Here is a 72,089-nt window from a genome sequence, read left to right on the forward strand (position 1 = left end):
TCTGGCTGAGCAGGGATCCCAACACAGGACTTGATCCCAGGACCCTCAGATCATGATCTGAGCCGAAGGCAGATATTTAACAGACTGAGCCACCTCGGCACCCCAAATGTTAATTCTTAATCCATACCTCTTACATTTTAAGGTATTTCTCAATCTTAGTCAAAATACTATTTCAAAGCAATGTGCTTTTATTTCTGAATTCTTACATAGATTTTTATTGGATGCTATAGGTTTTTGAGAGTCAAATACCTTACTTGCTTGACCACATGTCTTTCCCAAATCCACAGTTCTTCTGCTCTTAGAAGTTATAAGTAGCTGCCCTTAACCTCTTTAGTAAATGCAAAAGGAAAATATTAATTGCTGAAAGGCTACTCCCAACTCAAGTATAAATATTGTAAATTTGTGTGATTACTTTCTTTTTTTTTTTTGGAGGGGGGAGGGTCAGAAGGAGTGGGAGAAAGAGAATCTTAAACAGGCTCCATGCCCAGCCTGAAGCCCACACAGGGGTCGATCTCATGACCCTGATCATGACCTGAGACAAAATTAGGAGTAAGATACTTAACAGATTGAGCCACCCAGGCATCCCTATGATTACTTTTTAAAATAATATACCTTCTCTATGTCTTATATTAATGTCAATCATTTTATCTATTTTATGAAAATTATCATACCTTCCAATGTTTATTCAATAACAAGGATTGTGTTTCCACCTATGTATGATAAGTTGAAATTTTATGTATGATTATTTTTTTCTCCTATAATTACCTTCATTTGGATTCAAGGTAGTTTATGAATTGATTTGAGATACATTATGTAAAAATCTCAAACATTTCTTTGCTTCCATGAATATTAGGGTTAGTATAATAATCATCTTGATCATAAGAAAAACTAAATATGGCCTTTCTACCTACATTTTTAAAAAATTTCTATAAATGCTCTGTATGATATAGGTATAATTTTCAACTAAAAATTAAAGCTAATAATATAAAAATTTGCTTTATAATCATGCAGATGGTAAGGGATTCAAATCTAAGTCTGATTTACATTTTTGGTTAATAAACTAAAGGAAGCAACTGATGGTTACACTTTTCTTCATTGTTGCCAATCTAATCAAAATGGTTGGCTTTTTATACATAAATAACAAATACAAAAATGCAATTCGCACAAATAATATTGAACAATTATTTAGAATACACTTTACTGTGCCCCCGTATTCTCTTAATATTTCTTTTTTTAAGATTTTATTTTTACTTATTCATGAGAGACAAGAGAGAGAGGAAGAGACACAGGCAGAGGGAGAAGCAGGCTCTATGCAGGGAGCCTGTCATAGGACTCAATCCCAGGTCTCCAGGATCAGGACCTGGGCTGAAGGCAGTGCTAAACTGCTGAGCCACCCAAGCTGCCTTCTTAATATTCCTCAAGATAAATCCTCTATATTGTGTGCATTGCTTTTAAGTCAGAGCAATTGCCTCAATGTGAGCCCTGGATAGAGCACAAAAAAATGAATATTGTTTACTCATGTAAACGTCTCTGAGATGTTGCTCCACATATTTTATTTAGAAAAAATATATAAAAGAGACATTATTATTTTTTTTAAGATTGTTACTGAATATACTCTAATATTGTGGTTGTGGCTCAGAATAGCTACAGCCATTTTGTTAAGTCCAATATACTTCTCTTTATAATCTGACTGGAAAGAGTAACAGTCCACAGGATTACTAGTTGACTCTAAGGGTTAATGGAAAACAAAACTATTACATTAAAATATGGTATGGTTTTCTATTATGGATGCCTAAAAAGAGCCAATGATAAATTACTGAAAATAAATAAATAAATTAATTAATTAACAAGCAAACAAATAAATAAAATCATGGTAAAAAATAAGTTTAGGGAAAGTCATTTTAATTATTATAACAAATCTATATAAGAATTGAATTTAAAAGGAATGAATAAAATATATTGGAAGAAACTTGTAATATTAGAAAAGTTGAGACAAAACTTTAAAGTGGAAAATGAACTGTACATTTGGAGTGATAATTTGTTATTGCAAAGATCTCAATTACACCTTGACATTAATTCCAACCAAAATTGTAATATATTTTGGAGCATATCAATGTAATGGCTAATTAATTATAAAAGAATATATGGGAAATAAAGGCCAATAGGATACACAGTTAGTTTTTAATTATATAAGTAATTGAAAACATACATTTCACAAATAAATCCTAATAACTCTTGATAATCACCACTCCAATTTCATCCTCTTCCCAGGGATAAGTAAAACTAAGAGTTTTTGGTCATTTAGAGTGAGAAGATATACATCAACATATATAATATTGTTTTGTATTCCTTGTTTGTTTTCAAAATACCCTTTAGCTATTTCATGTAACCTGTTTTTGACTCCAGTATTTTTTTGAATTGTTTGTATGAGAACATACTAATCTTTTTTGTTTTAACTACTGGATATTTCTTAGTATGCATAATATTTATCTTTCACAAACTGATAAGTGGTTACATTGAATCCAATTTTACACTCTAATATAAAATTTTTCAATGAACACTCAATGCATGTCTTCTGTACAATAGTTCAAATGTTCCATGTATATGTTTAATTTTTTAATACATAAATTTTAAATTGTAGTGGATATTGTTTAAATCATCATTCCAGGAGAGATAAAAATTCACCTTTTTCTCTCTCAACAAAAATAAGTTTATCTTCATTTTACATTTGAATAAAAATAAGAATTATTGAGTGACTTTTAGAGGTCACATTCAAGTCACTGCAAGCAGCAGAACTGATAACAAACCATCTAACTCTGACTACATATGCATGGGGAATACTTTATCTCCTTTTTCTCTCCCTCGTAAGACTTTATTTTTTTAGAGCAGTTTTAAATTTACAGAAAAATTGAAAAAATAATATAGAGCTCATATTCTCATTTGATTTCTTTTATTGTAAACACCTTTTATTAGTAGGGTACATTGGTCATGATTCATGAATCAAAATTGATAACTAAAGTTCATATTTTATTCAAATTTCCACAGTTTTTTACGTCCTTTTATGTCTCAGGATTCCACCTAGAACACCTCATTACATTTAGTTATTATGCCTCCTTAGGATCTTCTTGGTCTTGACAGTTTCTTAGATTTTAATTATTATTATCTTTTGATATCTTTGAGAGTTTTGAGAAGTACTGGTTATGTCCTTTAAATAGGATTAGTGTGATGTTTTTTCTCATAAATGGACTAAGGCTATGCATTATTGAGAGGAAGACCACAGATATAAAGTGTGATTTTCATCACATCCTACCAGGGGTACATACTGTTTACATGATTTATGTCAACCTTGGTCACCTGCCTGAGTTAGTGTTTGTTAGGTTTCTCCACTTTAAAGTTATTCTTTGCCACTTTTCCAATCTGTATAATTTGTAAAGAAGTAAATAAAGAGTACAGTATAGTGATTTATCATTCCATATATCACCCGGCTCTCATCACAAGTGTAATCCTTAAACCCCATTACCTATTTATTCATCCCCTATCCCACCCCTTTGGTAACCATCAGTTTGTTCTCTATAATTAGGAGTCTGTTTCTTAATTTGTCTCTCTCTCTCTCTTTTTCCCCTTTGCTGATTGTTTTATTTCTTAAATTCCATATGAGTAAATCATATGGTATTTGCATTTCTCTGACTTATTTTGCTTAGCATAATATACTCTAGCTCCATTCATGTCATTATAAATGGCAAGACTTCATTCTGTTTTATGGCTGAACAATATTCATTTCTCTGTGTATACAAATTATATATATATATGTGATATATATGATATATATACAACAAATATATAACCATATGATATATACAACAAATATAAATATATAAATATATAAACATATATATAAATGTATATACACACAACTACTGTGTATGTTGTATATCTTATACTTAAATAAGACATATTTGATTTTTGTTTCCTTACCCAGGAGACATATCTAGAAAAATGTTGCTACAGTTGATGTGAAACAGGTTATTGCCTATGTTCTCTGCTAGGATTTTTTTTTTAAGATTTTATTTATTTATTCATGAGAGGCAAAGACACAGGCAGAGGAAGAAGCAGGCTCCATTCAGGGAGCCCGACGTGGTACTCAATCCCGGGTCGCCAGATCACACCCGGGCTGCAGGCGATCGCTGCACCACCAGGGCTGCTCTAGGATTTTTATGGTTTCAGATTTCACATTGAGGTCTTTAAGCCATTTTTAAAAATCCACTTTGAATTCGTCTATGGTGCATGAAGGTGGCCCAATTTCTTTCTTTTGCATGTTGCTGCCCAGTTTTCCTAACACCATGTGTTGAAGAGACTGTCCTTTTCCCATTGGATATTCTTTATTAATGGACCATATACTTGTGGGCTTATTTTTGGATTTTCTATTCTGTTCCATTGATCTATGTATCTCTTTTTGTGCCACTATCAAACAATTTTGATTATTATAGCTTTGTAATATAACTTGAAGTCTGGAATTGTGATGCCTCCAGCTTTGTTCTTTCTCAAGATTGCTTTGGCTATTCAGTGTTTTTTGATTCCATACAGGTTGTAGAATTGTTTATTCTCGCTCTATGAAGAAAATGCTATTGGTATTTTGATAGGGATTGCATTAAGTGTATAGATTTCTTTGAGTAGTATAGATATTTTAAGATTATATTTTCTTCCTATCTATGAGCATGGGATGTCTTTCCATTACTTGGCATCATCTTCAACTTATTTCATCAATATTTTATAGTTTTCAGAGTCCTGGTGTCAGTTCTTTCGTTAGGTTTATCCCCAGGTGTCATTATTTTTAGTGCTATTATAAAGGGATTGTTTTCTTAGTTTCTCTTTCTGCTGCTTCATTATTGGTACATAGAAATTCAACAGATTCTTGCAAATTGATTTCGTATCCTGCAACTTTATTGAATTTATCAGTTCTAGCAGCTTTTTCGTGGAGTCTCATGTTTTCTCTATAGCATCTTGTCATCTACAAATAATGAAAGTTTTGCTTCTTCCTTACTGAATTTGGATGCCTTTTACTTCTTTCTGTTGTCTGACTGCTGTGACTAGGACCTCCACTACTTTGTTGAATAAAAGTGGTGACAGTTGATATTCTTGTCTTGTTCCCGACCTTAGGGGAAAGCTAAGTGAGGATTATGTTAGTTTTGGACTTTTCATATATGACTTTTATTATGTTAAGGTATGTTCCCTTTAAACTTACTTTGCTGAGGGTTTTTATCATGAATGTTGCTTTTTCAAATGCTTTTCTGCACTATTGAAATGATTATATGATTCTTACCCTTTTTCTTATTGATATGATGTATTGCAGATTGATTTGTGAATAATGAATCACTCTTGCAACCCAGAAATAATTCTCACTTGATTGTGGTGAATGACTTTTTAATGGATTGTTGAATTTGGTTTGCTAGTATTTTATTAATGATTTTTACATATATGTTCCTTTGGCCTGTAGTTTTCCTTTTTAGTGGTGTCATTATCTGGTTTGGAGATCAGGATCATACTGGCCCCATAGAAGAAATTTTGATGTCTTCCTTCCTTTTCTGTTTTTTGGAATAGTTTAAGAAGCATAGGTATTAACTCTTCTTTAAATATTTGGTATAATTTACCTGTGAAACCATCTTTTGTTTCTTGGGAGTTTTTTTATTACTGATTCAATTTTTTTGCTAGTTGTTTGATGTTCAAGTTTTCTATTTCTTCCTGTTTCAGTATTGGTAGTTTATATGTTTCTAGGAATTTATCAATATCTTCTAGGTTGTCCAATTTTTTGGGCATATTCTTTTTCATAATATTCTCTTATAATTGTTTGTGTTTCTGTGGTGTTAGTTTCCCCTCTCTCATTTATGATTTTATTTATTTGAGTCCTTCCTATTTCTTTTTTTCTTAATAAATTTGGCCAGCTCCTGGTTTCATTCATCTATTCCATTGTTTTCTGTAGCTCCTATATCATTTATTTCTGCTCTAATCTTTATTATTTTCTTCCTTCTGCTGGTGTTAAGGGTTTTTTGTTTGTTTGTTTGTTTTGTTTTGTTTTCCTAGATCCTATACGTGTAAGTTTAGGTTGTTTATTTGAGATTTTTCTTTCTTCTTGATGTAGGCCTGTATTGTTTTAAACTTCCCTCTGGGAACCACTTTTGTAGCATCACAAAGATTTTGGATCATTCTGTTTTCATTTTCATTTGTTTCCATTTACTTTTTTATTTCTTTGTTTCCTGGTGACTTATTCATTGTTTAGTGGCATGTTATTTAACCTCCATGTATTGTGGTCTTTCCAGATTTTTTTTGTGGTTAACTTCAAGTTTGATACTTTTGTGGTCAGAAATGATGCATGCTATGACTTTAATCTTCTTGAATTTGTTGTTTTGTATGCTAATATGTGATCTATTTTGAAGAATGTTCCATGTGCACTTGAAAAGAATGTTCATTATCCTGTTTAGGATAGAATGTTGTGAATATAGCTGTTACATTTTTCTCTTCCAGTGTGCCATTCAAAGCTATTGTTTTCTTGTTGATTTTACATTTAGATGTTATGTCCATTAATGTATGTGGGGTGCTAAAGTCCTCTATGGTTATTGTATTATTATCATTATCGATTAGTTCCCTTATGCTTGGGTTTAACTGTTTTATGTATTTGGGTGACCCTACGACGAGTGCATGAATACTTACAATTGTGATATTTTTGTTGTTGTTGGATTGTCCCCTTTGTTATATAGAATCCTTTATCTCTTGCTGCAGTCTTTGTTTTAAATACTATTATTCTCCATATAATTATTGCTACTCCAGCTTTTTTTTGACAACCATTTGCATGATAGATGTTTCTCTGTCCCCTCACTTTCAATCTGCAGATACCTTTAGGTCTACAATGCATCCCTTGTAGGTAGCATAGAGATACATTTTGTTTTTATGCATTCTATTAGCCTATGTCTTTTGATTGGAGTATTTATTCCATTTAATTTAAAGTAATTATTGATAGATATGTATTTATTCTCATTTTATTATTTGTTTTGTGGCTGTTTCTGAAGATTTTCTCTAATCCTTTATTGTCTTTTATGTTTTGCTGACTTTCTTTAGTGATATATATGAATTTCTTTCTCTTTATTCTTTGCAGATTGATATGTAGTTATCATTTGGTCTGTATATAATGTCTTTTGCATATATTGTTTACATTAGGTTGATGGTGGTTTAAGCTTGAATTCATCTTGAATTCATTCTTTATTCCCCTCATCTCCATAATTTAGGTATATGCTGTTATATTTCTTTCTTTTTTTAAAATTTTATGTATTATTTATTTGAAAAAGAGCATGAGAGAAAGAGAGAACACAAGTAGGGAGAGGGGCAAAGGGAGAGAGAGAAGCAGACTCTTCACTGACCAGGGATCCCAATGTAGTATTCGATCGCAGGACCCTTAATCATAACCTGGGCTGAAGGCAGACACTTACTCCACTGAGCCACCCAGGTACCCCCATGCTGTTATATTTCATGTCCTTTTATTTTGTAATTTCCTTGACTCATTTTTACAGAAATACTTGTTTTCACTGCTTTTGTGTTTCTTTCTTCTATGTTGTCACTTTTTCTTTTTCTTTTCCACTCAAGAGTCCCCTTTTGATATTTCGTGAAAGGCTAGTTTAGTGGTCATAAAGTCCTTTAGTTTTTGTCTGGAAAACTGTATATCTCTCCTTCTATTCGGAATGATAGCCCTGCTGGATGGGTTATTTTTGGCTGCAGATTTTTCTCATTCAGCACTTTGAATACATCATTCTACTTTTTTATAGCTTGCAAAGTTTCTATTGAAAAAAAAATCACTTGCTAACCTGATGAGTTTTCCCTTGAAGGTTACTGTCTTCTTTTGTCTTTCTGCTATTTTTTTTCTTTACCACTACATTTTGCCAATTTAATTATAATATCTCTTGATATGAGTCTGCTTTTGTTGATTTTATAGGAGTTTTTTGGCCCTCTGGATCTGGATATATAGATATAGATAGTATAGATAGATAAAATCTTTCCCCAGATTAGTGAAGTTTTCAGTTATTATTTTTCCAAATAAATTTTCTCCCTCTTTTCTATCTCCTCTTTTTCTGGGACTCCTATAATATGAATGTTATTACATTTGATCTCCACAACCTTCTTAAGTTTTTTCCACAGACTTGTAATACAGTTAGATTTTCATTTTGTCATAATCTGCATTCCATCTTCGCATCCCCTTAACTCTTAAGTAACTTTGTGTTAATTTTCAAATACTAAGGTTCATCCTTTGTATCATAAATTCTATGGTTTTTGACAAATGCATAATGCCATGTATACACCATTACTGTACCATATGGAATTATTATATAGCACTAAAAAATATACCCTGTTATTACCTATTCAACATTCTATGTTGTATCATAAATTCTATGGTTTTTGACAAATGCATAATGCCATGTATACACCATTACTGTACCATATGGAATTATTATATAGCACTAAAAAATATACCCTGTTATTACCTATTCAACATTCTCCTTATTCCTCTTAGCAAGAATTATTGATTTTTTTATTATATTTACAGTTTGCTTTCTCCATAGTGTCATATAACTGGAAACATAATTTGGAGCCCTTTCACTATATTCTATCACTTAACAACATGCATTTAAAGTTCATCCATGTATTTTGTGTTTTGATTACTCATTTTTTAAATCATTGAATAAAATTCCTTTCATGGATTTACCCTAATTTACCTGTTGAAAGACACTGTGTTTACTTCAGCTTTTTGTAATTATGAGTAAGTCTACTATAAATATTCATGTGCAGGTTTTTTGTGGACATACTTTTCTAATCAATGGAGTAAATATTTAGGAGTGTGATTAGTGAATCATATGATAAAGCTACATCTAATATAGCAAGAATGCAAATTTGTCTTCCAAAAAGCTCCGCCATTTTTAATTCCCATCAGATATGAATGACATTCTCTATTTTTCTATACCTTTGCCAACATTTGATGTCATCATTTTGTGGATTTTAGCCATTTTAATAAGACTGTAACTGTACTTCATTACTGTTTTAATTTGCAATTCCCTAATTACAAATGATGTCGAGTATTTTTCCTTATGCTAATTTGTCATTCTTTTTTTTTTAAGATTTTATTCATTCATGAGAGACACAGAGAGAGAGAGAATGGCAGAGACACAGGCAGAGGGAGAAGCAGGCTCCATGCAGGGAGCCCCATGTAGGATTCAATCCTGGGTCTCCAGGCTCACGCCCTGGGCTGAAGGCAGGTGCTAAACCACTGAGCCACCCGGGGATCCCCTAATTTGTCATTCTTCTATATTATTTTGTCAGTTGTCATTTGCTATTTTTTCCATTGGCTTGTTTGTTTTCATATTGTTGAATTTTAAGAATAGTTTATACATTTTGACCAGATGTGAGTTTTGTATTTCATGTTTCCAAGTTCTGGCTTATCTTTTTATTATGTTAAATGTCTTTTATAAGCAGAGTTTTTAATTTTTAATAAATGCTAATTTATCTTTTTTTTTTTTCTTTCATGGATTAGAGTTCTAAGTTTGTATCTAAGATCTCATTGCCTGGGCAGCCCCGGTGGTGCAGCGGTTTAGCACTGACTGCGGCCCCGGGTGTGATCCTGGAGACACGGATTGAGTCCCCTGTCGGGCTCCCTAAGTGGAGCCTGCTTCTCCCTCTGCTTGTGTCTCTGCATCTCTCTCTCTGTGTGTCTCTCAGGAATAAATAAATGAACAAACTTTTTAAAAAATAAAAATAAAATAAATAAAATCTCATTGCCAAAGGCAAGGTCACCAGACTTGACTTCCTCTTCTGTTTTCTTCTAGAAATTATATCATTTTGTATTTTACCTTGGGTCTGTGTTCCATTTTGAGTTAATTTTAGCAAAAGATATATGAAGATCATGTTTAGATTCATCTTTTGCACATAGACATCCAGTTGGTCCACAATCATTTGCTGAAAGCATTATCCTTTCTCTATTGAACTGGTTCTACTCCATTTAAAGATCGGTTAACTGTATCTGTGGGTCAGCTCTTCAGCTCTCTGTTCTGTTCAATTGATCAATGTAGCCATTCTTTCACCACAACCAAGCAGCCTTGATTTCTGTAGCTTTAAAATAATCTTGAAATTAGACAATGTGAGTCCTCTAAACTTGTTCTTCTTCAGTATTGTTTTGGCAATATCTGGTCTCTTGCCTTTCCATCTAAGCTTTAGAATCAACTTGTAAATATCTACAAAATAACTTAATGAGATTTAGGTTGTGTTTTCCTATCCATAAACAAATAATATGTCTCCATTTTTTATATCTTCTTTGATTTTTTTCATTAAAGTTTTACAGCTTTGCTCATACATCTCTTGTGTTTTTTGTTTTTTGTGTTTTTTTTTTTTTTAAGATTTACACCTAAGTGTTTCTCCTTTTTTCATGTTAATGTAAATTGCAGGTTTTTTTTTTAATTTCCAATCCCAAATGTTCATTTCTTGTATCTAGATAAGCAATTGATTTTGCATATTAAACTTCTATCCTGTGACCCTATAATAATGCTTTTTAATTCCAGGAGATTATTTATTTGTCAAAATTTTGGATTTTTCTACATGGACAATGCCATCTGTGAAGAATAGTTTTAATTTTTATTATTTAGTCCATATAATTTTATCTCCTTAATGTACAAGGTAGGTTGTCCAGTAAATGTTGAATAATAATAAGAAGGAACATCCTTACTTTTTTCCCAGCCTTAGGGGAAAACACACACACACACACACACACACACACACACACACAGTTTGCCATCATTAAGTATGATGTTAGCCGTAGGATTTTTGTGGATATTCTCTATCAGGTTGAAGAAATTCCCTTCTATCATTTTCCAGCTGTCAGATTTTGTAAAATTTTTTTATAACATTTGATAGGAGCATAGAAATTTCCTAGTCTGTTGATATGATGGATTACTACTGATTCATTTCATTGTTGAAGTTGCCTTGCATACCTGAGTAAATTATCTGTAAAGTTATTTTTATACATATTGGACTTGATCTGCTAATATTTTGCTAAGGAGACTATATGTTTTCCAAAAGAGAATTTAAAGGTATGGTATCATTTCTTCCTTAAATGTTTTGCAAAATTTATGAATAAAACCATCAGTGATAGATTATTTCCTTTTTTTGGAAGGGTATTGATTATTGATTCAATGTTTTAGTGCACATAGCTTATTTACACTACTTTTCATTGTATTAGTTGTGATAGTTTGTGTATTTCATGAAATTGGTCCATTTCATCTCAGTTACCAAGTTTTGTAACATAGAGTTGTTTATAGTTTTTCTTTATTATCCTTTCAATTTTTGTTGGATCAGAGTGATGATCTTCCATTTCTTTTTTAATTTATTTTTTATTTTTAATTTTTTTATAAATTTATTTTTTATTAGCGTTCAATTTGCCAACATCTAGAATAACACCCAGTGCTCATCCCATCAAGTGCCCCCCTCAGTACCGGTTACCAAGTCACTCCCACCCCCCACCCACCTCCCTTTCCACCACCTCTTATTCATTTCCCAGAGTTAGGAGTCTTTCATGTTCTGTCTCCCTTTCTGATATTTCTCATTCATTTTTTCTCCTTTCCCCTTTATTTCCTTTCACTATTTTTTATATTCCCCAAATGAATGAGACCATATAATGTTTGTCCTTCTCTGATTGACTTATTTCACTCAGCATAATACCCTTCAGGTCCATCCACATTGAAGCAAATGGTGGGTATTTGTCGCTTCTAATGGCTGAGTATGTATTCTATTGTATACATATACCACATCTTCTTTATCCATTCATCTTTCGATGGACACCAAGGCTTCTTCCACAGTTTGGCTACTGTGGACATTGCCGCTATAAATATTGGGGTGCAGATGTCCCAGCATTTCACTGCATCTGTATCTTTGGGGTAAATACCCAGTAGTGCAGTTGCTGGGTCATAGGGTAGCTCTATTTTTAACTCTTTGAGGACCCTCCACACAGTTTTCCAGAGTGGCTGCACCAGTTCACATCCCCACCAACAGTGCAAGAGGGTTCCCCTTTCTCCACATCCTCTCCAACATTTGTTGTTTCCTGCCTTGTTAATTTTCCCCATTCTCACTGGTGTGAGGTGGTATCTCATTGTGGTTTTGATTTGTATTTCCCTGATGGCAAGTGATGCAGAGCATTTTCTCATGTGCTTGTTGGCCATGTCTATGTCTTCCTCTGTGAGATTTCTCTTCATGTTTTTTGCCTATTTCATGATTGGATTGTTTGTTTCTTCACTGTTGAGTTTAATAAGTTCTTTATAGATCTTTGATACTAGCCCTTTATCTGATATATCATTTGCAAATATCTTCTTCCATTGTGTAGGTTGTCTTTTAGTTTTGTTGACTGTTTCTTTTGCTGTGCAAAAGCTTCTTATCTTGATGAAGTCCTAATAGTTCATTTTTGCTTTTGTTTCTCTTGCCTTCGTGTATGTATCTTGCAAGAAGTTACTGTGGCCAAGTTCAAAAAGGGTGTTGCCTGTGGTCTTCTCTAGGAATTTGAAGGAATCTTGTCTCACTTTTAGATCTTTCATCCATTTTGATCTTCCATTTCTAAAGTTGGATTTGTGACTTCCCCCTTTTTTCTTGGTTAACTAGATAGAATTTTACTTTTTTTTGATGGGGGCGGGGGGAATCTGTTCAAAGGAACCAGCTATGGGTTGCTTTTCTCTATGGATTTTATTTTATTTTATTTTATTATTTTATATTTTACTATTGAATGCTTCTGCTTGCTTCAGGCTTTACTTGTTTTTCCTTCCTAGATCCTGACATAAAATCATAGATTATTAACTTTAGAATTTTTTCTAATATTATGTCTTTAATAAGTATGCATTTCCATCTAAGCATTGCTTTCTTTGCATCTTACTAATATCTAAATTCACACTATCCTTTGAGTTTGTTTATCTTTCTGGTAGTTAGTACTCCCACTCAAATCATCATCCATCACAGGATATTTGAAAATCTTATTTTACCTTTATATCATCATCTGTCCTATTTAAACTATTATGTAGGTAGCATGAAAGGCATTATTATTCAAATTACTTTACTCACCTGCTTAAAGATTAGTTACTTAATGACTTCTGATTTTTTCTGGAGACAAAACCAAATTTCCTTAAGAGAGGTTTTGGGATCACTACTGAGCAGATTTCTATAAATCTGTAACAACTCATCTTTAAGAATCTTGAACTCTTTTTATTTTCTCTAATTTGTTATGATCGTATTTGGTTGGGAGTTTTGTTACATGATATACTCTCTACTTGGGATACTTCTATAGAAGATTTTTCTTATACAAATATTAAAACTCTTCTATCTCACAACTTAGACATTTAGTTGAGGTAATTTTCTCATGTAACCTGAAAGCACTGTGTGCTTTCCTTATGTTATACAGAATTAATGCAAAGACATAACTAGCTACTTCTTGAGAATGTTGAGTTTCGTGAAAGTGGAGTTAAGGTTTCAGTTCACCAATATTGTAGAACTAACATCTACAGCAGTGCCAGGCACACAGAAGGGATTCAAAAGAAGAAAATTTAACCATTATTTAATATTTTTACAGACAGCCCATTCTCACTATACTCCAGGAGACAATATAGAGTAAATTCACAATCATAATTTGAAGAAGTCATCTAAGTCAGCTTTATAACTTGCCAGCTCATTTACCTAGACAATTATTTTGTTTGTTTGTTTACTAATGAAATTTAAACTTCAATACTATTAAAATAAAAATTTATATGGAAACATAAAAGATTCCAAATAGCAAAAGCATCCTGAAAAAGAAAATAAAAGCCAGAGATATCATTCCAGTCTTCAAATTATATTACAAGCTATAGTAATCATTGCTGTATGGTACTGACACAAAGACACATAGATCAATGGAACAGAATAGAAAGCCCTGAAGTGGACCCACAGCTACATAGTCAATTAATCTTTGACTAAGCAGGAAAGAATATCCAATGGAAAAAAAGACAGTCTTTTCAACACATGATTGGTAAAACTAGACAGCAACATGAAAAAGAATGAAACTAGACCAATTTCTTACACCACACACAAAAATAAATTCAAAATGCATGAAAGATCTAAATGTGAGACAGTAAACCATTAAATCCTAGAAGAGGACACCAGCAGCAACCTCTCTGACCTTAACTTTAGCAACTTCTTACTAGACACATCCCTGGAAGAAGGAAAACAAAAGCAAAAATGAACTATTGGGACTTCATCAAGATAAAAAGCTTCTGCACAGCAACAGAAATAATCAACAGAACCAAAAGGCAACCAACAGTTTGGGAGAAGATACTTGCAAATGACATATCTGGCAAAGGGTTAGTATCCAAAATGTATAAAGAACTTATCAAACTCAACACCCCAAAAGACAAATAATCCAATTAAAAAATAGACAAAAGACATGAACAGATATTTCTCCAGAGAAGACATCTAGATGGCCAACAGACACATTGAAAGATGTTCAAACCACTCATCATCAGGGAAATACAAATCAAAATCATGATGGGGTATCACCTCACATATATCTGACTGACCAAAATTAACAACATAGGAAACAACAGATGTTGGCCAGGATGTGAAGATAGGGGAACCCTCTTAACACTGTTGGTGGGAATGCAAAGTCTGGAAAACAGTATGGAGTTTCCTGAAAGGTTAAAAATAAACACCCTTGATCCAGCAGTTGTACTACTAGGTATTTACTCAAATGATACAAAAATGCAATTTTGAAGGGACACAGGTACCCTGTGATAATGCTGTTTATAGCAGCATTATCAAAAACAGCCAAACTATAGAAAGAAACCCAAGTGTCCATTGGTTGATAAATGGATAACAAAGACGTAGTATATATATAATGGAATACTACTTAGCCATTAAAAAGAATGAAATCTTGTTTTTTGCAACTATATGGATGAAATTATGGTATATTATATTAAGCAAGTCTGTCAACGAAAGACAAACATGTAATTTCACTCATGTGGAATTTAAGAAACAAAACAGATGAACATATGAGAAGGGGGAAAATAGAGAGTGAGGGAAGCAAACCATAAGAGACTCTTAACTCTAGAGAACAAACTGGATTGATGGAAGGAGGTGGGCAAGGGGATGGGCTAAATGGGTAATAAGTGTTAAAGAGGGCACTTACTGAGAGAAGCACTAGGTGTTATATGTAAGTAATGAATCACTAAATTTTACTCTTGAAATCAATATTACACTATATGTTAACTAGAATTTAAATAAAAATTTGGAAAAAGTAAAAAAACCCAAACTTCTAAGAAGTAGTACATTTGATTCTCCTTTAGGCTTTCCACGTTTGAAGGAACACCCAAGACACAAATTTAGCCATCTTAGCTGGGTCTCCATTTGAAATGAGTTAGAACTGAACTATGCTAGAACTCCCGGTGTTATTAATTAATACTTATACTACTAATTTGCATCTCCAAATAACATAATTTTCTATAGAATTCGTTCTGGAGATGACAAGATGTTTTCTTTGTTTTTCTGTCCTTTATTTAGTAATGTCTTTAATTGGATCTTTGTGTAACTTAGAAAAAAGTTCAGACACTAAGTAACTAAACTGAAAAGTGTCTTTCTTCATTAACCTAAGAGTACTAAGTCACAAACTTCTTGACATCTTTCTTAATAATGGATTTTGACTTTCAATACTGATTTTATTTTTTTTGAGTTTACTTAGCTCTCAAATATTTTAAGTTTCAGTGACCTTAACTTAAAGTTAAAATAGTAATTTTGTGATTACTGATATGTGCTGAATATTTTTCTTGTTTATATCTCCTCCTATATCTTTGGTACAATTATCCTTGGCAACTTTTTTAAGAGAATCTTCAATTATATTTACATGATATTATTTGTCACTTTGTTTTTTCTTCTCTATTTAACAAACCTTTTTTTTTTTTTTCAGATACTGTTCTAGGAAGTAGGAAAATAATAGTGAATTAAGGAGATAATGACTTTTCCCCAAATTGATTTTATATTCTAGAATAACAGTACCAAGTAAGTGTTTAAAGTAAAATATTTAAATTTAATTAAACATATTTTAACTTCTCCACTTATGAAAGAATAAAAGACAGATATTTAAAAAGAGAAAGAAAACAGAAAGAAAGTAAGGCAAGTTTTATGAAAATTTTGGTCTTCCTTTCTTGAGTTCAATGATGACTATAAATGTAGTGAACCTGCCACAATTAGACTTAAACATTTCTGAAAGCTTGACTTGTCATTAATATATAATTTTAATTTCCCGATTTTAAATAAATTATATGGCTAATAGAACATTATTCTATCTCTTAAAATCTGATATAATTGAAAATATTATATTAAGATAGCTCTATTTTTGATTGCCAAATAATAGTAGGTTAAGGAATAACAGCTTTTTCATCATCTAGCTAAATCATTTTACACCAAACCCCATTGATCATCCAAAACAGCAATAGAAGAAAATTAGTTTAGATCTCTACTCGTAACTCTAAGGACTAATATATAACTGTATTACTAAAATTCTCTGCTGAGGAGACTTTACATTTGTGTAATCCATTTGATTTAAACTTCAGTTGCCAAGTGCCTAATTCCAAACTACATAACTCTAAATCCTTTTACTCATATTACACATGCTTTTAAATCTCTTTACTTATTTCTGATAGGCCTTTGAATTGGTTTTGAGAAGGATTACATTTGTTATAATGTTAATGTTATTCTTGAATACCACAATTATGTTAAGTGCTTCATAAAATATTTGATTGTCATTAATTAGAAATAGAAAAAATATGAGCCCTTTGTTGCAAAGAATGGCAAAGTTACAGTCAGGCAGTGTGGAAGAGAATACTGAAAATTTTTATTATTGTTGTAGCTATGTTTTTAAATAAAATAGGTGTCACTGAAAGTGATTTATTTTGTTCTGTATAAAATTAACTTCTTACTAAAAAGGTTTGTGGAATTACTTCTCATAGTTTTTGTAGGAATAGATAAGTGTGCACTGAGGCAAATGGAAAAAATTTGTTGAAGATAATCCACATTTTAAAAACACTGAGATTGCTTCAAGCCTGGGGAACTTCCACAACTTTGAGACCATTTCTTCATAAAAAAAAAAAAAGAAAAAAAAAAGAAGAGAAAAAAAGAAAGAAAGAAAAAAGAAAAGATGTGCTGAATTCCTTCAGGAGTCTGGAGAGTAGACACTGTACTCCAAAGCCTACTAATATTGATTTATACACATATCAAGTTTAACTTTTGACCCTCCTGCTTCTACAAGGCAGGGAATTAAAGCAGGAAACTAATATTTCCAATCTTTTTTATATAATTCATAAATAGCTTTATTATAGAACAATCTATTGTATTCTCTTCAAAAAGGAGTGTTTTTTAAAAAGATTTATTTATTCATTTTAGAAAGAGAGACTGGAGGGACAGAAGCAGAGGAAGAGATAATCTCATATAGACTTCTCGTTGAGCAGAGAGTGCAATGTGGGGTTCAATCTCATGACCCTGAGATCATGACCTGAGCTGAAATCAAGAGTCAAAGACTCAGTCAACTGAGCCACCCAGACAGCCCTCTAAAAAGCAGTTTTAATTTTTTAAAAATATTTTATTTCTTTGAGAGAGAATGAGTGAATGAAAGAGCACACACAGGGTGACTAGTAAAGAGAGAGAAGCAGGCTCCCCACTGAGCAGGGAGCCCAGTGTGAAGCTCATTCCCAGGACCCTGGGATCATGACCTGAGCCAAGCTGAAGGCAGATGCTTAACTGACTGAGCCAACCAGGTGCTCAAAAGCAGGTTTTAGTTGTTGAATCACCGTATTGTTCATTATTGAAAAATCAGGGGTGGGGATACCTGGGTGGCTTGGCAGTTTGACACCTGCCTTTGGCCCTGGCCATAATTCTAGAGTCCCGGGATCGAGTCCCACATTGGGCTCCCTGCGTGGAGCTTGCTTCTCCCTCTATATCTCTGCTTCTCTCTCTCTCTCTCTCTCTCTCTCTCTCTCTCTCTGTCTCTCATGCATAAATAAATAGAATCTTAAAAAAAAAAAAGAAAAATCAGGGTTAATTATTTTTTATTGGGTGACTGGCTGATCAACATTTATTTCCTATATAAACTGCCAGAAAGAATCTGTGGGATAAAAACATTTACAGAAGAATTCTCATAGTTTAATTTGAGAATTTGAAAATACAACTCCTCCACTTACACAGGAGATTAAAATAGACATTTGTTTTCTCATATTTATGCCTGAATGCCTAAAACCATATTCTACTATCTATTCTTTAAAAATAAAGTGTCCTCCAAGAGATACATGTGTAAAGAAGGTATGAGATACACACTCATACAATGGAATATTATTCAACCACAGGAAAGAAGGAAATCTTACCATTTGCAACATGGATGGACCTTGGAGGCATCATGCTAAGTGGGATAAGTCAGACAGAGAAAGATAAATACTGTGTGATATCACTAATGTGTTTAATCTGTAAGAGCCATTCTTGTTAAAAGGAGTAAAATGGTGGGGACAGGGGCCTGGGAGAATTGGGCAGATATAGTGTAGGGCACAGACTTGCAAATAGTAGATAAATAAGACGTAGAGATCATATGCACCACAGAAATTATAGTCAACGAATACGGTATTATAAACTTCAAAGTTCTTAAGAGACTAGATTTGTTTTCACCACTCCTGACAAAAGAGAAATGATAATTAAGTAAAATGATAGAAATGTTAACTAATGCTATCCTGGTAATCATATTGCAATATATTAATGTATCAAATCAGCATGTTGCACACCTTAAATTTATACAATGTTATACATTATTTACCTCTCAATATAAAAGAGAGCATCATAACAAAGAACTCCTTACTTCCATATTTTACTATGATCATCTTTTATAGTTGTTCTTTGTGAACTGCCTTAGCCTTCACAATAGGTCTAGAATTATTTCTAATGTTGCAGGTTTTTTTCTTCCAGTTCATCAATGGCTTGGCACAGTGGTTAAGAGCACAGGCTCTGGGTAAGATTGCGTTGGTTTGAATTCTGACTCAGTTAATAGCTGTGAGATCTAGGGCAAACTTGTAAAGCTTCAGTTCTCTCATCTTTGAAAGGAGGGTAATGATATTTAACTGAAAGAATTTTTAAAGATTAAATGCAATAATGCATGAAAAGTATTCTGTATGCCATGAGAATGATATGTAAGTATTTAACAATTGTAAGCAATTATTGTTATGAACTGTCATCCCAGACAGAATTAGCAATAACTAAAACACTAAGGGAGAGAAATGTTCTTTGTACTAAGGAACTAAGTCACTTAGTGACTAGCAATATACTAACATGACTACATCTATATGCTCTCACCCCCAATAGTTATTAACTCACTTTTAGATATCTGAATACTTAACTAATGAAAATAATTTTTACATGGGAATATAAAATGTATTCCAAATTGTTTGATTCAACCTCAGATGAAAATATAATTGAAAGTATATATTGAATATTCTATTCTTATAACTCCATTGCAGTTTTAAGTAGCAATCAAAATGTATGGCAGTTATTGAGATATTTTTCTGTAAGACTGTTTACAAAAAGCATTTGGTTAAATATGATGTAAATTTAATACAGATTCACTGTGCTAGCAGTATAAATGCACTGGCCAAATAAGGTAGAAGTTCTGCCTTAATTTTATCTTTGCACATTCCATGTCTCACCAAGAATTGAGATTCTTGGGTCATTTGTTTGCAAATATTCTCCTGTGAACTTTAATTGTAATGGGTTTATTGTAATCCACTCTGCAAAGCACTTCTTACATTTGAGATTATGATGATCACTACAATAGCTATTTACATGTTTGCATTGAACTTTTTAGAGAAAATTGAATTATTCATCAACACTGTTAGATTAAACCTATTAAAAAGATTGAGCTTTTTATAATTATTCCCACTGGTATTCAAATTATGTAGATATCTTTAGAGTAAGAAAAATCATTTTTAAGCTTTTCTGTATTACTAGATTTATGATAAAGTATGTTTGGAATAAAATTATTTTACAAAAAGTAAAATATCATTTTTTCATAATATAAGTAAGGTAATGTTTACCTTTTGTTTTTTTACATATTTTCATTTGTTTCTAATAATTATTTAATATTTGCCTACTTTTATGTAATATTTTTGTGTGGATATTAATTTTTGGTATTTGTATGATTTTTTTTTTTGGCTAGGCTTATATATCATAATGATTTCCTTTGGAGTATAACTTATTTACTGATTTTTGTTTGCTGTTCTTCCACATGGAAAAATAATTTATTTTCTTATGGCTTTTATGTTTCTTGCATCCCTTACTTGGACCTTCACTGGAAACAGTCACATAAATTTCTCCCAATTTTTCCTCATATTTTACAGTTTTGCAAATAAAGTCTTATAAATGAAACCATGAAATATTAGAAAAAATTAAGAAAAAATCATGTAACTGATTCTGGTGAAAACTAGAATATCAGTAGGAAATAATAGTTGAATTAGTCATAATTATGAAATTTTGGAAATACTAAGGTATACATAATTATGTATATGAAATGTATCTAGGAGTTAACTTGATTTTATAATGGTAATTATGTCCTTATATTAGTATTATTTTGAATCTAAATACACTTTGTTTTATTTTAAAAAATCAATTGAAAATTCTCAGAAATGTATTCTTGCTTTTGAAGTTATGAATAATTTTTACCAATTCCAAGAAACCATTTGAGAATTATGATTGTAGTTTCTGTAAATTTCAATAATAATTCATAATAATTTCTATTTCTATATTGTCTTTAAATCCAGGAAAATTGTATCCCTCTTCATATAATTCAAGGATCCCTACTTATTTTAATAACTTTAATAGTAGTGTATAGAGGCCTTGAACATTTTCTGTATAAGTTTTTGAATTTTATTTTCTTTCCACTATTGTAAAAGGGATTTAAAAATTATTTCTAGTTGTTGGTACCATCATAAAGTAGAATGTTTGTGTTTTGTAACATGTTATTTTTCTGTTTCCTAGAATTGGCTAGTAGGACACAAGACTGAAGTCAAAGACATTGTAATTACCCAACTTCTTGACGAAAGCCCATTCATGTGGGATCTTACAACCTTCTTCCATACTTACTAAAAGTAAATCTTCACTATTTCCCTAAACTTCATCATTCTTTCAGAATTTAATTAAATGATGGCCAAAATAATAGTCATCCCTCTACTTTTTCGGATATTAACCATTGGGACTTTATTATTTTATCAATTACTACATCGATTTTTGCTGAAATAATTGGTTTCACTATATTTAGTTAGCTTCATTTTATTTCTTGTTCACTTAAATTGAAATTAAGAATGACTATTAATTATTTTGTATAGTTTGTTAGCATTCTGTGAACAATCATACAGTTTTATGTATTTTATTTACTTAAAAGCATATGTTGACATATTTCCAAAATTGAAACAGCCTTGTTCTGCTATAATGAATATGACTCTATCATAATGCATATCCCAAGAATATGCTTTTGAATTTAAATTTTATTTAATCATGTCTTCTTTCTAACTATTATATCTAAAAAAATTTATCAACATATCATGTTTAGATGTTTTGCCATTGAATGAAATCTTTACATCAGTTAAGAAGAAGCCATCTTTTTTCCAACCCGATAGAAAAAAAAAGTTAAGTTTTAAATAATGAAAGAACTTTTGTGTTAGGTCTAAAGAAAGATGTCTTAAAGTGAAACACTATATGTGTCATGGGCTAATTTGTATCATCCCCAAAATTCATATGTAGAAGTTCTAACCTTCAGCATCTCAGAATATAACTGTAGCTGGAGATAGAGTTTTATTACAGTAATTAAGTTAACATGGGGTCATTAGAGTGAGTCCTAATCCAATATGACTGGCACCCCCACAAGAAAAGATTAGGACACAGACACATAGGCAAGACCATGTGAAGACAAGGGAAAGGAAAACAATCTGCAAAAGGGAGAGACATCATAAGAAACCAACCTTTGTCATTCCTTGATCCCTGATCACCAGCCTCCAAAATCATAAGAAAATAAATTAAGGCTACTTAAATTATGTGATATTATTTTGTGGCAGCCCTAGCAAAATAATACAATATCATACTTTTTAAATTAAGCATTATTTTATTTTGGATCCACTGGATATCTAAAATGACATGATTCTTTATCAAAAAATTATTATTTTTTGAAGTTATAGGTTCATAGCAAAATTAGGGAATAGCACAGAGATTTCCTATATAATCTGCTCCCTACATGTATAATCTCCCCAATTATCAACATGTCCTATCAGAAAGGCACAATTGATGAAACTATATTGACACTAAAATCCACTTTTAGTAATCACTAAAAGTCCACATTTTATATTAAGGGTTATTCTTGGTTTGGTACATTCTATGGATTTGGACAAATGTATAATGATATTTATTCATCATTATAGTATCATACAGAGTATTTTCACAGTCTTAAAAATCCTCTCTGTTCTGCTATTCATCACTCTCTGCTGCTCCAGACCCTGGCAAACACTGATGTTTTGACTGTCTCCATAGTTTGTCTTTTCTAGAATGTCATATAGCTGGAATCACAATATGTAGCCTTTTCAGATTAGCTTCTTTCATTTAATATACGAATTAGAGTTTCTTCCATGTCTTTTCATGGCTTGCTAGCTTATTTCTTTTTAGCCCTGAATGATATGCCATTGTCTGAATGTACCACAGTTTATTTATCTATTCACCTATTGAAGGGCATCTTAGTAGTTTCCAAGTTTCTCCACTTAGGAATCTACAACAAACATCTTAATTGTTTGTATACATCAAGTTTACAAGTCCTTTGAGTAAATACCAAGGATCATGAATGCTAGATCATATGGTAAGAGCATGATTAGTTTTTTTAAGAAACCATCAAACTGTCTTCCAAAAGGTGGTTTGCACCATTCTGCAACCCCACCTCCAATGACTGAGAGCTCCTGTTGTTTTACAGCCTCAACAGCATTTGGTGTTAAAAGTGTTCTTGATTTGGCCATTTGAACAGACATGTAGTGGTATCTCATAACTGTTTTAATTTGTATTCACTTGATACATGATATAGGGCATCTCTCTCTCTTTTTTCTTTTTTCTTTTTTTTTTTGCATCTTAGCCAAACAAAGACATTTTGAAAAACATACCAAACACAAAGGCCATGATAACACAACTCACCTCCACTGTGCTATATCCCAATTTTCAGATACTCAACAGCAGAAATAAATGCAGGTCTATAAATTAAGGAATTTCAAAATCCTCGTCTTACACTTTTGCAGAGCAGAAAAGTCAAAGGATGATCCTATTTTGTAGAAGATCTGCTACTCTCTACCACTTTTTCCTTGTTTTCATTCTCATGGCGTCAATCCCCTTTTCTATTTCAAAAAGGCCCTAAACTGACCGAATGTAAATAACATTCTTAACATCTTCCATACTGCTAAACCAATGACTTTTCATTTCTCAAGACTGTAGTTTAGAAAAACACAAAATGTGATCTGGAGAATATGAAACTCAAATGAGAACCTCTGGCTTTTAGTTTCCTTTTTGTTTTTTTTTTGTTTTGTTTTGTTTTTTTTTAATTGCAACTCTCTCATGGATTTGTTTCCTTTAACAAAAAAATCAAATTAGCTTATTGAACCAGTTCCTATGATTTACTTTTTTGGGGAAGCAATAGATAACCACAGTTTTAAAAAATATGGCTTATATCTTGAAAACTATAATAGCAATTCAGGAAAGATAGCTAATTTTGAAGATAACAACTATAAGCTTAAATGGTTGTTTACATTTTCTTTACAAAATGTCGGGCAGAGGCTTTGTCTTTTTCATCTCGTCTTCTTAACTGATTCTAATGCAGTGGCTTGCACATTATAATTGCCCAATAAATATTTGTAGAATTAAATTGAAAATTTTATCACTTTAATGACTCTTCTTGACACATTCTGGCCAGTGGTGAATTTAATAAACTAAATATTACCTCAAACGTAAGCACTGGAAATAACATTTCAAACTTAAACTAAATCCAACATATTGAGATACTCTTTTTAGAATTGTGTTTACATCATAGTTTTGTTATAAGCAATCAATCTTATGACTTTTATGAAAGAACATATTTATCATCTAAATGCTATTGAATTAGAAATATCCTGGTTTGGCATCAGACTGGTTCAAAGAGTGATTGAGCAGTTGTTAGGATTCTGTCAAGCGAAATACAATAAATACATTCTTAAGAAATAAGAAATACTTAAAATATTAATGGATCTTATGCTTTTAATTTGGAGTATTTTGAGTTTAAACTACACCTCAAAAGCTATTTAAAGCATATGTGAAAATTTGATTATTCTGATATATGTAGAACATAGCCAATGCCTATAACACTGAAGCGTGTGCACTTAAATTTATTTCATTCTTATTTACTGAAATGATTTTTTAAATTCAATTTGGTGTATGTAAATTTTGTTTAAAGTCATATTTATCCACCTAAAATGAATAAGCAAGAAAGTGTGTTTGGATAAGTCTATTTTGAATTTCTATACTATTTTTTCTCTAAGGGAGGAAGCTGCTTTACCTTAACATAAACAAATGAAAAATATCTGCTCTGGTGAATTAAGTAATGAGGTCTAGGAAATAACTTAATTCTTATCTATTTCAGCAATGATTCTCAAATAATGGGAGGAGCTTATCCAAGAGCCACTCATCAAAATCACTTGAAGGAATTATTTTACTTCAAATTATATATATTATACATAGATATTCTGATCTATCTTCTCTTTCCTCAGGCAGAAAATGAAACACAGGCTAATCTTTGAAAACAAAGTGTTTTCTGGAAAGTCTCCAATGCCTAAGATAGAGCATTTCTCTGGGCCTTCTTGCTCCTGTCTCTCCTTTTTCTCTTACCACCTCCATCTGTTTAGGTATCCTACTTTTAGACCAACACTGCCCATCTGTGATTCTTCATTATGACTTAGCTGGCCCATCCACAGGTCACTGCTGACGGTAAGCCTCTTTGTGTCGCTTATTTTAAATTATCAGAAGAGAGGATCTGGTGGATTGTCTTCCACCATGGCATAGGTTATCATGGAATGCATAAGATGTATTTGCCAAGGAGAGTTCTAATCATCTGTGTCTGGAGAGGGTTCATACAGTACTCAGGATGCCTCTTCTTTTTTCAAGCTTTTATTGAATTCCAGTAATTTAACCCACAGTGTAATATTAGTTCCAGGTATAGAATTTAGTGATCGATCACTTACATACAGCACCCAGGGCTCATCACAAGCACCCGCTTTAAAGATTCTTTGGACAGGGCTCATGTCACAAACTACATCTATTATGATCCAAGTATTTTGAGTTTGATCAGCAAAATTTACCAAGTGCCTACTACATATATTCTTCTGAGTAATGGTAAATAAGGGGTGTAATATATAAGGTTTCTACTATGAGATTACAGTAAAATTGGGAGGACTGAATGCATCTATAAAATCCTGGATAGTGATAGAAAAGATTATATTTAAATTTTATATAGATATAGTATTTTTAGGTATATAATTTGATGACTAAGTGATTTAGGGATTCAGAAGTGAAAATGATGTCATTGTGCACAGCATATAAACAGGAAAGACCTATTTGAGGGGATATTATTTAAGCTAAAACTTTATCAGTCAGAGGTGGTTGAATTTATTCAGAGTGACTGATGGAGTACAGGTTCTGAAGAGTCTCTAAAATGCATCCATTTTCTTTAGGACTTCCATTTGTATGGTTCATATAACAAAAACTCCTATGAATCATTCACTTAAACTTTTTTTTTTGCATTTTTTTTTCTTTTCCCTTTCCTTTAACATCACTAACTCCCTACTAAAGAATTAATTCCATGCTTCTTGTTAGATCTCAGAGTAATCAGCATGGTACCAAGAACTACACCTGTATTCAGTAAGTATTTAAGTATTTTCTCACTAGCTCAATTTAACACAGAATCAATAAATAAATATAAAATATATAAAGCTTAAAAATTGTGCTCTAACTTCACCTTTCCCAACTTTATTTACCTACTTGTTTTATAAAACAGTGACCTAAAAGTCCAATCAGTTATAATGAATCTAAACATCCCATAAGAAATGAGCCTAGTACTCTTCTATGTCAACATATTAGAACTAAACAGTATTCTATTTCCTGTCCCCTCAGCAACATTTGTTGTATAAGCTCTCAACAGAAGATATTTTCTTGAATTTTAAATATAAAGTATTTTCCTTAAGTATGAAATGGACTTAATTTTGTGATATTCAATATTAAGTCATATTTGAAAGACAAGAACTTGCATATTTTCTAGCTTAAGAAAAGGCTTTTATGTTATATATTTTATAAACTAGGTTTAATTAATAAAGCCATCTTCTCTTTTTGTTCTCCATCCCACAATTGTAAAAAGACAAAAAATATATTAATGTTTTTGTTATTTCCTCAATATTGCCAATTTAATGGTATCATTTTTTACCTTTGAAAATTTACTTTTTCCTTAGAATAAATATTGAAATATGAAATGCTGATGTTACTATATTGCCAAAAAGGCACAGATCTGGGAAGCAGTCCAAAGTGCTTCAAAGTGACTTTTGTGCCAAAGTAAGGCTTTTTACCTGAAGCCATCACTTTCTGGAGAAAAAAAAAAATCACCTTTGAAGATAATTCGGGTACATTATGAAATGATTAAACTCTTGTAAGGTACAATTGAATATGCCACCTCAGTTTTATCACCACCAAAAACATCATTTCACCAGTCCCTGAAAGTGCAGGCAATTGCGATTTAGAGTTATCTTTTAGAAATTTGCAAATTCTTATAGGGTTTTCCCACTCTCTCCTTGTGCCTGAGACAGCATCACACAAAGGGAAGGAAATATTGAGGCAATTGATTTAAAATCAGAAAGGCTGATTTCTAGACAGTGTGTGAGAATTAATTGGCAAAGGTTAAAAAAATGAAATTATGGGGTAGAGGTTAATCATTCTTAAGTCCAGCGCATACTGAGGTCCAGCTGACTGTAATCATGGACAATTGCTATTTAATTTTATTATAATTATTTAAATGCTTCAAAATGGCACAAGATTTCAATGGCAAGACAGAAATCATAAAAATAAGATTAGTTCTATCTCTGAATGTACATGAATATAATAATTTCAGTTGGATTCCTAATTTGAGTAGCTTGTAGCTCTTGACAGTTCAGTTCTTTTCCCATTTATGTTACATTTTCTTTTGTTTGGGATATTGTCCTTCATTCACAAATCAAGATCTATTTTGTCAATTCCCTTAGTGAAATTTTCCATTTTAAGATCTTGCTGTCCCTTAGGAACCCCAGAAGCTATCAATAACTCTACCATCTTGGTGAGTTTTCTGTGATACTATATCTACCAGAAAGTTCTTCTGAGCATTTTACTTCTTTAGTGAAATTGAAATTCTCAGTGACTTTTCACATCCAGGTAGGATTAGTAATGCCTTTCAACATTGGCACCAGAGTTTATAATAGTATACTGGCAACTAAAATCCAATAAAAGACAAATCACGTTTTAAGGATTTGCTAAGTGAGCGCTTATGAAAATAGTGCAAAAATATATATTTCCCAACCTTGCCACTGAAATCAGTTTCCCCTAAATAAATACTGTTTTGGTAAATATCACATCTTGGGACTTTGCTGAACAAATACTAATTAATTGCAGTTGGGCCTTCCCAGGGTGGTGCAATCATCACCACTAAATCATTCTGTCTTGTAGGACAGTAATTAACTTGAACAAAGTATCAACTATAAATGGCTGGCACCAAGATTCTGAGGCCAAAGACTAACAGTAGCATCTTATCCAGAGAAAAGACACAAAGAACCCGAATCAGGTTTGAGGTGACAATAATAAAAGATTGTGACCTAGAATAGGTTTAAAGGCAAGGCTGTAAACAGAGAAGCATGCCAATTTAGAAACTAGAAAAATAAGAAAAATAGTAAGGCATACTAAAATACACATTTACAATATCTGTACATTTAGCTGCAGTACTAAAAACTGGAAGGAGAGCATAAGTGGGTGAAGATTTTAAAGAAGTCCCAGGACTCTCAATAGCCTGTGGGATTGTATCAATAATTTCAATTTGATGACAATATGTTCTTCCAAAAAAAAAAAAAAAAAAGGTGGGAGAAAGTAAAGCAAGGCAAAGTAATACAACTCTGTTCAACAGTAAATACACAGTATGTCACAATTCCGAGAGAAACATCCTTTTAACTATACAAGGGGTTTCAGAGTAGAGTTCCTTTCCACTCTCTTTTGAAGCCACCTGCCAGCAAGTAGAGTTCCTTTCCACTCTCTTTTGAAGCCACCTGCCAGCAAGCCTGGTCTTATCCACTTCTTTCGGAAGGCACTCTCCACACAGGAAAAAAAATCTGTGGCTATCTAAATAAATTGAGGTATGTTTTTCTTTATAAATATGAAGAGACAATCAAGAAATAAGACAATTTAAGAAACCCACAAACATAAAGAAGGATCAAAATGAAGCAATACAACAGCTGGATTTGATATCCATCATAAAAGATCAAGATGGTATAAAAAAAGAAGGGAGTAGAAAAATTTTCCATGAATGAGAGCATGGATTAATAAAATTAATAAAATAATATTGAAATAAATAATCCAGGAATAAGCTAACTAATAGGATAAGATAAAGATTAAAGATGTCCTGCCAAAATATGGTATTTTGACATAAAGTCTGGAAAATTTCTCAGTATGTAGAGGACATACACAGAGGTACAATAATATTCTAACCAAGGTTTTGAACATGTGAAGAACATAATTAACAATCTTATATTCTCTCTCTCACTTGCATGATTTATGTATGAATTTATATATATATATGCATATATATAAGCATGTCTGTTGTACATATTTATAACTATAAATGGATGTGTCAGATCTATATTTACTTTCAAACACTGCCAAATACCTACTGGTCATATTAAAATATAATCAATACTCAGGGGTTACTGGGTTATTCAGTCATCTGCCTTTGGCACAGGTCATGATCCCAGGGTCCTGGGATTGAGACCTTTGTATGGGGCTTGCTGCTCAGTATGGAGCCTGCTTCTCCCTCCCCCTCTGCCTTGCCACCCCCTTTTTAGCATTCACTCTCTGGCATACATGCTCTCTTTCTCTCTTAAATAAATAAATAAATAAATAAATAAATAAATAAATAAATAAAATCATACATGTATATAATTTTATATATATAAAATCAATTCTCATGAGCATTCAAGTTGTTTCTGGTTTTTCATTTTGTTTTATCTTTCCCCTTACAAATTAACCTGCCATGAATATCTTATGTGGATATTGACTCTATTAGTGCTTATAAGATAGATTTCCAGATTTTTTAAGTAGGACTAAAATGACAAAAGAGAACTGAAAATATAATTTAAAAAATATTGTCAGGTTATCCTTTAAAAAATGTGTTTTATTCCCGATTATACCAAGTAGGGCTGAATATCATTAATATTTTGTTTTTATTAGTTGACCTTTTGAAAGGTGGAAAAATAATTTCCCACTATACTTCACACACACACTCAAAATTATTTTATTGTTTTATTTCTCTTTCTAAAACAGTGTGGCAATGCATCATTTAACATGCTTATGGCAATTTCTTTACATTTCTCCTTTTTCCTACCTTGTTATAAATGTTACTCATTTTTTTCTCCTCATACTCTTTCTTTATTATTTTATTTTTGTAGTGATAATCTGTATCATAAGTGATAGCAAGCCTTTTTCAGAAGAGTGGCAAATAGATAAACTCAGTCTGTCATGTAACTTTTTCAATATTTTATATATTTTTATCAGTAACTGTTTCTCTTTGAAGTAGATTTAGAATCCTATTCATGCAAAACATCCAAACAAACTTTAATTTGAGCAGCTTTTCCTGTATACATAAATCTAATAAACTCAGAAGCAATCTTATTTGGTAAACTAAAGGAAAGTACATACATTTATCCTCCATTCAATGAATTCTCAACAAACCTCAGGTATTTATAATATCTTGACTTCTCAAAGAAAAACAAGCAAAAAGTTCCATCCAAAATTCAGAATCTTACATAAATAAATTCTTCTAAAAAGGTAAAGTCAATTGTGCATCAAGTTAAGTATACATTTTCATTATTTTAGTATTTATTTCTAGTACTAAAGATAGAAGGAAATAAAGGTCTATTAATAGTACACATTTTGTCATGTGTGAGAGGGTTAAAACATTAAACTATTTCCAGTTTTTAAGGAATGTCATCATCTGTTGTTTCTATTTCAAAGTAACTTATTTCACCACAAGTGAAGTGTTAGAAATTATAGCAGAACATTTAGGAACAGATTCTAGCTAACTTCTTTTAAATAAAAAGCTAGCCAAAGGAAAACTGAATGCTTGATGAGTTTAAAATAATAAAGTTTTAGAGGAAATATATTTTGATACTTTAGAGCATTGGTTTTCAGTGTGGTTTTCAGTATGGACAGTGGAGTACAGTCCATAGACCAACAACAGTATAACCCGAGAACTTTTTAGAAATGCAAATTTATTTTTTAAATGTTTATTTATTTATTTTTACAAAAAGAGAAAGAGAGAGTGTGGAAAGGGGGAGAGGGAGATGAAGGAGTGTCTCAAGGAGACTCTGAGCCAAGCACCAAAGAGACACTGGGTTCCATCCCATGCAGGGCTCTATCCCATGACCGTGAGATCACAACCGAAGCTGAAACTAAGAGTCAGACACTTAGCTAACTGTGATACCCAGGCATCAACCCCCCATCTTTTTTAGAAATGCAAATTGGGGGGCAACACTTCAGATGCACAGAGTCAAAAACTAGAGGTAGAGTCAGTCCATCGAACTGTAATTTAACAAATTCTCCAGGAGTTTCTCATGTGGTTTAATTTTTGACAACCTCTGCTTTACACTTCTTAGGAGGTTTCAACTGGCCTAGCACTCAAGGATTGTTTGTGTGTATACCATCCATTTTTATTATAAGTAGCTAATTTATATGAGCAATTTATGTGACTACATACTTTTATTGTAATATCTGCTGTAGCATGAGTGATGAGTTAAAAAGAATGGAGGAAAGACTAACAAGGTAGCTATTATAATTGTATGAGGGTAATTGTGGAAGTGAATGGACAAGAGATAACTGATTTTTGAAGCATTTAAAATTTTTAGATTTGTCTTAAAATTATCTATTTCTTAACCTTTAAGAGTACTTAATGGATAGTAGGATAACAAAAGTCCTAATAATCAATCAATCAATATAAATAATCATTTATATGATTTTCTCATGAAAAAACATATAACATATAATTTTCATTCACTTCTATTGTTTATATAAGTGGCAGTTAGCCCTGATTCTGTTGCTCCTTATTTCTCATAGCATGTCCAGCTGTCCATGTGTGGTCTTTATTTTATAAAACCTTAAATACTGCTTAAAACATTTGTAAAAGTTGCTGACATTTTAACCTGCATATCTTAATATTTCACAAATATACACATATGAAAGTAGTTATTTCCTTACGGAGTTGTTGGCATTTTTATAGGAGATAATACAGACAAAGATACACTCAGTACCTGAATTCTTCACTTTTACTCATCTCTCTAACCCACTTTAACTGAAGAGTAATACATTGTGTATATAATTACATAAAAGTTAAAAGCATGTGAAAACTAACTGACTGATATGTAGGAAATATAAGCCACCATAACTAATGCCAAAACAGAAAATAAACACATGCTAAAGGTAAGTAAATTTCATTAAGTGTCATTGGAGGGCCATCCTTTGTGTTGAGCAGGGCAGGGTATGCTGGAGAGATAAAACTGAACATATACATCCTGGCCTCAGTTATTATATCAATCTTTCTTCATGGAAATTTTTCAACAAGGCTTTTAAACAGTTATTGGAAACAGTTATTGATCCTACCTATATATTATTAAATATATTTCAGAGAAACAAAAAAAAGTCCTATGAAGCCAAAAACCAACATTTATTGAAGAAATAAATATTCATGACTAATATTCAGTATGAAAATTATAAATTAGAACAGAAATTATACATGATAGCAGATCTGGATTATATTTCATATAAATTTTTTGAAAACATTATGATTTGGAAGACATGGAGTTATTTTAACGTTTTAATGTATTCTAATGTTTTTAGGTCTGATGTGTTTTTATCACTGTATATTGCCATGAGAATATATGGGAATATGTCCACACAATGGACACTTTATTAAATTTAAAGAAGGAACTAGATTGATGTATAAAATTGCTCACTAATACTCTCCCCTGTATAAAAGGCATTTCAAAATTTATAAACTCCAAATAAAATTAGTGGTTTCTGACTTCATATGGGCTTCTGTGTAAATATGTCACTTCTTAGTAAATATCCCCATCTAATTGCTTGCATCAAAACTCTATGGATCAGGGCTATGATAGAGAAGCTTTTACAGCATCAATCTGTGACAAGAAAAACTGTAAAAGTTACATAACAAAAAAGAAAGGGTCTATGATAGTAATTGGATAGCATCTCAGAGAATATTTCTCAATATTCTGTGGAAAAAATCTGGCCTATTCAGTGAGCCGAGATTCATGTATTGCAAGAGGCTTTCCCAGGTCCTAACTTCTCTGAGCTGGACACTGTTAAGCCAGTCAGAGCCAGAGTCTGAGTAGAAATATTTTTAATCATGTCTTGAACTTAACCAGACAAAATGTGACTCTCATACCTACAAGCTCACCTTAAGTTTTGGTGTCAAAATTTTGGACAAAAATAGAAATATCAAGGAGAACCTGAACACCTGCACTGGTCTTTCACTTGAGACATTTGGATTTTTAAGCTGTAGTACCTAAGAGGCAAAGAAGCCAAGAAAAAAGTGCCTAATAAGCTCAGTAGAGCTTCATCAGTCTTAAATAACTGGAATAAAATGTAGTTTAAGGTCTCCCATGAGGGAGGATTTCTAGTAAAAATATTATGCTCCCAGGGTGGGAAGCCCACAAGGCTACACCATGAGGGTGGGGAGGAACTAAATATGGAGAGACCAAGCATCATATTTAGATATAGTATGCAAGCCTAAAGAAACTAATATTTTGCTTGCTGAGATTATTATTATAATATTAGAAACACTAACAAAATAAGGTAAGCATATTATAAATAATATTATTAATGATTATCATTCCTGTGGTAGGGAAAAGTAATCAACTGAAAATATTAAATTCTATTTAACTTTGATTACTATATCAGATTTTGTATTATTCTTGAAATGATAATTATTTTTAGTTGGCATCTTTTTTTCCCTGGAAAAGCAAAACAGAAGATATTTGTTCCAAGGAGAATGGCTTAAGGCACTAAGAAAATAAATTTATTGTCAAGATTATAAAATACAGAGTTTTATAGTTTAATCTGCCCTATCTCAGCCTCTTGCTATGAAATAGACTGCCTTCTTTTCCTTCCTGTTATTAGTTATAGTAATGTAAAACAAGTTCTTTAAAATTGAGTGAACAGTCCATATAATTGATAAATGGAAACATCCATATTTTTAATTTATAAATTTTATTTATCATCGATTAATCAAGCTTTTAAAAATGTTTTATTATGTTTATTCAGTTGCAGGAGGAAAATTAAATATAGGAATCTCATCTTTTTTCCCTGTAGCATTTTCTCATTCACAAGGGGTAAATTTTTGTTCAATATGAATGCAATCACACCACAATGCTCATTAAAAATAATAAAAATTGCTCATCTAATTTGCCATTGACCAATTGAAAATCCTCCCCATAAGAGTAATGAAACACATAAAACTCACCATAAGAGAAAAACTGATTGCTTTTCTAGAAAGCAATTTTTAGCACCTGAAAAAAATAAAAAGAAAAAAAAAGAAGAAAGAAGAAAGAAAGAAAGAAAGAAAGAAAGAAAGAAGAAAGAAAGAAAGAAAGAAAAAGAAAGAAGAAAGAACAATGATTTTTAAAAACTATTTAACTTATACCTTGGATATTCCAGGAGATCTTTTAATAAAATGTTATGCAAATGGAAAAGGAAGAATAGTAAAGTTTGAATCAAAGGACATTGTAGACAAAAAAGAAATAAACTATCAAATCAAGAAGTGGAAAACAACATAAAATTGCTAAATCACATACACAAGATCATTTATTTTATAATTTCCTTGGTTAGAGCTTCCCAACTTAATGTATTTTTTTTCCTTATTCAAAGAAAGAATGGAATATCTAGAATAAAAGTAGTATAAGATGCTACTCATACACACGGGGATCATAGGATTTAAAAAATTATGTAATACCTTAATTTGTTTAGAGACAATACAAAAACAATTGCAATTGTCTATAGATTTCATCTTCAAATTCATCTATCTCAAAAAATGAACATTTCTTATTTAGTTTCCTACTACATTACGATAAAATATTAAGGCGATAAAAAACAGAATTTTAAATAGTTACCATTATCTAGAGATGAGTTGAAATTTAAAGGTAGTAGAGCCGGTTTTTTCCTTAAACTTCCCTTAGCTCTCCTTGTCCATTCTAACTTTTTTCCAAAAATGAAACTTTATATATTTATACCTTAAAGATACATAGCTTTTTTTTTTGACACATAGCTTTTTATATAACAGTTATATCTCAATGAAGCCTTAACAAATAAAAAGTGTATATTTAGAGCAGAAAGTATCTATATTTTACCTCACTTCATGCATATTATAGTTTAAAAAAGGTCAAGGAAGTACAATCTGTTCCACTTTTTAATCTATCTTCTGCTCAATTATTGTCACTTATTTTTGCTGTTATTGGTAGTTGAGGGCCTCATGCATTTCCAATGACTCATCATTTGTCTGTTTGCTTGTTTGTTTCCTCAAAAGTTTAAATGTGTGGTGTCATCTGAATATTTCTCCTTTCGCAACCTCACTGACATTAACTGAGTCCAGAATCTAACCTTGTGTTGGCTATTATAATATACCTATGAACAGAAATGCCTGTGTGCATGTTCTTGCTTTCCCAACCATTTTTCCATCAAAATAAATTAACTTTTAAAGCACAGTGTAAATCATTGATTCTTTTCTGTTGGAAAAAAGAATATTTATTATCCTTTATTACCTACAATTTATGTAAACACATCTCAATTGGGCCTTCTAATCTACCTTTCAAACTAATTTTCTCCTATGAATTCTCATGCACACCCTCACCCTAGGTTTTCCATTTTTTACTAAAATCCATGACTGTGCTGGAATTCTAGATTCATTCTTTTCCTCAGCCTGAGATGTACTTCCTTTGTTCTTCCTCAGAATTATACACATCTTAAATAATCATGTTAGAAGTTCTGTTTCTGGTTGAGATTAATCATTATTACCTCTAAATGGAATTGATCTTTACTAATTCTATATTAACATATCCAAATACTATTTTGGCTTTATTTTTACAATGGCATAAATTTGATACCAGCTGAGTAATGTTTGATTGCTGTAGTCCCAAATCTTGGTGAAATGACACTGTGTTTTCTTTATTGACACATTCAGAGCTCCTATCAGGAATCAGTGGGCAATATAGGCAATCAATTATTGCTCATTTAATGTCAATAGGTGTTTTTACATTTCCCAACCAGCCCTACTAAAGATCTTTTTACATTCCATTCTACAATATCATTCAATGCTTGATACAAAAAGACTCAGAGAATTCTAAAGACATTTCTTGGTGGAGAAAGCTTTAAAAAAAAGTAGCTGTTCTTTTTATATGTTTTCATGCTTCAATAAGTGAAATTTTTCCCGTGATATTTCATTTTATTAAGATGATTGTATTTAGAATAAAAAATATTTTTCCTCTTTTAATAATGATTTTGCTTAAAAATCTAAAAACAAGGGGATGGTAAGTAGAGATCATACACTCTGGAAATACAGTAAAATATATTTTTAAAGAATTTAGTACTTAAAAAGAGGAAGGCTACTTTAGGAATTAAGTTTTTCTGGGATGCCTGAGTGGCTCAGTGGTTAAGCATCTGCCTTTGGCCCAGGCATGATCCTGGAGTCCCAGGATTGACTCCCACATCAGGCTCCCTGTGTGGAGCCTGCTTCTCTCTCTGCCTCTCTCTCTCTCTCTCTCTCTTTTTCTCTTTCTCTGTCACTCATGAATAAATAAATAAAATCCAAAATCAAAAAAGGAGTTAAGTTTTTTCTGTGCCTATGGAGAACAGAAACGTGTTTTATGGCATGCAAGGGCATTACATACCACAATCCACCAAAAACCCCAAGGAAGAAATATTCACTGGCTATCTTATCAATTAAAAGTCCAGTTTCATAAATGTTTCTAGCCTTTTAAAATCTGTTCTCCGGGATCCCTGGGTGGCGCAGCGGTTTGGCGCCTGCCTTTGGCCCAGGGCGCGATCCTGGAGACCCGGGATCGAATCCCACATCGGGCTCCCGGTGCATGGAGCCTGCTTCTTCCTCTGCCTGTGTCTCTGCCTCTCTCTCTTTCTCTGTGACTATCATAAATTAAAAAAAAAAATCTGTTCTCCTTTCAGAAATGAAGATTAAAAAATAAAACACTTTCTTCAAAATGTCACTTATTTTTTACCATATCAATTACATATGGTAATCAAATATAAGATAGTAAGTATAATCAATGTCTTCTCATTCTACTTTTAGTAATTATTTTTATAATTAGAGGATTTGACTTCCTTACATATGCTTAAGAGATGCCAAGAATATATTTTAATATTAATTAGAGCAAACAAAATCAAAACAAACTCAATCAGTCTAATTAAGCTGTTAACTCTATAACCTAATCCAATGGAGTTACCACTGAAAAATAAATTTTACCCTGATTAAACATGTGTATGTTCTTTGAAAATAGGTGGGACATGTGCTACTCATTAATTATAAAGTAAGCGAGTTTTGAAAATGAGGAGACAACTAGGAGTGAGAACATATTCTGAACAAGAAAAATGTTTTTTCAGTCAGTCTAATAAATAATATAGCATTAGTATCAACCACAACTTCTCTTGGCTTACTATCAATGCATGTATTAAGAATTTCATGAAGAAATGGACGCATTCCTGGAAAGCCACGAACTACCAAAACTGGAGCAGGAAGAAATAGAAAACCTGAACAGGCCAATAACCAGGGAGGAAATTGAAGCAGTCATCAAAAACCTCCCAAGACACAAGAGTCCAGGGCCAGATGGCTTCCCAGGGGAATTCTATCAGACGTTTAAAGAAGAAATCATACCTATTCTACTAAAGCTGTTTGGAAAGATAGAAAGAGATGGAGTACTTCCAAATTCGTTCTATGAGGCCAGCATCACCTTAATTTTGAAACCAGACAAAGACCCCACCAAAAAGGAGAATTACAGACCAATATCCCTGATGAACATGGATGCAAAAATTCTCAACAAGATACTAGCCAATAGGATCCAACAACACATTAAGAAAATTATTCACCATGACCAAGTAGGATTTATCCCTGGTACACAAGGCTGGTTCAACACTCGTAAAACCATCAATGTGATTCATCATATCAGCAAGAGATAAACCAAGAACCATATGATACTCTCATTAGATGCAGAGAAAGCATTTGACAAAATACAGCATCCATTCCTGATCAAAACCCTTCAGAGTGTTGGGATAGAGGGAACATTCCTCGACATCTTAAAAGCCATTTACGAAAAGCCCACAGCAAATATCATTCTCAATCGGGAAGCACTGGGAGCCTTTCCCCTAAGATCAGGAACAAGACAGGGATGTCCACTCTCACCACTGTTGTTCAACATAGTTCTGGAAGTCCTCGCCTCAGCAATCAGACAACAAAAAGACATTAAAGGCATTCAAATTGGCAAAGAAGAAGTCAAACTCTCCCTCTTCGCCGATGACATGATACTCTACATAGAAAACCCAAAAGCCTCCACCCCAAGATTGCTAGAACTCATACAGCAATTTGGTAGCGTGGCAGGATACAAAATCAATGCCCAGAAATCAATGGCATTTCTATACACTAACAATGAGACTGAAGAAAGAGAAATTAAGGAGTCAATCCCATTTACAATTGCACCCAAAAGCATAAGATACCTAGGAATAAACCTAACTAAAGAGGTAAAAGATCTATACCCTAAAAACTATAGAACACTTCTGAAAGAAATTGAGGAAGACCAAAGAGATGGAAAAATATTCCATGCTCATGGATTGGCAAAATTAATATTGTAAAAATGTCAATGTTACCCAGGGCAATTTACACGTTTAATGCAATCCCTATCAAAATACCATGGACTTTCTTCAGAGAGTTAGAACAAATTATTTTAAGATTTGTGTGGAATCAGAAAAGACCCCGAATAGCCAGGGGAATTTTAAAAAAGAAAACCATAGCTGGGGGCATCACAATGCCAGATTTCAGGTTGTACTACAAAGCTGTGGTCATCAAGACAGTGTGGTACTGGCACAAAAACAGACACATAGATCAATGGAACAGAATAGAGAACCCAGAAGTGGACCCTGAAATGTATGGTCATTTAATATTCGATAAAGGAGGAAAGACTATCCATTGGAAGAAAGACAGTCTCTTCAATAAATGGTGCTGGGAAAATTGGACATCCACATGCAGAAGAATGAAACTGGACCACTCTCTTTCACCATACACAAAGATAAACTCAAAATGGATGAGAGATCTAAATGTGAGACAAGAGTCCATCAAAATCATAGAAGAGAACACAGGCAACACCCTATTTGAACTTGGCCACAGTAACTTCTTGCAAGATACATCCAGGAAGGCAAAAGAAACAAAAGCAAAAATGAACTATTGGGACTTCATCAAGATAAGAAGCTTTTGCACAGCAAAGGATACAGTCAACAAAACTAAAAGACAACCTACAGAATGGGAGAAGATATTTGCAAATGACATATCAGATAAAGGGCCAGTTTCCAAAATCTATAAAGAACTTATTAAACTCAACAGCAAAGAAACAAACAATCCAATCATGAAATGGGCAAAAGACATGAAGAGAAACCTGACAGAGGAAGACATGGACATGGCCAACATGCACATGAGAAAATGCTCCGCATCACTTGCCATCAGGGAAATACAAATCAAAACCACAATGAGATACCACCTCACACCAGTGAGAATGGGGAACATTAACAAGGCAGGAAACAACAAATGTTGGAGAGGATGCGGAGAAAAGGGAACCCTCTTACACTGTTGGTGGGAATGTGAACTGGTGCAGCCACTCTGGAAAACTGTGTGGAGGTTCCTCAAAGAGTTAAAAGTAGACCTGCCCTACGACCCAGCAATTGCACTGTTGGGGATTTACCCCAAAGATTCAGATGCAATGAAACGTCGGGACACCTGCACCCCGATGTTTCTATCAGCAATGTCCACAATAGCCAAACTGTGGAAGGAGCCTTGGTGTCCATCGAAAGATGAATGGATAAAGAAGATGTGGTTTATGTATACAATGGAATATTACTCAGCAATTAGAAACGACAAATACCCACCATTTGCTTCAACGTGGATGGAACTGGATGGTATTATGCTGAGTGAAATAAGTCAATCAGAGAAGGACAAACAGTGTATGTTCTCATTCATTTGGGGAATATGAATAATAGTGAAAGGGAATATAAAGGAAGGGAAAAGAAATGTTGGGAAATATCAGGAAGGGAGACAGAACATAAAGACTCCTAACTCGGGGAAACGAACTAGGGGTGGTGGAAGGGGAGGAGGGTGGGTGTTGGAGGGGAATGGGTGACGGGCACTGAGGTGGACACTTGACGGGATGAGCACTGGGTGTTTTTCTGTATGTTGGTAAATTGAACACCAATAAAAATTAATTAAAAAAAAAAAGAATTTCATGACATATACAATGCGTTTTTATGTATACTAAAAGCATTCACTTTGAATGAATAAAGTTATCTTCAAATTATCATGATTATAATATTTTAATGTCAACAAACAAAGCAAATTATAACCAAATTATTTAATTTTTACAACTAAACAAGTATATAGGTTTACATATTTATGTGTATTATAAATATTAGATCTAATATTTTCTTGTCGCATTCTTCATTAAAAAGTCATTCTTTAAAAATAATTAATTAAACATCAATTTTCCTGCTCATTTTATTCTATGAGGACTAATGGATATGTGATCATATAATTTTTTCTTAAAGGAACTTTTTATCATCTCGTTATATCCTCAGCTATATTGCCTATATATCAGAGATTATTATTAAACTCAGAATTTACTGAGATCACTTATTCTCTAAAAGTTTTTCTACATTGCCCTTATACTGAGAAATAAAGTATTTCATTCTAAATCCCCTGATGAATATCCCTCTTTGAACATTTGACACCTCGGTGATTCTTCTGTTGCCTTGATAATATTACTTAGTTTCACTGTCAGAATTCATATCAGAGAACTTTTGCAGCATTTGATGCCACTTTTATAACATTTAGCTGCAATGAAGTGCCTCTCAGATTTTTGTGAGCTTTTTACATTGGGTAAGTCTAAGCAGAAAAACAAAAAGCCTAAAAAGGCTTTTACAAGTTTTGCATTCTAAAATCTTTCTATTTATTTGACCTCTTTTGATATTTAAAAATAATATCATGGCCTATATTGTTGAAGACTATAACCACAAGCCTTATTTGTCTACTTAAATTAGAAAAACAGATCAAATAAAATTTAAAAATTGGTTTCTTGATCACAGTAGCCACATTTGAAATGCTTAGCAGTTACATGTGATTAATGGCTAATAAAAGACAGCACGGAGACTAAAGCATTTCAAAAAAAAAAAAGAGAAGAAGAAAGAAGAAGAAAGAAAGAAAGAAAGAAAGAAAGAAAGAAAGAAAGAAAGAAAGAAAGAAAAGAAAGAGAAAGAAAGAAGAAAGAAGGAAAGAAGAAAGAAGAAAGAAAGAAAGAAAGAAAGAAAGAAGAAAGAAACAAAGAAAAGAAAAGAAAGAAAGGAAGAAAGAAAGAAAGAAAGAAAGAAAGAAAGAAAGAAAGAAAGAAAGAAAAAGAAAGAAAAACACTTCCATCACTGCAGAGTTCTACTGAAGAGAGTAGATACCAGTTAGATGAGAATGTGGATGTGTAAATCTTCTCTTTAGCATCTCCTTACACTTAGATATTCATACTTACCTTCCTTTTAAGTTAATTTTTTTCAAAGAAAAATACTCCCCCCCCCCATGGGAAGCATAGAATAAATGGTAACAGAGATAACAAGCTCCCACATGCAATGAGAATCACTTAGGTGCCTTGTTCCTTCCTACTTATAAAGTCTACAGTTAAATGTTTCAAACAAATTTCACAACACTTTGCCAGTCTTCCAGCTTTCTTACCCAATGCTGGTATGACTGGCCCTTGCATATGGGTTGCAGCTTTTTTTTTTTTTTTTCCCTATGGTCTGTTTAAATATCTTCAGTTTCTACTTGCTTCTGTATGAAGGAGAGAGAGGGAAAAGCCAGTCCTTACCCACTGCCCTATCTCCAACAGAATACTTCAGTATTCTCACTGGTAAATCTCAGTAGGAAGTTATGGTGAAAGAATGAGATGGATTGGGGTTATCTTTGGGAAATTTGATGTTCTAATCCTTTTTAATCTCCACCAAATGGTAAGGTGTGAGTCTGAAACAGTTTCTGTTCTGCTCAATGCCAAGCTGTCAGCTTTAACTTCTCAATGCTGTCAGAACACATTTAACCGCCACTTCTTTCTAACTCCTCCCACGAAGTTTGTTGTTTCTAATCTGCAAGAAAATGAAGAAATAGATAATCCAACATTTTAAGACTTACAGTGCAAATGGAGTTCAGAGTGAGAGCCTCTTAATTATAGGCTTCTGTGGTTTCATTTAAGTCATTCTGATGGTTTATACGCTTTCACATTTCCTAATGTATTCCAGAAACTTTAAGGTGATAGGCCCCTAACCTAGAATCCAACCCATTTTTACATTTCATGATATCCAAGCAAATGCTTTCAAAAAGTCTCCTTAAGTCTACAAGCTTCTTAGACTTTGATCTTTTAAAAATATTACTCCAGAATTTCAAATCCTCTTAACTACCAAAGGAAGAAACCTGCCAGGAATACCAGATAACAACTCCTTTATCACATAATCAGTCAATCTGATTTTCCTTTTACCTACTCTTTTTCAACATGTACTGAAAACTAATGATGTAAGTAAAACGAGTTTACAGATGTGAACGCTCAACCTCAAAAAGACTTCCTTGCCCAAAGTTACACACTTTAAGGGACGGAACTTGAATTCATATCCAAATTTTTAGTGCATTAAGACCTGTATATTTTTATAATCACAACTTGTTTCATAAGAAAATTCTAGGAGAAGCAGGAAGATTAGAAGGAATTTTTATCATGAAACCACATTTTATGCAAGTGAATATTCTAGATGAACAAACTTTGTCCCATCAGGTGCCAATGATTTATTTTAACTTTTTTTTTTTGATAGAAATTCTTCCAAAAGGCAGAAAGTACATTTCACTTCCTTCCTCAACAGAGGACACAGCACATAATGTAGTCAGTCGTTTTCTTGATGACTCATCATCATCATTATGTATCTCCATTCCTGCTCTCTGTTAAAACACTCAGCACATTTCTGCATATGCTTGAAAGTTTCTGTATTCTTCAATGTCAGGCTGTCAGCTGTAACTTCTCAATGCTGTCAGAATGCCTTCAACCAACACCACTCACTACCACCTCCCACGTCTAATTTGTTGCTTCTAATCTAACTGTAACTTCTAATCTGCAGTAAACTAGAAAAGCAGATAACCCAGCTTTTTAAGATTTGTGGGCTAAATACAGCCAAGAATGGGAGGTAGATGGCCAGCTTTAATTTTAGAGGTTTTGTTCTGTTCTGTTTAGAGGTTCCTTTGCATTGTTCATGTTTCATACACTTATGTGTTTCGCTGTCTTTCAGAGGGCTTAAGATGATGGAAATCTAACCTATCGTCAGATAGAGGTGATTTATGATCCTCTCCTTATTCAAGATGTCTATAGGAACACCACAGGGATATTTGTAAAAATATTTTGCAACTGTTATGTTTGTAGCTATTATACCAAACATTATAAAGTGAAGGATATTGTGTTTAATCTGCCAGTAAACCTGTTAAGAGAGCACATTTTCATTAATCCCATATCCTGCAATCTAAAATGAATAAAACACCTCTTTGGAATAATATGCTTGTCCTATAATTTAAATTATCTTCCAGATGAGTAAGTCCTCTAACATGAATCTGCCCTTAAAAGCATATATATGTACTTTAAGACTGACCTATGGATTAAGTCTTCTCGGGAAAATTTCCATGCCAATTTGCCCTCTTCAGAGTCTGCCAAATTTATGTAATTCATGAGTATCTTCTAAAATATCCATTTTATGTCCCTTTTTTATTCACTTTTCCTGGAATATCCAATTAAAAAGTAATTTTAAATTTTCTGTAAAATTCAAATATTAATGACATAAATAACTTAAAAATGGAAGTGCTATGTATTCCTAATTGAAGAGACAATCACTCGTTATATCTTAATGCCTACTTTCTACACATTTAAACCTAAACGAGAATGCTTCTGACTATAATTATAATTTCTCATTATTTTTGTTATATAAGAACAGAAAAAAAAGTTTTTTTTTAAAGAAAAATAAAACAGTATGTTCCTTTTAAGAAAAGATCAAGAATCCACTTGTGGTTATTTGTTAAAAAGGAATGGACTTTCATTTTAATTGAAGGAGTAAAAACTTTGAGTAGGATTACATCAATATTATATCAGAAGCTAAGGCAAGACTTTCTTTGTATGGGACCATGATTTCTCTCTTCATGGCTACAAAGTGAGATTTATATAACCAGATTGAAAGGCTCATCCCAAAATACACTATTCAGATACAAGACTTGATCACCTACCCTGCTACACAGGGTGAACTAATGGGTAGGTACTTGACCTGAAGGAGGCAACTATGAAGACTGGAGGAGGAGTAACAAAAAAGTCAGAGGCCTTTTAACACCAATCTTAGTGCGGCTTTCCAGTTTAAAGTTTGTGACTTCTTTTATGCCAGCAAAAGGTAGCATTTGAGGCAAATAATATCTGCTATTTAGTAGGAAAAAAAAAACCATGGAGAATAAAAAGCAAGTGGTGTTTAGCAAACACTGCTCTCACTTTATCCATTCACTCTAAATGACCATTTTAATAATTAGTTTTGCCTGTGAAAGACAAGACTGTATGTCCAGAGAGATAATGTATATAGGTCATCACTGTATAGCATACATGGTCATCAATCGATGCTGAATGCATATATAACTAGATTCCTTAAATAAAGGTTGAAGCAAATATTTAAAAGCATCTTAATTGTTAGGCTGTCTATGGGGGCATTTGTTTTACATCCTTTCTATCTACCAGAGCCCAACTTTAGGAACCTGTCATACACTGCGTGTGGTGGGGTCTCCCTCTTTCTAAGAGCAGCATAACTGAACAACTCTGAAAAAGTTAACATTAAGCCATCAATCAACTCAATTTCAAGTTTAGGAATAATTTTGACTGAAACTGAGAAGGAAGGGATAAGATGTTGCGATTTATTTTGCTGTGTTGCTCAATCACACACACAAATCAAATCTTCAAAATGAATTTTAAGTATTTATAATTTAGCCCAAATATTCTTCTATTATAAAAACAAGCAGTAATATACCAAAAGCATATAATAAATGAGCACCAACATTCAATGGCAGTATTTACATATATTTTATAAGTTTGGATAAGCTTAATCACCTAAAAATTATTTTGTTTTTTTATCTCTTCTTGGTCTTTTTCTTTTAAAGATCTTTATTTATTCATGAGAGACACACAGAATGAGAGAGAGAGAGAGAGAGAGAGAGAAGAGAGAGAGAGAGAGAGGCAGAGACACAGGCAGAGGGAGAAGCAGGCTCCATGCAGGGAGCCCGATGTGGAACTCGATCCTGGATCTCCAGGATCACACCCTGGGCTCGAGTAGGCGTTAAACCTCTGAGCCACGGGGCTGCCCTCTTCTTGGACTTTTGGCTAAGATTAAGTATAGCATAAATTATTTTGAATTGTTTACATCCGGAACATCTGGATTAGTGGCTTAATGTATTTTTTATTAAAATACTTAATTTGACAAAATTTTAGATAAATTTCCAAAGTACAAGAATATGTGATTAAAAAAAAAAGAATATGTGAATAAACCAGATTAATACTAGGTGTGTCAAATCTATTATCCTGTATAATTATTACAAGAGTGATTTGTATGTGTTGTTCTAACTAAACAGATTTGGAGAGATGAGAATAGAAAGCAGTGCATATGCACATAAGTCTGCACTGTCTGATGTCCAGGATAGGGATAGTAAATGTGTATGTAGACAGCTAAGGTTTTTAGAGTCTCTTTATTCTTTTCTTGGTACATATCGCTCAACTGTTGTGGGAAGCTATCATATAAGCCACACAAAGTGTTTAAATCCTGCTGTCTCATGTCATAGACTGTGGAAAAAAACTTGTAAGCCACATATACAACAATGGACTTGTACATAGAATATGTAAAAAAATATAAATTAAAAATATATATAAAATGGGTAAAAGACATAAACAGGTGAAAAGGTGCTCAACATCATTAGCCATTGTGAAAAAGCAGATTAAAAATATATGATATCACTAATCTCCCATCAGAAAGACTAAAATTCTGAGAATAGTGATAACATTTGGCAAATATCGTCAAGAATGCAAAGATACCAAGTCATTCATATCTTACTAGCAGAAATACAGGAATGCAGGAATGCAAAATGGCACAGACTCCGGAAAAGATTAGCGGTTTCTTATACAACAAACTGAACATGGGCTTACCATATGATCCAACAATTATAGTCTTTTATTGTTTGTTTTCCACTGTTCTTTTTTCATTTTTTAAATTTTATTTAAATTCAATATACAAACATATAATGTATTATTGGTTTCAGAGATAGACAAACCATAAGAGACTCTTAATTATAGGAGATAAACTGAGGGTCACTGGAAAGGAGGTAGGTGGCAGATGGCGTAACTAGGTGATAGACACTAAGGAAGGCATGTGATGTAATGAGCACTGGGTGTTATATAAGACTGATGAATCACTGACCTCTACCTCAACAGTTATAGTCTTGAACACTTATCCCAGAGAAATGAAAACTTAATGATCACACAAAAACTGAACAAGAATGTTTACAGCAGCTTTTATTCATCATAACCAAAAACTGGAAACGGCCCAAATGTATTTCTACAGGAAAATAATTAAACTATGGCACATCCATGCCATTAAATGTTACTCAATAATAAAAAAGAATAAGCTACTGATGCATTTAACAACTGGATAGATGTCAGGTGGTTTAAAATGATTGAAAAAAGCTAATCTCAGAAGGTTATACTTATTTAACATTCTTTCTTTTTATTTAACATTCTTGAAAAGACAAAATTATGGAGGTAGAAAAAAGATTCCTGGTTCCCAGGAGTTAGGAAAGTAGCAAAGGAAGGAGGGAGCTGTGGCTATGAAAGGATAGCACAAGCATCTTGTGATCAAACTGTTCTGTATCTTGACTATGATAATGGTGGGTGGAGTCTACACTTGTGTTAAACTTGCATGAACTAAACACACACACACACATATGTGCACATAAAACTGATGAAATCTGAATAAGGTGGTGAATTATATCAATGTCTGTTTCCTGGTTGTGACTCTCATATTATTCAGTTTCACAAGATGTTACTATTGGGGGAAACTGGGTAAAGAGTATAATGAATTCCTCTGTGTTTTTTCTTACAATTGTACATATGTATATTTTCAATTAGATGCAATATTTGTAAAAAAACAAAACAAAACAAATATTCCATTGTGTTTTATTGCCACCTTACAGCATTCAAGAAAAATATAAGCAGATGCTGCTTACCCCTACTGAGGTCCAGGCTTTGTGCTATACTTTTGAAGGACAGCACCAGGACATAGTGAAGGAGAATTATCTTTTCCTTGGTCCTTGCTCCAAGACAAGATATCTGACTGGAAGCTGAGAACTTCTTTATACTCCTTGTCAGGTGGTAGAATTTTATATGCTGTTTCAGAAAAGAAAAGGAAGAAAAAAATATATAGTAGAGCTGTTGCATTCTTTTTTTTTTTTTTTTTTAGATTTTTAGGTAAGTAGAGGCTCAAGCTTATATCAGATATTATGAAATTTATATTTTTAAAGCACGATAAGGGAGTTTTATTCATCTATTTGTGTTTAAATTCAAAAGCCAATATTTTCCATAGTCCTCACTGAATTGTTCTCTTTTATGCATTATATTTACTTTACTGTTTGATATTTTGCATTTCCAAATTGCCAGTTCTTTTCCATTTTATGTTACTACCGTTTCAGCCAGTCAGTTTGTTACTCTTTAAAGTTTTTTTTTTTTTTTTTTTTTTTTTTTTTAGCATAAGAGTAACAGGTGCTGGTCTAATTGGAGGTTTCAACTTTACAAAAAAATTAAAATATTGAAGACGTACTAAAAATATGACTCTGGGTAGATTCCACAAGAATCCTTTCAAATATAGTCTCATTAATTAGTGACTGGCTGAATATGTAACATAAAATATAATAGAAATATGCTGATAAATATGCCATTATTCAGAACCAAATCTCACCTGTCCTGAACATTTATTATTTTTTGTGGTATGAAAGCAATTTGAGATGATATAGTAAATTTTATTTCAAAAAAAAAAAAACAAAATTAAAAAAAAAACAAGGCAAAACAAAGCCAATGCAGTCTCTAACGCTAATTTACTCCGACTTAGATTCTAGTTTGGAAGAATGAATTCAAATATTCAATCAATTAATAGAGTTTTATGCTGCACACTGAACTTCCTGAGGCATCTTAAACTATAGAAGGGGAGAGAAGAGGTAGACATAATAAATTATGAGATACAAGTCAGAAAATGTTAAGAGCGTTTAAATAAACCAATGTAGATCTGCTAAATGCAAAAGAGGAAGAGTTGATTGCTATATAAAATTGTAAGGAAAGGTATCAGGAGGCAGAATCTTCTGACGGATTCCCTGAAGGGAACAGAGAATACAGACATATTGGATTAAGGAATGTAAAATTCAGAGCTAAGAAAACAGCACAAAATAATTAGTGCAAAGCCATGAAAGTCCATGAAGAGTTCAGGAAACCCTGTAGGAGGGGCACCTGGATGGCTCAGTTGGTTAAGCACCTGCCTGCAGCTCAGGTGTGATCTCAATGTCCTGGGATCAAGCCCCACATCAGACTCTGCTCAGCAAGGAGTCTGCTTCCCCCTCTCCCTCTTGCTCTCTCTCTCTCTCTCTCTCAAATAAATGAATAAATAAAGTCTTAAAAAAAAAAAGCAAACCATGTAGGATGCAGGCTGAAGGATACAGGAAAATAGTGATACAATAATTCTGTATTTTTAAGCTGAAGCTGGGAGGAGGATTTTGAATTAACTAGGAAACAGAGGAGGAGAATGCGTTTCAGAATGAAAAACCATGACTCATACTTTGAATTATGCTGAGTAAGATAATGATTTTTATTTTATTTTCATCCACAATTTATGCACATATACATCACTATATGACTATATATAAAATGTAAATCTATGATGAATGCATCCTATAAAACAGCAAATGCAGTTGACAATTTCACCAAAATAAACACCCAAAATTTTCTTTTCCTTTCCCTTTGGAGTCTGAAGAGAAAAATGTAATCATTTATTAGAATTATAAATCTCTTATTTTTTTACTCATATCACACTTATTTTTTTGTCAACTGGTCTGCACAAACAGATCCTTTTAAAAAGAGCCAAGATATAATATTCTACACAATGTGTGCAAGTCTACCATTTTAATATCATTGTATTTAAAAATGCAGATAGAGGATTATGCTATATTTCAAAATCTGAATATAAGAATATAACAGAAGAAATAACTTAAGATTAGATCATTGAAAGTCCTGTCCTTATTGGAAAAAAATGCTGTTTCTTAAAAAAGGGGGAGAGTATTAAGCAAGTATAGAATAAATAATAATCACATAAACACTCTGCCGGAGTTAGGCAAACAGGTGGGATGTTCTGTTTGAAACAGTTAATTTCCTAGAGAGATGAGAAAGATCACATTTCCCTTTCTTTTATAACTGAATAATGAGTCAAACAGGATAGTCCCTTGAGTCATACTGTTTTTTTTTTTAATTAGTGTGTTAGCAGTTATTAAGAATGAGGCAGGAACAGAAGCAGATGAGTTACAAAGAAAGTATCAACATAACAAGTATACAAAACAGGGATACACCTAATAAGATAGGATGGGATAAAGTAGCTCTGCCATCAAATTGACTGGTCAGCCTCCTAGCTTTATCATAATTGAAGTATGTAAATTTGAGAGAATTTGTAAACCTTTCCATGCCTCGTTTTCCTTATATATTAAAAGGAATAATAATATCTATTTCACAATATTATTGCTAGAGCTACTATGCATAAAACATTTAGTTTTGGTAATTCCAGAGCTGATTTTAAACCCTGATCTTAACAGGGATAGAAAATTGATGCTCTAACCTATGAATACTTGAAATAACAACCATGTTCAACTTAGAAACGCAAGACAAACACAAAAGCAGGTATTTTAGAACTAATGTGATCATAGCTTCTAGGATTTCTTCCCTAAAGACCTCTTTCATTATTAGTCGCTTGTCATGATCTAAAATAGGTAATCTGTCATTTATAACCACAATATGGCTTTTCTTCCTTTCTATAAAGTGGTAACCCTGCTGCCTAAAAGTTCATTTTTTCCCCTAAAGACATCATATGATTTCCTGTCCTAGTGCATTTATTAAAAATTTTCTGTGATTTGGATGAGACACTATATTCACTACTTTCTCCTAAGACACAAATACCATATTTGCTGTGATGTATTTCTGAATATACCTAATTCCCCTGTCATCAACCTTGCCTGAAAATATATAACATTTTACTGGTCATTTACCACTACACTATGTTCTGACAGATGATATATGATGAAATGTTTATTTAGATAAGTAATTCATTTTTAAACTACTTATATGAACCAGATTTCTGTTTACAGGTTCAAAGATCATCTTAAGAGATTACTACCAGTGAATGACTTTGGACAAATTATTTAATACAACTTTTTACCAAATTTTATAAAGCATAAAGCTGAGACCCAGAAAAAAACTGAGTGACAGACTCAAGGTCATATAATTGTCATTGCTGGGATTCAAACACATATCTATTTGTGTCTAAAACTGATACATTTTAATGAAAGCAAGATGGAATTCAAATGTAATCCTTTATATTTAAGTCACCTAATTTTTGGAAATTTCTTGAAAACAAGGCATTTGCATGGATCACAATTCAAAGAAATTTCTCAAAGTGCATGGAGATATATTTCACAATAGGACTGCTCTACCATTGCTACTATGAAGGATAAATATTTGTGTCGTGCATACTTATGACTAATGCATAGCCAAATGCCAAAATAAGCATTACATATTGTGTTGGTTAGGGACATAAAGAAATTGGTTAAGTGAGAAAAAAGTATGACCTTTTCTCCATATACACCAAAAAGGAGATTCTCTCTATATTTATTTATACTGAGAAGAGAATAAAACCCTAAAACTGTTTTGCCCAATATGGAAGGCCCTAATCACATGTGGCTCTTGAACACTTGAAAAGTAGCTAAACTAAACAGATATATTTTACATTTCAGATTATAAAAACTTAGTAGAAAAGCACATAAAATACTTCACTAATTTCATTTCACCTTCTAAAAATATTGTGATGATGATGCCCTAAATTTTTTTTCAGATTTCAAGTTTTTCTCCCACAGATATATTTGTTGATTCTTCTGTCATGAGGGCTGCTATGATTCTTTTCATCATTTGCAGCAATAGAGAAAATACTGTAAGCACAAGTAAATCCCTTTACATTCAGTAGTTTGAAAATTATCAGAATAATCATTTTCTCTGCACCAAAACAGCGATAATAGTTCTAAAATATCTGTGTTCCTCATCATTACCTCTTGAGCATTATTTGCATTGTTTATCCATGCTCAGAAAAATGACTAGATAGAAGGTTTATAAGATCAGAACTTCCAAAGCTGCATTACATAGATAATGTTCCACTTTCATTGGTTTTGACTCCTAGAGTTTGGAAGAAGACTTAACAATGATATCCAGCAAAATTAAGTGAGGTTTTTTGTGAAATTCTACCTGGCATACAAGAGCTTGAAAGATAATTCTCTGAACCAGTTTTCTACTTAAGTAATAATAAGTCTCCATCAATAATTTGGATTTAGCATAAGATTACAAAATACTTTAAAGAGAACTATCCCTCCATGCCCCATAATTTGCCCTGAAATGTATTTCAATGCAGCTTTTAATTTTCTGGAGAGTTTAATGATTTTAAAGCTCTAAACTTTATTTTTTAAGATATATTTATTATTTGAGAGAGAGAGAGAATGCCCAAGTATGTGGGGGAGGTGGGAGGCAGAGGGAGAGAACAGGGAAGCAGACTGCCTGCTGAGTATGGAGCCAGATGAGGGGCTTGATCTCAAGCCCTGATATCATGACCTGAGCCAAAATCAAGAATTCAATGCTTAAGGACTGAGCCACTCAGGTGCCCCAAAATTTAACTCTAAAATTTAATATTCACCAAATATTTTTGCTTCAATATAATAAAGCCAACAAATACAGCAAAATATTCTTAATAATAAAAAATATACATTTTTTCAAAACTTGTTATAAAACCATGATAGACTCATCATTGAGGGTCAAGTTGGCTAAATGTCCCAAATTTTGAATCCATGATATTATTCTTCTATTATATTATTTAAGCTCTCTATCGAGAAAACTTATTTATAGGAAATATGGAAGAAATGCAAGATGAGAACATGATCATTCTCTGAAAACTAAAAACAAAAAGAGTAATGGTTTAGAAGAAAACTATAAGGAGTAGAGTAGGGATGCCTGGGTGGCTCAGTGGTTGAGCATCTGCCTTTGGCTCAGGAAATGACCCTGGGGTCCTGGAATCCAGTCCCACATCAGGCTCCCTACATGGATCCTGCTTCTCCCTCTGCATGTGTCTCTGCGCCCCCCCCCCCACCGTGTGTGTGTGTGTGTGTCTCATGAATAAATATATAAAATCTTTATTTAAAAAAGTAGAAGAGTAGAATAATCTTTCAATCCCAAGGAGACAAATGATTTGGGAGATGGGGAAGAAAGCAACCAGGTAGATTTACTTTCTTACTTTCCCAAGGGCCAAAAGTAGACTATAGCTACATAGTTTCAAACCTGGCTTTAATTCTTTTAGTGGAATTAAGATTTTTAAGAAATCTTGTATCACCAATGATTTTGATGAAACAAAGACTATATTTTGTGGAAAACATGCATGTCAACTTCTCAAAGCCAAAGTAAAAAAAAGGAATCAAGAACCAAACTTTGATAGTGAAGAAGTTTTAAGAATTTCTTACTCAAATTATTTATTATGTATTTGCCTTACTCTTATTCTTAAATTGTGTCTTATATGTTTTCTACAAATAGCAGATACGATATAAACAAAGACTAGTCAATAAATACCAAATAAAAATTCTACTAATAGAAAGCCATGTGTGATAGTTTACTTTGGAAAACATAAAACTAGGCATACATTACCATAAATGAAACCTTCAATATAATTAACCATGTGTACTAAAGACAGCATGTAAGTTTATTTTTCTGTAAAAACATATTTCCATGTTATGAATTGTTCCATATGCAATCAGTAGTAGAGGAGTGTGTGGTAGTTGCTTTGATTGATAAACCACTATTCCCAAAGAGCTAATACCTGCGGCCATCAAGAAACAATAGTTGAAAGAAAAGAACACTAGAATAGCCGAAATACAAAACAGTAATATTCATCTCACTTTCTTCCCTTAGGGAAGTTAGATGCAAGGCTCTGGCTTTGATTGATTATTCTTAAATTTTCCCATATATTTCTTGAAATATTTCTTATTTTAAAATATTTTCCAAAATATGCTAATACTTTTATAAGGATTGCCAGTATTTTAATTTGAATTCTTGTTAAAAAGTTTCATAGATGTTAAGTGGTCTTCCTCAAATGCTCTTTCCTCATGATTTGATAAAGCAGAAGGGTTAAAGGATCCCTATGAACCATATAGTGTGGAGCTTTGGAAATGATCACACATATTAGAATATTGCAGAAAAATATTAATAATCAATAGAAAGGTTATAATTGCTCCATGACCTTTAAAAATATTTCATCAAAGGGATCCCTGGGTGGCGCAGCGGTTTGGCGCCTGCCTTTGGCCCAGGGCACGATCCTGGAGACCCGGGATCGAATCCCATGTCGGGCTCCCGGTGCATGGAGCCTGCTTCTCTCTCAGCCTGTGTCTCTGTGTCTCTCTCTCTCTCTCTCTCTCTCTCTCTGTGTGTGACTATCATAAAATAAATGAAAAAAATTAAAAAAATATTTCATCAAAGTATTTAAGACCCTTCTTTTCAATTAAAAGTGTATACGGAAGTGAAAGCACAGTAAAACTGATCTTTATGTATATAGTTTGATTTAATAAAGGTGAGATGAATGCCAGTGTACACTGGTTCACTGAGAATTGAAGTGTTTTATTTCTATGGGAAAAAAAAAAGAATAGTTTGAATGGTGCTTGCCTTCTTCTTGTAACATAATTAATATGGAGCAAGCATCATTTCTATTGTTTGGAAAACTTGTCATAGTCCTTTTCATGTTTGGATTAGCTTCCAACCTTTTATCTTTTGAGCTTTCAGTGTTGTAAAATAACTCCAAGTATTCTTTTAATACATTACTTTTACTGGAACAACTTCCTCTGGGACATTTTGCTCCTTATCATCATGACCATTTTTTTTTTATTACATTGGTAAGTTTACCTTCACTAATTCCTGCAGCTGTATATTTAGGGTCTCTTCAAATGGAGACAATTCAGTATTTCCAACATTGGCACTTTCTTCTGTAACTTCATTTATGTTTTGTATAAATTCCCCTCTTAGTGTAATTGCTATTTGGATTTTTTTTCTGTACTTTGTTGGACAATTTCATATTTCAATTTTCTATTTTTTACAAAACATCACAGGGGTTTATCAATGGGAAATGAAAGGGCAACACGCTAGCAGCTTTCCAGCCTATTTGGGAACAGAATAGTTAACTTATGCTCAATGGCCCATCACTGACATATTTGTAAAGAAGTAAAGGATTAGTCATTGATCATGAAATGCGTGTTATTATATAGTGATTAGTGGACTCAGGGAGCCAAGTTTGTACTTTATGCAGTCCCTCCTCACAGTTAATATACTATAATTATTAAAATTTGAATTGAGTTGTTAGGGGACTTGTGTTATTTAACCAAACCAAACTGAAAATCACACACATCTGAACTAGGCAAAAGAAGTTTTATCTCTGTGTGTTGTAGCAGGAATACTTGTATCATCTGCATAATATATTAATTTTCATGCCACTACTTGATCAAAATATATTTTAAGAAGACATAAGTTGAATTGGAAGACAAATGTACTGGAAGACCAGTTCATACCTCTTGTGTAGAAATCTTTGTGTGAAATACTAAGAATCCAGAAAAAAAGATCAAACAGCATTGAAGTGTATGGGTCAGTTGGTTCAATTTGTGTATTTCTTAAATCATTCTTCTCCTTATTTTGAAACATTTGGAAACATTATTTTAGAAAATTACAAAAATTATTGAGTGATTGAAATTTAATTCTTTCATAGCTTTCTACCTCTTATATAATTAATTACATATAATATCTTTTGGAGTATATAAAATGACTAGTTCTGTGGCTATATTAGTTGTATTTTAAAATTAATTATACTATTGGTCTGCCTGTTTTGTCTCTGTAGAGAATGTAGCTTAAATACCAAATAAGTAATAATGTCAACAACAATCAAATAATAACTAATACAGGTGTTTACTATGTGATCTCAACCTTTTTAAGTATTTTACATACATTGTCATTGCTCTTTACAAAAATTCTAGGAGGCTGGAATAATACTAGCCATAGTAGACATATGCAGAATCCTAAAGAAAGGATAAAGTAACACACAGTAAGTGGCAGAGTCAAAATTTGAACCTTTGATATCTGATTTCAAAGCTTAGCTCTTAAACTTATGTCCATAAATCTGCATATATCTGCACCTCTCCTCCACTGATGACATTTAAACCAGCTACAACCATGTCCAGCTCTGAGTCTACAGAGTTCTATAGGGCAGCAAGCTGAGTATAGCATATCTAATGCTTAGCGAAAGACTGAGTTGCTGCTGAGCAAAATGATAAAAAAAAAAAAAAACCACAAATGAACTAATATTATTTGGATAAAAGTGAAAATCAATAAAGTAAAAAATGGACCATTGATTTTGTAGGTCACCATTTGATGGAATTGGCTTCATTTGATTTTTTATTTATTTTATTGGTTCTTAATCAGGTTTAAAGTGCTTTGGGTATTTCAGATATCTACAGTAGATCTTAGAACTGTTTTTATTTTGTATCTTGCAGTTGACCTTTAAAGCTTGTTTCCTCTTGAACAAGTTATAAACGTTCAGTTTTTGTTTTCCCACACAATTAAAGTTTCCAGATTTAGCCAAAATCAGCCAAAAAAATAAAATATAGATAGCTCAATTAAATTTTCATTTGAGATAAACAATGAATATACATAAAAGCATAAATGTGTGTATGCATATATATTTTTTCAAATAGCATAAATATGTCTTATGCCCTATTCATAAAACACTTAAAAAAAATAATTGCTCATTGGGGATCCCTGGGTGTCTCAGCGGTTTAGCACCTGCCTCCGGCCCAGAGCATAATCCTGGAGTTCCAGGATCCAGTCTCACATCAGGCTCCCTGCATGGAGACTGCTTCTCCCTCTGCCTGTGTCTCTGCCTCTCTCTCTTTCTCTGTGTCTCTCATGAATAAATAAACAAAATATTTAAAAAAATAATTACTCATTAATCTGAAATTCAAATTTAACTGAATGTCCTATTCTAGAAACTACTCAATGCAACATAAATTTGGGGAATTTGTATCAAGAGAGAAAGTCACTCTGAATCTCAATGTTGAGAAGAGTGTCTTTAGGTTGTTGCAGAATTATATTTCACTAAGTAAGCACCCTTATATCATTTGACCTGTTTGAGCCTTTGTCTCATTGATAAAATGGAACCATGACATACCCTCCAACACTGACAATTGAAATAGATAAATTAAAGACTTATTTTTAAATGATACTTAAAATTCAAGAGCTAGGAACATGATAGTCATATATTTTAGCTCATTTCATATACAAACTAACTCTCACTCTAACTCATGTAATTTACCATCACAGCATCATATTATAGAGAGCCATCTTTCACCACATTGCCACATGATGCTTTATCTATGAACTGAAAGTGGTTAATGAGCACTAAATAATGAAGGTTAAAGCAATAATTTCTCTCATATAGTCATGGTGACCATCAATAAATACCATAAAATAATTACCATTAATATATTTTTAAAGGAGCTTGATATAAATTCATTTTTTTCCTCTTCAAATTCATTCATGGAACAGGAAAAAATATCTTAATGTCTGTCAGAAAAAAAACTGTAGTGTTAGGTTTTCCTGACACTCAAAAAATGTAACTGCACAATTAGTGAAGAAATCTACACCATCAAAAGATATATTAATTGTCAAATTACTATAAATTGTACTATGCTTGATAAAGGATGATTTTCTGACTGTGAAACACATTTTTTGCCATTAAAATGATTTCTGACTTTTACCCTGTTATTATAAATTCATGAACATTACTTGTTCTGCCAGACATCCACATGGTGGTAAATGAGAATTCCACAGAAAGCAATCTTTAAATTAGGACACTGTCATTAAGTTTCGAGTTTCTTCTAAAGGCCTAGGAATTTCTTTTTACACTGTGATATAGGAAATAACAAATCTTGTTATTAGGAAATAACAAATCTTTTAAGACACTAGAATTGATTAAAAACTATCAATGATAGAAAAATATAAGTAAATTTATTCTGTGATGCTTAATTATAATTAGCTTATTTTTATTAAGTCTATTAACAGTCATCTGTTGAGACATTCTTCTTTTGAAGTTATCCAACTTTGACAATAAATTGTTCCTACTTTTCTCTCCATTTTTTTCTAATTTCTACATGACCAAAGGAAGTCTTTCCCTTTTTTAAAAAGTTGAAATTTAGCATAATTATCCAAATCACCTGCAAACTTTAGAATTAAACCAACTTTCCCCATCAGCTAAACAATTTCCAAAGCAGTAAACGCACAGAATTAACTTCTTAGATATTTTTGCAATTTTGTAACCTTATATATCAGTATAACCTGCTCAGCTTTTGATTAATAGTGAATAAATGCAGATAATAATGGTACAATTTGATCACATCTGGTTTTCAGAAATAAAATTTGTAAAATATACACATACACAAACATATGTAGAATCATCTGTGATGTCTAGAATAAAAGAAAATGTCTAAAGAACATCTATGTTTTAAGAACATGAAGCAAAAGAAACGACCTGGAATATCATGGATATGTATATAAAATACATTCCCGTAAAAAAACAAAAAAACAAAAATAAACAGTAGATGAAAATTGTTTGAATTTTTCTTTTGTAATATTATATGCAATTTCATTTACCCTTATATTGTTACTAATCACTTTTGAAGACAGGAAAAGAAAATTGCTTTTCTGACCATATGATGAGATGAGAGAACCACAAGGTGGAAAAAACATGGGTCACTGAGTCATAGCATGAAAGACAAGCACCCATGAAGAGCTACCTAATTCTCATCTGACAAAAATTAAACCTTATATTACAAAGTCACTAAGCTTCAAAGGTTTTTCAATTCCTTTGGTAGAGTCTATTATTTTAACTAATAGTGTCACTTTTTTTTCCCTTCAAAATTAGGTATATGTCAAAGTAGCAACAGTAGTAGTAACAGAGAAAATATCACTCAAACAGATTTTATCTTAGAATCATACCTTTTATTTCCTCCTTCCAAACATTTGTGTTATTGTTGCCATACATATTACTTTTACATGTTATAAGCCCCATTTGATATATCATTACCACTTTACTTTAGAAAGCTAATTAATTATTATTAAGAGTGAATAAAAACAAGAATACAATGCCTGTTTCATTTCCAGAGCATTCCATTTCTGTGTAGATTCAGATTTGTGTCTGGTGTCATAATCCTTCTTTCTGAAAAGAATCTGTTTAAAAGTTCTTGTAGTATAAGAATGCTGGCTATGAATTCTCAGATTCATTATAGTCTGAAAAATGCTTTTTTTTGTTGGCCTTCATTTTTCAAATATATTTTTGCTAAGTATATTATTCTGGGTTGACAGTTTTTCCTTGTGTTCAGTACTTTAAAGATGCCATACCATTATCTTAAGACTTGTGCAGTCTCTGACGAGAAGTCTAGTGTAATTCTTACCCTTGTTTTTTTGTACATGACTTTTTCTCTTTTTCTCTTGCCTTTAAATTTGTTTCTCTTTACCTCTGGCTTTCAGAAGTTTGTCTGTAATGTCTATTTATAGTTCTGTGGGGTCTTTGAGGGGAATATTCAACTGGCTTATGTTATCCTTAGCTTCTTGAATCTATGCTTCCATGTCTTTTATTTATTTATTTATTTATTTATTTATTTATTTATTGCGAAATCTCACCATTCTCTATTTCAATGTTACTTCTGGCTTTTTGGTCTCTTTTCTGGTTATTGGATGCCAATGACACATATGTAGAATGCTTGAAATTTTCCCATAGTTGATATGGGAGAGCTTGGTTCTTGTCTGATGGAGTTGAAGAATGAATCTCGTAGACACAGGGGAGTAAATAAAGCAATAGATGTCTATTAAGCAAGGAAACAGAGAAAGCTCTCTGAAGTGAGAGGGGTCCCAACAGGGTTGCCACTGAGGGCTTGTAGGGTTGGTCTTTTATTGAGAGCCTAATTAGGAAACCTAAACCGTTTTTAACATTACCCATTGACATCACCATTGAGTAAGGACTAATGTCTTACTTCTTTGGGATCTGGTTATTCTTTGTTGGTTACAGATGATTGTCATAAAAAGACACCCTCCCTACCCACATGTAGGGCAGGGTGCTCTGGCTTGTTCCTTTATCTCTGGTTTCCTTACATCTCAGCATTTTGCAGATTTTTGTGCGCCTGCTTCCATGGCCCCCTAACTAGCCCTGCCGAGCCCCATTTGTCCCTAACTCATAGTTATGGATGGTCTGGTCTGTTTTTGCTGCGGTAGTATATATTTGATTTTTTTTTTTGTCACTCTTTTTTCTCTATGTTTTAGTTTTCATCAAATTTTATTGACCTATCTCCAAGTCTACCAATTTTTTCCTCATGTCTGTTAAGTCTACTGATGAGTGCACTGAAGGGATTTTTCATTAGCTATATGCATTTTTAGAATTTTGTACTTAGTTCTTTCTTATACATTCATTCCTTCTAATGGAACTCCCCCAACTTTCTGTACATGTTGTCAACCTTTCCTATTAAAGTTTTAAACATACAATCATAATTATTTTAAATTTTCTGATTTATAGTACAAAAATTTGGATTGTCTGAGTCTGGTTCAGTGCACTTCTCGGGTTTTCTTGCTTTTTGTGCATTTGTTTGCTTGTTTGGTGCTTAATTGAAGTCAACATTGTAGGAGGAATAGTAGACGCTCTAATCAAGAATATTTATGTCTGGAAATAAATAAGCTTCTTTTGTCACTTAGCACTGTGTTAATCTAGTAAGTAGTCGAGCTGAATTTGTGTTTTCTTGCCAATATTTTTACCTTCAAAGTATCACAGTTTTCATATTCTTCTAGTAGTGACAGGCTATTGCCTTGTATTTAGGATGATACTTGAGATATCAAATAACTTTTCTTAGTTTTTGTACCTAATCCTCAGATTTTAGCTATTTCTGCTGATATGGAAGAGCTTGGTTATTGTCTCACAGAGTTGAAGAATGAATCTCTCAGACACAGGACAGTGAATAAAGGAATAGAAGTTTATTAAGTAAAGATATAGAGAAAGCACCCAGGAGTGAGAGGGGTCCAGACAGGGTTGCCACTGAGGACTTACAAGGTTGGTCTTTTATTGACAGCCTAATCAGGGAACCTAAATCCTTGTAACATATCCATTGATATCTCCACTGAGTAAGGACTAGTAATAACATCTTTAATGGCTTACTTCCTTTTTAAAGTCTGATGATTTTTTGTTGGTTACAATTAGCTGTTATAACAAGACACCCTCCCCACCCATGTTAGGATAGGGTGGTCTGGCTTATTCCCTTATCTCTGGTTTCCTTACACCTCAGCATTTCTGGGATTTTTGTGAGCCTGCTTCCATGGCTTCCTACTTAGCCCTGCCTAGCCCCATTTGTCCCTAACTCACACTTGCATGCATCATGGAGAAAGTATTTCTCCATAACCCTCTCCCTCCCCCAGAGTAGATTTCCATTACTTCTAGGCCTGTGGTAGGAGTAGGTACTATTCTCTTGTCCTAGCATCTGCTGAGGCTTTTCTTGACCACTCTACTTAAAACTTCATCTCTTTTCTTTTCTTTTCTTTTCTTTTCTTTCTTTTCTTTTCTTTTTTCTTTTCTTTTCTTTTCTTTTCTTTTCTTTTCTTTTCTTTTCTTTTCTTTCTTTTCTTCTTTTTTAAGATTTTATTTATTTATTCCTTGGAGACACACAGAGAGAGAGAGGAACAGAGACATAGGCAGGGATAAAAGCAGGCTCCATGCAGGGAGCCAGACGTGGGACTCCATCCCAGGACTCCAGGATCACACCCTGGGCTGAAGGCAGACGCTCAACCGCTGAGCCACCCAGGCATCCCATCATCCCTCTTCTAATTTAATCTCTTCCTATGGCTTTGCAATTTTTAATTTTTCTCTCTTGTATTTTTTTACCATGAAACACAATATATAGTTTTTTTGCTCTTTGTCTCTCTTCTCCACATTTTTGTCTCTCTCTTTCTTTCTCTCTGTCTCTCTCTTTTTTGTTGTTATTGTCACATCTTTAGAGCCTAAAATAGTACTTGGCACATACTCAGTATTTTGAAACCCTTGTTGAATGAATTAATGACAGCTGGAGTCATTTGAAAATACAATGCGTTTCTTTCTATAAAGATTTGAATGTTTTCATTCAAGATAATAACAATATAGCCTAAAATAATGTAGACAATTAAAATTTAGCTTTTATATTTTTCCCTAATTGTTAAGGAGCCTTTGATTTTCTCTGAGTACTGTATGTTTACTGTAATAGGAAAAATCCTAGTAATGGTGGTTTAACTTGCAAATAACCACAATAAAATGTAATCATCTTAATAGCCAAGAAAAGGATTTCTCAGGAAGAGTTACATATCATGAAACACATTTTTAAAAGTAGTTGTTTCAGAAGGTAAAATTTACTATCCTCTCCTTTCTTTTCAAGATGTGGTATTTTAATGTATCAAAGCTATAGGAGATTATCAAAGGCATGTGGTTAACAGTTATAGTAAGGAGAGAGAAAGGAAGTAAACAAAAGGTAGAAGTTGAGATGCATCAAATGTGATCAATTTCCAGAGTCTCAAGCCTCTCAGAACATGATGCTAAATTCACATTTGCCTGTGTAATTGACATGCTTGATGGTAGGAAAGGTGTGAGGGGTGGAGATGGTATAATCATGTGGAAGATGAGGAAGAATTAATAAGACAGGGACAACCACTGAAATATACTAGACCAGAGTAATGAGAAGCTTAGAAACTTTGAAGACCTTTAAGACTTAGCAAACATCTTTGAAGGATGTTGAAATTCTATAGACCCTTGATTATGGGTTTATATGCAATTTCACTAAGATGTCAGGCAACAAGGAGCACCTCAACTGACATTTGGCTTATGTGCATGCAGGAAATAAAGGTCAAAGGACTGAGAAGCTACAATTAAATCTCATATAAAAGACTCAGCAGCAATTCTAGAAAAAAGAATATAGAATTGTGGAGGTCAATACAATCGTCCAGAGTTCAATTGTGATTTTAAAAGCATAAATAAATCCCTGGGACCTACCTTCTGATTCTATACCACAATATTTCTGAAATGGAGTCTAGAGATTTAATTCTTCAATGGCTGTCAAGAAAAACCATTACATAACCCATGGAAATTAGAAATTAGCCCTGACCCTTCATGGAGTATAGTAGTGTTATGGTTAATCTATTTTAGAAAAAAAATAAATAAAGTAATGACCAGTCTACCATTTTTAATTTCCTTCTCAAGGTATGATGGTTTTGGTGATGATGATCCTCTGACAGAATTCACTCAACTGAAATAAAGTCAATTTTGAAAGTGCTCTGACATTGAAAACCTGATACAGATTCATGTCCTTTAGTGATAATCATTTGGAGCAATTTATATTGAAAAAGTATATTTCATGTTTCTACTTAGCCTTCAAAATTAAGGTTCATATACCATAAATATGAATAGTAAATCACCTGAAGATAAAATGTAAATTATCATTGAATAGATGTTTATTTTCTCTTTTTGCATGATGTTGCACATACATATATATATAGCTTCTTAAAAAGAGACTCATTAATTTTCTAGTATTTCTATACTGAATTTATAGGTATAATTTCCCACTACTACGGGTTTTAGAGGAGCATTAACTTCTTGCAAGCTGCTATTCAGTAATATCAGGGAGCCAAATAATTCTCAGTTAAATTTCCAGTAGAAGTAATCCTCTTTCATTTATCTAACTAGTAAACTGAGAAGAAAAAAAAAATCCTATAACCTAACAGCATGAGGATTAGGTATAATGAAAATTTGCCAGACATTTGAATAAAATGACAAATCTTGGTTTTCAGATGCTTGGTTCCCATGAACTCTAATATAAATTACTCAAGACAAATGGCAACATTTGGCATGTTTATCACTGCAAATCAAGGAGTTTGGTGTGTCCTTACTCTGGAATATTTCATATTCTTTGGTAGGACAAAAAGAGGTTCTGTTTACTCAATAAATTTTCCATTTCTAAAAGCTCAAAGTCAGTTTCCTTTTTTATATTTGTGCAGGCTATTTAACATTTAATTCTCAAGTCTGAGTTTTAGGAGTTAAAATCTTATCATTTGATGCCCAGCATTTAATTTCAATGTAGCAAAAGGAGTAAATAAAACTTAAAACTAAGTTAATAACAAATTAAGCTCAATTATTCTTTCATATAAAATTTGAAATCTATTATAACATCATGTATACTACAACAATTAGACTTTCATACGCTGAAGTGTATCCTTTTTTTTTTAAATTCAAATTCAATTTGCCAACATATACTATAATACCTAGTGGTCATTTCATCATGTGCCTTCCTTAATGCCATCACCCAGTTACCCTACTGAAATGTATTTCTGTCTTCATGTATAAATTGCCAGGACATGAAAGTAGAAATATATTCAGGCTTTAATTGACATACTTATGAAATGAAACCTAATATTTATATTAGGAGTGGGATAGAAAGCCCTTTTAAGTAAATTTCTTATTTATTAAATTATAAAAGGGGCTTTTGTAATTTAAAATACAGAACAGAATAAAGTCTTCTTTAATCACTTATAAAATAAATTTGTAACAATTTTTAAGTGCTGACATACAGACAATTCCATTTAATAATTTGTGGAAAAAAATTCAATTAAGCACGTTTTACTGATCACAGAATCCTATGGGATATATTATGTATTAATACAGTCTTCAAGTATATAATGGAATATATGTGAACATCCACATGGATGCAGTTCTCATGTTGGAAACAATAATTGCTTATTAGTAAACTTAGTGATTCGAAATAGTCTTTGATTTGAACTTTTTTGGACTATATGATTTTGTCATTCTGGTTGTATCATATTTTCTGATTCTTGCTTGTATGCCATTATACCCTACATCCCAAATTGTCTATAGTGGAATGATCTTTTTTTTTTTTTTTTTTGTAAGACTGTTATACTACTCAGAGAAACCTTGATTTCCTAACACATATAATTTTTAATATATTTGTTATTTTACTTCAGAGACTCCACCGTTTACCACTAAATCTCTAGATGTCCACTTTCCTAGAAATTTCTGCACAGATCTGCATATTTATTCAACTACCAAAAAGATCCTATACAATCTTTCTTCACAAATGACTTTTTTAGTGGTTGTGTGGTAAGTGTGAAAAGAGATATATATGCTTTGGGAACTAAGAAAATGAGGTTGAGATGTTCACTGAAAAAGTATCTTCGGCATCCTTAGTTATTAATGGTATCACTTTCTTAAATTATCAAAAACATTCTATGGCTTGAGGAGCTTGGGACATTTTAGTTTAAGTCAACCAAGACCATGTATATTTGGACTACATCTTAATGTAGGCATGTGAACTATACATCTTATACTTGACTGATGAAAAATGGTAGTTAGAAGCCATGATGACTCACTATTCTCCCTGTCATCTCTTCAAATTTTATTTTACAGTTCCTAAAGCATGAAAAATAAGAAATCTTTATTTCAGTCAAGTATGGGTATGGAAAAAGATATAGCAACTGAAATTCTAAGAAATGTGCATTAAAAAAATGTGAGAAGGAAATTTAAGCTTTGTGTTTAAAGTGAGCAGTGTTAAAGTTGGGGGGGGGGGAACCTTATACTTCAGAGGCTATAGAAATTCCTGTTGAGGAGAGCCAATTTCATTGTAGAGATTTAGAATTAAAAAAGCTCTAAAGAAGGAATAAAAATGAGAGGGAAAAAGGCAAAATGTATATTTTAGATTACAACACCCTTCTGACATAATGCTACCAGCATGCTGCAGTGTCAAGAAGACAAGTAAGGTCTTACCTCTTTCCTTAGGAAAGATGCCATTTCTTTGTATTTTGAGCCAATACATCTCTGATTATATAATAAAAACCAGTTGGAAAATAAAATGCCCTTTGTAGCTAACTTTCCTCTAAGAGTCTATTCATTAAAGGAAAAGATTAAAAAGTCACACTGAGTGAAAAGCATGCTTGCAGATAGTTAGCAGCAGCCCTTAAAAAATGGCAGCTTCTACAAGAAACTGCAGTTTGAAAGGCAGAGCTGGTCACATATCTCACATTTACCTGCTACTTATTTCTACATGTGAAGTAAGTAACCCTATCAGCAGCAGTGCCAACAGATCCTCAAACATAAAGGCCCCTCATAGCAGTTGTGAGAACAATCAGCAGCATGGTCCCTTTTCATGTTGGAAACCAGCATATTTCAGCTCTGCCATATTTCTAGGGTTTTTGGCATCTGTTCAGAATATCTTTAAATGTGCTGAGAGTTCCCTTCATTTCTTCTTCCATTACAGTTCTCCCATCAAACAAGCCTGCATAGCTGAAGCCCAAAGGAATCTGAACCCTTATATGAAGATTAACGTGTTCTCATCCAAAAAGTGGAACTCCATGGCAGGCTTTGAACTAGTCATCCAGGAGTTATTACATGCTGACACTGGTGCCCTGGAGGCACATGCTCAGGAGGAAATTCAGCTGCTATCTGATTGTTTCACGAGTGACACTGAACTCTGATTTGAATGAGGCAGAGGTTGTGTATAAACCTGCTCTAAGAATATCAGACTTGCAGCCATGAACTCCCAGCAATGACCCTCAGCAAAACAATGAAATTGACTTTTTGCTCCCTCAGCAGTGCTTTGCTAGTGTGCATTGTATTATAGGAGGAGATCATCCAAATGTTGGTAGGAACGATGGACTCATTCGGAACCCACTACCCCCACTTCCATTTAACGGGATTGCAGAACCATTTTACAGTGTGTTCCCATAACAAAAGCCCTCCAACTAGTAAGGATATATTCCAGGACAGAGAGCTCAGAAGGGTGGGAGACATGACACCATTAAAGCATACTGAAAACATTTTTTTGTAGTCTACAAGGTTGTCAGATAAAAGACTTTGAGTTAAAGCTCTGTTAAGGCAGAACTTGGGAACAGCATTAGCTGAGAGAGCTGTTTCAATGCTGTGATCTGCAATAGTACAGCCGAGTTCAATCTGTGTGGAAGAAATGGGCTCTCTGCAGGGCGAGCGAGCTACAAGCTGGGCTGAGTTCTCGCAGAGGCAACAGGCTTGGCTGAAGAATGAGCTTAATGTACAAAGTGGGGGTGCTGATCAGAGATGGAACTGTTTAGCTAGCTCATTTCTCAGCAGAGTAACACAATCTGGGGAGAAGCCTCACTTCAATTTGAAATGGAACTGAAAGGATTCATGTTTTCTGTGCTACCACACTGGTGATGTCCAGTCTCTCTCTTCTCTTCCCCTCCATCCTGCTTCTTGTGATCCTCATGGGGAATAAGTGAAACTTACCTAAAACAATTCCATGTGTGATTTATTATGATCATGGATTTTTTAGCCCTTGTGGTATGGTCAATTTTATTCTAGAGGCTTGTGAATGAATGACTGCTTCCCCAAAACTCCGATGTTGCTGTTCACCTGCCCTAAATCTCAGAGTCACCTGAATGAAAGAAAAGAGGTGTGCAGCCTCCCAGAACAACTAATGCTGTCTGTCCTCTCCATGGCATCCCAAGAGGGATGTTCTCATGTAACAAGTGCTAAATCAATAAGCTCTAACTCACCTTTACAGCTCTTATTGCCCCATTTTAGGCATCCTATTATTGGTGTGCCCGTTTAAAAAAAAGACTTTATTTATTCATCAGAGACAGAGAGAAAGAGAGACAGAGACACAGACAGAGGGAGATACAGGCTCCCTGCAGGGACTCTACCCTGGGCCCCAGGATCACACCCTGAGCTGAAAGCAGATGCTCAACCACTAAGCCACCCAGGCATCCCTGGTGTGTCCTTAAATTAAAGCCAGTTTGTTTTTTTTTTTTCCTGTGTTCGCACAAGAACACTCCACATACTACCTCACTACTTTTAGTAACCCTTTCCTGAATTTGCTATGACTATGTATTTTTGTTTTTCTTTTCACTATGATGAAGGTATTCAGATGACATATTACTTATCTTTGTATCCTAGAACTACCATTTTGCCTGTGGCATAGGAGGTACCCAATAGATGACTGTCGAATGAAAGTTGGACAACAAATCTAATAAGCACAAAAGGATGTTAGCTTGCCTCTCTGAAACTGTGAATTTCAAGATATTTTATTTTATCTTATTTTTTGCTCCTTGATAAGAGGAGCAATGGGCAATATTAATTAGTTAATCAGTATAGATGTATTACTGTGCATAGTCATCAGAGACTAGTAACAGGCTGAGCCCCAGGTGCTGGGCAATGACTTGGCAGGATTCCTCCTTCTCTATGTTAGTCCATCACCCTTCTTATCCAAAAAGGGAGACTAAAAATTATAACAGCAGTGACAACTACTTCTGTTCACTGCTTACCATGTCATAAGTTGTTGCATCATAGGCATATTAACAAAGAACCCCATAGTTTTCAAATTTATATGAGTCAACATACACTATCTTTTCTTTAATGTGTTATTTTGGACAAGCAGAACTGTTTTACTGTGAAAAAGAATGTGATCTGAATGACTCCAAAACAAAATCTGGACCAAAATAGCTCCCTCATTGACCCTGTCTAAAATTGCCACCCGAATATTCAATTTGGATTAAGGAAATGAAGTTTAAGTGCAAGTGATATAGAACAGAGCTAATTATTTGAGACATGATCAGTCCCTAGTATCTTAGCTTGAATTAGTAACAAAGATATGTGGGGTTGAAACAGAATGTTACAGATGATCAAACTGCAGTATGGAGAAGTTGAGTCTTTTTTTTTTTTTCAGTTATGCAGTATTGAGAGGGAAACAGAACTAGAACCCAAACATACTGGTACCTAATGCAAAATTTTCACCAACCCAAAATAAGCCCAGAGTAGGGTAAGATAATTTGCATGGGGTGTATTATCTGAATGTCCTAGTTTTTCATTCTGGGTAGCTCATTACTACTTGAATGATGTGAAATTTCTGAGTAATAGTTTTCTCATCTATACCAAAAAGATATAATCGACTTCAAAATATTTGCGATTATTTAGGGGTGACTGGGTAGTTCAGTCAGTTAAGTGTCTTACTCCTGATTTTGGCTTGGATCATGATCTCAGGGCCCTGGGCTTTGCACTCACTGGAGAATCTGCTTCCCTCCCTCTTCTTCTACCCCTTCTCCTACTTGGATCGCATGCATGCATGCTCTCTCTCTCTTTCTCAAACAAGTAAATAAATCTTATAAAAAATGTGTACAATTATTTAATGATATTATTTATTAAAGGTGGTTTGTAAGTGGGAAAGCACTACAAAACATATAACATACTATCACTTCCAAAGCAAGATCATACGATCTAATTGTTCCCTTTTCCTGTGAATGCTTTCAATATTATCTCTCTTTATCCATATAGCATTATATTTATTTTAGAGATTATTTCATAAACATAAACATGAATCCTTCTGACTTAGCAAAACTATTCAATATTATTGAACTCCTTATCCTTTTTTCTGTAAAATTGAATATTTTCTATCTCTCAGATTTTCATAAAAAATAAGTATGTTAAAAAGAAAACACAATGGCATGGTGCCTAGTATATGGTAAAAGGCAAGCTATTCTTTCTCTTCCTCTTCCCTTCCTTTTAGTGTTGCATTTATGGTGCTTGATTTCGCAGGTATTTTCTACCTTCCCAGAGTGGTTGTGTAAATCTGAGAGCCTGGAACATTTTTTCCCATTTCATAAGTACTTACTGTCTAGGGTGAGACTCCATATACAGCAAGTAGAAATCAATCAGAAGTGACTTAAGCAAATAAATAAATGTCAATAGTATGGGTCACTATGGAAAGAATACAGTCATGGTACCATCTGAATTCTCTAGATGATGAAAGACGGGCATCAAGTAAGGAGATTAAACAAAATAGACTGTAGAACTGCTAAAGATAAATCTCAGACCTCAGCTAATTTACAATTTGACCTAAGTATTTCCCTTCCTGTGAATGTGACTTTACTCTAGTAACTAAATTGAAATCAGTGTCCTAAAAGTTGTTCCTATTGGGTATACACAGGAATATAAAATGGAGACTTACATGAGTTAGGTAAGTTACATGACTCTTGAAAGTAAAAATATACCAGAAATTTTAGTGAGTTGACAAAACATAAGTTTGTTTCTTTCTTATATGTACTCCAGTTTTAACATTCTTGGTTGGGCAGCTTTGAACAAAATTGTGACTCAGAAATCCGGGCCCTTGCCACTGTGTGACACTGCTCTGTGAGAAGACTGTGCAACCAACAGATGATCCCACAGGAGTTTTTAATCTAAGGCTTGGGGGTGTTAGACATTATGTGGGCACTGCTAGTAAAATGATATACCCAGAGCAAGGAAGCTAGGAAGTGTCTTCCTATGAGTCCATGAGGACATTGCAATCATGCAGGGAATATATACATTGTGTCTGCTAGAAACTGCCCTGCCTATAACCAGAGATTGTTTCATGGTAAATAGTCAGTCAGTTAAGTGTTTTATTTCAGGTCAGGTCAGGATTTCAGAGTCCTGGGATTGAGGCCCAAGTAAGGCTCCTTGCCCAGTGAGGAGTCTGCTTCTTTCTCTACGTCTGCCCCTCCTCTGCTCATGCTCTCTCTCAAATAAATAAATAAATAAATAAATAAATAAATAAATAAATAAATAAATAATCCTTTTAAAAAATGTTATTGTCCAATGTAGCCAAGAAGAAAGAGAAACTATTTAGTGAACACATAGTGTTACATCAGCCATCATAGTAAAGATGGGAAGAGCTTCCCTTTCTGGGAAAATTGCTGCTTATAAAAAGAATACCAGAAAAAAGCATGAGAAAATATACTTCTGCCAGCTATTAAGAAGGCATAGCATTAAGAAAGGCAACCAGCAAGCAGTGTCTGACAATAAAAAGCAATTCTAAATTATTTGATATTCCTGAACAAACTATTATTTTATTCCTGTTGCATTTGATATACAGTATGTTATTTGCTTGGAATGTCTTTCCTTGCTTGGCTGATAGGTAAATTCCTAATCATCCTTCAAAATTTAGTTCAGTCATCAAAATATCTGTTAAAACCTACTAATATTCTTTCTTCCCAAAATACACAGAACACTTAGCAACCTTGCCACCACTTCCCTTCACTCTGCATTTTATTTCTGTTTGGTTATCTGTTTCTTCTAATAAGTAAGATCTGAGGAAAAAAAATTGAATAAAGGTTTCTTTCTTCTTGTAACTTTCAGAACTAGCACAGGGCCTGGCATGTAACAGATGCACAATAAATATCTATTTCTGTTTTGAATTTTTAGTTTAGTAGTCAGATCACTGACCGACTTTCATTTCAATTCACTGCTTCACACAAATTTAAAAGAACATTTTTTATCAAATGATTATTAATAATGTCTTTTCTAGGAAAAAAGTCCCTGCCACAGGAATTAGGATGATTAGACTATATGTGCCTCCTGTATTTAGACTGAAAATAAAAAAGAGAATTGTAGGAAGAGATAAATGGTTGGAAGATTAGGACATGACTGAACAAGGTGATTTAGGAAATATAACTTTCAGTTGAATTATAAATTTAGCTACCACATCTACAAAAGCAGAAAGAACTAAAAAAAATTTTGAGACACATTCTATGAGCCTTCTTTTTTTAAATTTTTATTTATTTATGATAGTCAAAGAGAGGGAGAGAGAGAGAGGCAGAGGGAGAAGCAGGCTCCATGCACTGGGAGCCCGACATGGGATTCGATCCTGGGTCTCCAGGATCGTGCCCTGGGCCAAAGGCAGGCACTAAACTGCTGCGCCACCCAGAGATCCCCTCTATGAGCCTTCTTAATGTGTAATACATTATAATTTTGAGACAAGTGCCTCTTTTTATCTATGATTTCGAACTTTTGTCCTCAGATCATTAGTTGTTTAGATTCACTTTTATCTTACAGCTTTTTGATAATACCTAAGAATCCCCAAATCTTCAAATAGTGTTTGTAACTTCCTAAGATATGAGAGCCCACTGGAAAACAGGTGATTTAGAAATATAACATATAATTCCTAATTATCCAGAGTTTGATACAGCGCAAGTTTTTTTTTTTTTTTAAGATTTTATTTATTTATACATGAGAGACACACAGAGAGAGAGAGAGGCAGAGACACAGGCAGAGGGAGAAGCAGGGTCCATGCAGGGAGCCGGACATGGGACTCAATCCCAGGACTCCAGGATCATGTCCTGGGCTGAAGGCAGGCACTCAACTGCTGAGCCTTAGGGATCCCTTTGCAGGTCCTTTTAAATAACTATGCTTATTTGGTCTGCTTTAATTGAAAACATGTATGTTTTATTTCTTAGAAAACGTATTGTTTACATTGTTGCTAGACTAAAATGTCACCTACACTGTGCAAATTAATTCTGAATACTACCTTAGATGTTTTTGTATGACTCAAGGATAGAGTAAGGACTTCTAGTCTTTTTCTACTGGAGATATTGTGGGACCCAGGAAATTTAACAAAATCCCCTACCCCTGGACAAGCAGAGCAGGACTGACTCTATTTTGGGCTGCACCCGCCTTGTGCTGACCTGTTTGTTACTTAGGGCACTGCCCCACCCTAGTCAATGACCAGGACACACCCTAATCGGAAATCCGGCTCAGTGATAGGCCAGTTCAAATGGATACTTTAAGGTAAAATGTAATTCAATCGGCCACCTGCGAGTGGACCAGCACGACTGTGCAACTTTCTGCATATCCCATTGGCCACTTAGCCAAAGTTGCTAAGCCTCTTAGTCTTGGGGTCCAAGTCCCGGCTCCACTGTGTCGGGTGTACTTGGACCCAAGCTTGAGCTTGCAAATAAACCCTCGTGTGTCGGCTCCTTGGTGGTTTCTCGGATTCGCGATCTTGGGCACAACAATATAAAACAATAAAATGTAATAGGCAGTACAATTAAGATGAAATTTGATAGGTATAGTTCCTTTCA

Source organism: Vulpes vulpes, chromosome 1 (assembly GCF_048418805.1).
Source record: "Vulpes vulpes isolate BD-2025 chromosome 1, VulVul3, whole genome shotgun sequence".
Classification (NCBI taxonomy): Eukaryota; Metazoa; Chordata; class Mammalia; order Carnivora; family Canidae; genus Vulpes; species Vulpes vulpes.